The sequence below is a fragment of the Dendrobates tinctorius genome, unplaced genomic scaffold, assembly GCF_039654945.1.
Source record: "Dendrobates tinctorius isolate UK_male_01 unplaced genomic scaffold, ASM3965494v1 ptg000013l, whole genome shotgun sequence".
Taxonomy (NCBI): Eukaryota; Metazoa; Chordata; class Amphibia; order Anura; family Dendrobatidae; genus Dendrobates; species Dendrobates tinctorius.
This window is the reverse complement of record NW_027361681.1, coordinates 11,265,659-11,337,747: the sequence shown is the minus strand read 5'-3', so window position 1 is coordinate 11,337,747 and position 72,089 is coordinate 11,265,659. Positions and strand designations below refer to the sequence as shown.

The following is a 72,089-nucleotide window of genomic DNA, read 5'->3' as shown; positions in this document are numbered from 1 at the left end:
TTACAAGCAACAACTGGCTGTGTTGAAGCCCAGGATCAGTCATGGAGCAGGCGGAGGCCTAATTGCAGCAAGTTTTATAGGTGATGTAGTGTGAATGTGGAGGCTGCAGGAGATATTATCGTCCACACAGCAGGGGAGCAGCTGGCATTACTGAACCCCACTAACACTGGAGCTAGTGTTTCTCTCTGTGCAGACGGCAGTTCCAAGCAACAACTGGCTGTGTTGAAGCCCAGGATCAGTCATGGAGCAGGTGGAGGCCTAATTGCAGCAAGTTTTATAGGTGATGTAGTTTGAATGTGGAGGCAGCAGGAGATATTGCCGTCCACACAGCAGGGGAGCAGCTGGCATTACTGAACCCCACTAACACTGGAGCTAGTGTTTCTCTCTGTGCAGACGGCAGTTCCAAGCAACAACTGGCTGTGTTGAAGCCCAGGATCAGTCATGGAGCAGGTGGAGGCCTAATTGCAGCAAGTTTTATAGGTGATGTAGTTTGAATGTGGAGGCAGCAGGAGATATTGCCGTCCACACAGCAGGGGAGCAGCTGGCATTACTGAACCCCACTAACACTGGAGCTAGTGTTTCTCTCTGTGCAGACGGCACTTCCAAGCAACAAGTGGCTGTGTTGAAGCCCAGGATCAGTCATGGAGAAGGCGGAGGCCTAATTGCTGCAAGTTTTATAGGTGATGTAGTTTGAATGTGGAGGCAGCAGGAGATATTGCAGTCCACACAGCAGGGGAGCAGCTGACATTACTGAACCCCAATAACACAGGAGCTAGTGTTTTTCTCTGTGCGGACAGCACTTCCGAGCGACAACTGGCTGTGTTGAAGCCCAGGATCAATCATGCAGCAGGCGGAGGCCTACTTGCAGCAAGTTTTATATAGGTTGTAGACTACTACTGATTGTAACCGTGCTCCACTTTTGCCTCTGGCTCCACTGTCTCTAATATTTCCCCTGGCCTCCAACCTCGCCAGTTGCTGCTCTGAAGTGGCATCTGCACAATCCACACTTGTTCCTGTGTTACTGGGGCTCAGTCACGTCAGTTGATCCCCTGATGTGTGTCCGACAATGTCTCCTGCTCTGTCCATATTCCCACTACTAGTAATGGGAATGTGGACAGAGCAGGAGACATTGCCGGACACACATCAGGGGATCAACTGACGTGACTAAGCCCCAGTAACACAGGAACAAGTGTGGATTGTGCAGACGCCACTTCTGAGCAGAAACTGGCGGGGTTGGAGGTCAGGGGAAATACTAGAGACAGTGGAGCCAGAGACCTAAGTGGAGCACGGTTAAAAATCAGTAGTAGTTTGAATGTTGAGGAAGCAGGAGACTTTGCCGTCCACACAGCAGGGGAGCAGCTGGCGTTACTGAACCCCACTAACACAGGAGCTAGTGTTTTTCTCTGTGCGGACAGCACTTCCAAGCGACAACTGGCTGTGTTGAAGCCCAGGATCAATCATGCAGCAGGCTGAGGCCTACTTGAAGCAAGTTGAAAATATGATCTAGCTTGAATGTGGAGGCAGCAGGAGATATTGCTGTCCACACAGCAGGGGAGCAGCTGACGTTACTGAACCCCACTAACACAGGAGCTAGTGTTTTTCTCTGTGCGGACAGCACTTCCAAGCGACAACTGGCTGTGTTGAAGCCCAGGATCAATCATGCAGCAGGCTGAGGCCTACTTGGAGCAAGTTGAAAATATGATCTAGCTTGAATGTGGAGGCAGCAGGAGATATTGCCGTCCACACAGCAGGGGAGCAGCTGACATTACTGAACCCCACTAACACAGGAGCTAGTGTTTTTCTCTGTGCGGACAGCACTTCCAAGCGACAACTGGCTGTGTTGAAGCCCAGGATCAATCATGCAGCTGGCGGAGGCCTACTTGCAGCAAGTTTTATATAGGTTGTAGACTACTACTGATTGTAACTGTGCTCCACTTATGCCTCTGGCTCCACTGTCTCTAGTATTTCCCCTGGCCTCCAACACCGCCAGTTGCTGCTCTGAAGTGGCATCTGCACAATCCACACTTGTTCCTGTGTTACTGGGGCTCAGTCACATCAGTTGATCCCCTGATATGTGTCCGGCAATGTCTCCTGCTCTGTCCACATTCCCACTACTAGTAATGGGAATGTGGACAGAGCAGGAGACATTGCCGGACACACATCAGGGGATCAACTGACGTGACTAAGCCCCAGTAACACAGGAACAAGTGTGGATTGTGCAGACGCCACTTCTGAGCAGAAACTGGCGGGGTTGGAGGCCAGGGGAAATACTAGAGACAGTGGAGCCAGAGACCTAAGTGGAGCACGGTTAAAAATCAGTAGTAGTTTGAATGTTGAGGAAGCAGGAGACTTTGCCGTCCACACAGCAGGGGAGCAGCTGGCGTTACTGAACCCCACTAACACAGGAGCTAGTGTTTTTCTCTGTGCGGACAGCACTTCCAAGCGACAACTGGCTGTGTTGAAGCCCAGGATCAATCATGCAGCAGGCTGAGGCCTACTTGAAGCAAGTTGAAAATATGATCTAGCTTGAATGTGGAGGCAGCAGGAGATATTGCTGTCCACACAGCAGGGGAGCAGCTGACGTTACTGAACCCCACTAACACAGGAGCTAGTGTTTTTCTCTGTGAGGACAGCACTTCCAAGCGACAACTGGCTGTGTTGAAGCCCAGGATCAATCATGCAGCAGGCTGAGGCCTACTTGGAGCAAGTTGAAAATATGATCTAGCTTGAATGTGGAGGCAGCAGGAGATATTGCCGTCCACACAGCAGGGGAGCAGCTGACATTACTGAACCCCACTAACACAGGAGCTAGTGTTTTTCTCTGTGCGGACAGCACTTCCAAGCGACAACTGGCTGTGTTGAAGCCCAGGATCAATCATGCAGCTGGCGGAGGCCTACTTGCAGCAAGTTTTATATAGGTTGTAGACTACTACTGATTGTAACTGTGCTCCACTTATGCCTCTGGCTCCACTGTCTCTAGTATTTCCCCTGGCCTCCAACACCGCCAGTTGCTGCTCTGAAGTGGCATCTGCACAATCCACACTTGTTCCTGTGTTACTGGGGCTCAGTCACATCAGTTGATCCCCTGATATGTGTCCGGCAATGTCTCCTGCTCTGTCCACATTCCCACTACTAGTAATGGGAATGTGGACAGAGCAGGAGACATTGCCGGACACACATCAGGGGATCAACTGACGTGACTGAGCCCCAGTAACACAGGAATAAGTGTGGATTGTGCAGACGCCACTTCTGAGCAGAAACTGGCGGGGTTGGAGGCCAGGGGAAATACTAGAGACAGTGGAGCCAGAGGCCTAAGTGAAGCACGGTTAAAAATCAGTAGTAGTTTGAATGTTGAGGGAGCAGGAGACTTTGCCGTCCACACAGCAGGGGAGCAGCTGGCGTTACTGAACCCCACTAACACAGGAGCTAGTGTTTTTCTCTGTGCGGACAGCACTTCCAAGCGACAACTGGCTGTGTTGAAGCCCAGGATCAATCATGCAGCAGGCTGAGGCCTACTTGGAGCAAGTTGAAAATATGATCTAGCTTGAATGTGGAGGCAGCAGGAGATATTGCCGTCCACACAGCAGGGGAGCAGCTGACGTTACTGAACCCCACTAACACAGGAGCTAGTGTTTTTCTTTGTGCGGACAGCACTTCCAAGCGACAACTGGCTGTGTTGTACCCGGCTCCACAACATTGACCCAATGGGCAGTGAGGGAAAGGTATCGTCCCTGTCCATGGTTACTGGTCCACGCATCAGTGGTCAGGTGGACCTTGCTACTGACGGTGTTTAGTAGCGCATGTTTTATTTTTCCCTCCACATGCTTTTGCAGGGCAGGGACGGCTTGCCTGCTGAAATAAAAGCGGCTGGGCACGGTGTATTGTGGGACTGCCAATGCCATGAAGTTCCGGAAGGTGTCAGTCTCCACCAGCCTGAATGAGAGCATTTCAAGGGCCAGTAGTTTGGTAATGCCAGCATTCAGAGCCTGTGCTCGGGGATGGTTTGCCGAGTATGGCCGCCTTTTATCCCATGCCTGTGCTACCGATGGCTGTAGAGTGGCCTGGGAGTGTGAGGATGACTGATGACTGGGAACGTGGTGCTGTGGGTGGAATGTCACTGGGTCTCCGGACAACAGTGCCAGAGGTTCTTCCTTGGCGATTCTGTGAGGAAGCTGAACCAGCTGTGTGTGAGCTGGAGGGAGAGGCCCCAACATGAGCTGAAGAGGTGGTAGGTGGTGCTGTACGTTGGCCTACGTCTTCAGTGTGTCTGTGTAACTCCAGCTCGTGCTTGGTCCGCACATGTTTCCACATATTTGTGGTATTGAGGTTGCTGACATTTTTCCCTCTTTTGACTTTCTGATGACACAGCTTGCATTTGACAAAGCAAATGTCATCTGCAACTGTGTCAAAAAAGGACCACGCACTGCAAGTCTTGGGAGCGCCCGTTTTGGCTTTTGGAAGAGGAATGCTCCTAACGAGTGCCGAAGTGGAGGCTACAGGCAACCAAGTCTGCCCCCTCCCTCTCCCTCCTGTTTTGGCCGTTCGGGGAATTTCTTCCTCAGAGCTGCTCCCACCACCTTCCTGTTCCTCACGCCACGATGGGTCAAGGAACTCATCAACTACACTCCCCTCTTCAAACACCTGCTTCTCCTGGGTAGTCTCGCCAGCACCGTACGCACCAGAAAGTGGCACCTGAGTCTCATCATCATCTGATGCGTACTGAGGTGTGCTGACCAAAGGCACTGGCTCACCCGCCTCTTCAGATTCAGAGGGACAAAGAAGTTGCGCATCACTGCATACTCCCTCTTCTTCACATTCTTGAATGCTGCTTGGCTGGCCCCCTCTTTCCAAGCCAACAGATTCAGAGAACAGAAGTAGAGACTGTGATGGCTCCTGTCCAGGGCTCTCTGACTGCCTGAGCACTTTGGCAGGTGGTGAAGAGACAGATGGTTGCTCTTCAGTGCTCTGGCCCTGAGAGGACATGGAAGTCAATGAAGTTGATGCGTTAGCTGCCATCCATCCGACAACGGCTTCAATTTGTTCCTCCTGCAGCAGTGGGGTACGGCGAGGTCCTACAAAGCTGCGCATAAAGGACTGTTGCCTGGTAAAACTGGGGGATGCTGACTCACTGGTGCCCGCAGCAGGCACAGAATCCCCACGTCCTCTCCCTGCGGAATCCCCTCGTCCTCTCCCTGCAGAATCCCCACGTCCTCTCCCTGCTGAAACTCCACGCCCACGTGCCTTACTCCCTGCCTTCTTCATCTTGGTAGACTGATAAAGATAGGTAGAAAAGTACAAAGGGGGGGTCTTAGTGTGCTTATTCCTGAACAGCTGCTAACAGGTATAAGAAACACTAATTTTATAAAGTGTGTGTGTGGACTACACTTTAATATGAGCTAATGTGGCCTGCACAACTGTCAAATAGAGTGTTTGGTGAACTTTATTTTGTTTTGTTTTTTTTAAAAAAAACTAAAAGGATGTGACCAAAGATTTGAAAGCGATAGTATCACAAACTTTTTGGAGCTATTACAATGCAGGAAGGTAACCTACAATGCAAAAGATGAGGCTCCAAAAAAATAGGGTAATACTAATCTGGTTGCAGCTGAAGGGCATAAGCCAGAAAAAAAGGCTCCTCTATCTACTCCTATATAGTGTTTGCAACCAACCAATGTAGATGGATACGGATGGATGCACACTAATAGGAGAATGAAAAATGAGCTGCAATAAAATAAAAATATGTGTGAGGCAGTGACGCACGCTGAGCGGCCTACAACCAGACGTAGCTGTAGGACACACTACAGCGTGAGCTGCACTCACACTCAGAGACCTCTCAGACAGCCGTGAACAGTGCAGAAAAGTGGGCACTAGCACTGAAAGGCTGCAGAAAGGCTCCGCTGTCTACTCCTATAGTGTTTGCAACCAACATATATGGATACGGATGGATGCACACTGATAGGAGAATAAAAAATGAGCTGCAATAAAAGAAAAATATGTGTGAGGCAGTGACGCACGCTGAGCGGCATACAACCAGACGTAGCTGCAGGACACACTACTCAGCGTGAGCTGCACTCACACACAGAGACCTCTCAGACAGCCGTGAACAGTGCAGCAAACTGGGCACTAGCACTGAAAGGCTGCAGAGAGGCTCCGCTGTCTACTCCTATAGTGTTTGCAACCAACGTATATGGATACGGATGGATGCACACTAATAGGAGAATGAAAAATGAGCAGCAAAAAAAGAAAAATATGTATGAGGCAGTGACACACGCTGAGCGGCCTACAACCAGATGTGGCTGCAGGACACACTACTCAGCGTGAGCTGCACTCACACAGACCTTGCAGACAGCTGTGAACACTGCTGCAAGGCAAAAGAAAGCTACAGTGGTGGATTATGAAGCCTGGGTAAAGCACACTATTATTGTGAAAATTGCTATCTCTAACTGTCCCTCACAGTCTTGAACAGCAGCCTGTCCCTAACTGAATTCACAGCAGAGTGAACCCGAAATGGTGGCGGCGGCTTTTATAGTGCATCATGACATCATTTCAGCAGCCAATCACAGCCATGCCATTAGTTAACATGCCTACATGCCTAACAGGATGTGCCCACACTTCTGAGGATTGTCATTGGCTGACATTATGGGAACTTCCGATTCCGGTATTCGATATGCTAAAAGTATCGGAACTCAGTATCGGAATTCCGATACAGTGAATATCGGCCGATACCCAATACTTGCGGTATCGGAATGCTCAACACTAGCGTTCAGTCTATTAGTTTGAGGGTGGAACTCCGAGGAAAAGAATAGATGAATCCCTAAATGGAAACAAAACACCCTATAAAATTTACATACAAACTTGGTCCTTTGATCTGATACCACATCGTAGGGAATCCCATGAAGCTTCACAATTTCTGTGACAATTACCTGAGCTAATGATTTGGCATTAGGGATACCAGGTAAAGCAATAAAGTTTTCCATTTTACTAAACCTATCCATCACAACTATGATAACTGTTTTGCCAGAGGACAAAGGAAGATCCGTAATGAAATCAATGGATAAATGAGTCCACGGTCGGTTAGGAAAGGTTAATGGTAAAAGAGCCCTAGATGAACGAGTATGGGAGGTCATAAAACGCACACTGACAGTAAAAGAGGACACAAAGTCAACTACATCCTAACGCAACCTTGGCCACCAGAAATAATGAGAAATGAGGTCCAAGGTCTCCTTACTACCTGGGCGACCAGCCAGAGCCGAGTTATGATGTGCCTCTAAAATTTTGAGATGCAGATGCACAGGTACAAATAATTTCCCTGAAGGACCAGCAGGGGCGTCCCCCTCAGATGTCAATACCTTACCTTAAAGTTCAGAACACACTTCAGAGAAGATCACACTTTCTTGTAAAATAGGGACAGCATCATCAGTACTCCCACCCCTAAGGAAACTCCAAGACAAAGCATCGGCTGTTACCACCATTGGCCGCCTTTCCCCCACGGCTGGTCGCGCTACTGTTACCTCCGTGCTCGCTCCTCCATTCCTGTCCTCTGTTCCTGCCGTGCTTCCTGCACTGCTGGGGACTCCAGGACTCGGCACATGCACTCTGGCACTCTTGGAGGGCAGTCACGCCTCCTCCAAGGTCCTGTAGCTTCTCGGATGTCCTGACCTGGGTGGCCACGCCCCCTCCCAGGTCCTTTATACACTTGGATATCCTGACCCGGAAATCCCAGCAGCCAATCTGGGTAAGGTGGAGGTTATTTGAACCTGCTTCCTCTTTCCTGTGACGCCTGGTTATTGTTTTAGCTCCTGCTTCTGTGACCCAGGCCCATCCCTGTACTCTGCCTTGTACTCTGTCGTGCCTCCTGGCACAAGCTCAGTCCTTGTACTCTGCCTGGTACTCTGTCATGCCTCCTGGCACATGCTCAGTCGCTGTACTCTGCCTGTTGCTCTGTTGGGCCTCCTGGCACAAGCTCAGTCCCTGTACTCTGCCTTGTACTCTGTTGTGCCTCCTGGCACAAGCTCTGTCCCTGTGCTCTGCCTGGTGCTCTGTTGTGCCTCTTGGCACATGCTCTGCTATACTCCTGTGCTCTGTTCCGTATGTCTGTTCCTAGTGCCCCGGTGTTTGTCAGTCTCCTCAGGTATCCTTCTATTCGATATCTCTCCCGCTATCTTAGCCATTCCTCTTGGTACCGGCTTCCATGGTATTAGAGATCCCTAGGCCTGTCCCTGACGATCCCTGTATAGAGGTCGGTCTTCACTAGGTCGGCTCGCCCTGGGCAATGTGTTCCACGGTCCAGAGGGTCCACTCTTATAGCTCGCCTCACTGAGGCTTTACATCGGCTTTGATGTTCTAGGGAATCTGTTACCCTTTTTTTGCCCTATTAACTGCCGGCATAGACATTGGGGGCTTATCTACAGCATTCTTTAATGCTGTTGATAAGCCCCCAATGTAACCTGAAAGAAAAGAAAAACACGTTATATTATACTCACCGAGGTGGGCAGTCCGGTCCGATGGGTGTTGTGGTCCGGTCCGACGCCTCCCTTCTTCATGCGATGACGTCCTCTTCTCCCGTCCTGAAATGACTCCGGCTCCGGCGCATTGCTCTACCCTGTTGAGGGCAGAGCAGAATTCTGCAGTGCGCAGACGCCAGACCTCTCCCGACGCCTGCACACTGCAGGACTCTGCCATTTCAGGATGGGAGAAGAGGACGTCATCGCATGAAGAAGGGAGGCGTCGGATCGGACCGCAACACCCATCGGACCGGACCGCCCACCTCGGTGAGTATAATATAACATGTTTTTCTTCTCTTTCAGGTTACATCGGGGGCTTATCTACAGCATTACAGAATGCTGTAGCTAAGCCCCCGATGTCAATGCGGCAGCTGAAAGGCCAAAAAAAGGGTGACAGATTCCCTTTAATCCCAATACAATAAGTGACCAGAAAATTAAACCTGGTGAAAAACAAAGACCATCTAGCTTGACTGGGATTCCGACATTTAGCAGATTCTACATCAAGTTTTTATGATCAGTTATGACTGTGATTGTGTGAACTGCCCCCTACAAAAAATGACGCCATTCCTCAAATGCAAACTTAATGGCCAAAAGTTCCCTATTGCCTACACCATAGTTTCTTTCGGTCGATAACAACTTTTTAGAGAAGAAGGCACATGGATGCCATTTACTAGGAGACAATTCAGCCCTTATCCCCACCTTCGGAGCATCAACCTTGACATTATATGGTTGAGAAGCATTGTGTTGTATGAGTAATGGTGCAGTGGAAAAATATTTCTTCAAAGAAGAAAATGCTTGCAGAGTGCAGTCGGACACCTCAAGAAGTTCGTACACTTCCTAGTCATGTCAGTAAGGGGTTTGACAATAGACGAGAACTTTCAGATAAATTTCCGATAATAGCTTGCAAACTCCAAAAAGCTTTCAGATTTTCTAGAAGGTTCCATTCCAGGACTGCTCGGACCTTATCAGGATCCATGCCGAAACCTGTAGCTGACACTAGGAAATTTAAGAACTGAATCTTCTGTATGTCGAATACACACTTTTCCAACTTAGCATACAGTTTATTATCTCGTAGAACCTGTAACACCTGCCTGACACGTACCTGATGAGACTTGAGATCGGACAAGTAAATCAAAATACTGTCAAGATACACTACTGCAAATCTACCCACAAGGTGACAGAAGATGTCATTAACAAAGTGTTGGAACATGGCGGGAGCATTAGTCAAAGCAAAAGGCATGACAAGATTTTCATAATGCCCTTCTGGGGTATTAAAAGCCATCTTCCACTCGCCCCCTCCTTAATCCTAATAGGATTATAGGCTCCCCTGAGATCCAATTTGGAGAACCCAATAATCTGATTGAACAAATCAGGAATGAGTGGGAGGGGATATGGGTCACAGATAGTAATCCAGTTTAATTCCCGAAAGTCTAAACAGGTATGCAGGCCCCCATCTTTCTCTTTACAGAAGAGAAACCCCACTGCTACACACGAAGATGAGGGTCTAACATGTCCCTTGGCAAGACTCTCAGAGTTATAGTCTTTCCTGGCCTGTCTCTCAGGAAAATCTTGTCTTGGAAAACTTTGTACCCGGAAGCAAGTTCACAGGACAGTCAAACACATGATGGGGAGGCAGTTCTTGACACCTCCTCAAAATCAGAGAAAAAAGATGGAATGTTTTTTTGATAGAGATAACAGTACCTGGACAATTATTCTTGCAAAAATCACTCCATTTAATTATTTTTCTGGACTGCCAGTATTTGACTGGATTATGCCTATTCAGCTAGGGAAGACACAACACAATAGGAGTAGGGAGGCCTTTAAGAAGGTAACAAGAAAGGAGCTCCCCGTGAAACACACCTACACGAAGGTTCACTTTATGCACTATTTGCGTTATGCTTCCCTGACAAAGAGGTGCAGAGTCAATCGCAAATATGGGGATGGACGTCGCCAGCTTACTAAAGGTGAGACCATGGATCTCAGCGAACCGAGCATCCACCATATTGGCTCCTGACATACTATCCAATCGGACAGATATTTTCTCAGTTTAGGTACCTATAACCACTTCTGCAGGTAGGATAAACTGAGACACACCTGTGAAGGAGATATGTACGCCCTCGTTGTAATCCTCTACACAACTTGGGGTTAGAAGTTTTCAGATGGTTTATGGTGTTTAGTATAGATGGACAAACCCCAATAAAAAGACCTTTTGCCACAGTAAAAGCACTCCCCAGTCTTGTAAGCCGCAAGAGACCCATCACGGGGAGAAGTCCCCTAACTGCATAGGTTCTTCTGAGCACATGGGGAGAGCGTCAGTCCTAGGAAGTCCAACAGGGGGTGGGGTCTCTACTGGTCTATCCTGGACGCGTCTGTCTCTACTTATGGCCAGTGACAGGGCCGCCATCAGTGAATTAAAGCCCTTACTGTTGTATACAGCCCGGTGAGCAGAAGTAATGAGGGGGCCCCGGACTGAGACCGCCCCCCCTTATGCTTCTGCTCACCAGGGCAAGTGGAGACAGCGGCCGCAATGTAGAGGGAGTTGGGATTAGGTGAGTATAAGCGTTTTTTGGAGATTTTGCTAAAGAATAGGGGACATAAGAGGGCTAGCTATGGCGTACATATGTGTTGCTGGCTATGTGGGACATATGTGGGGGACATATGAAGGGCTGGCTATAGGGAACATATGAGGGGCGGGCTATGATGGACATATGAAGGGCTGGCTATGGGGGACATGAAAGGGCTGGCTATGGGGACATAAGAGAAGCTGGCTATGGGAGACATATGTGGGGATGGCTATGGGAGACATACGATGGGCTGTCTGTGGGGGACATAAGAGGGTCTGGCTGTGGGAGACACAAGAGGGGCTGATTGTGGGGTTTCATAAGAGGGGCTGGATGTGGGGGACATAAGAGATTGGCTATGGGGGGGACATAAGTAGGTCTGGATATGTGGGACATACGAAAGTCTGGCTGTTGGAGCTATCACAAGAGGGGCTGTGGGGATACCATATTTTCTGAGAGATGGTGGGGACATTATACTGGGAGTTGTTGGGCACATTATACTGAGAGCTGTGGGGAACGTTATACCCTGGCTGTGGGACATCATACTATATCAGAATATGTATGGGGAAATGTTGCATAAGGGCTGTGGAGGGAATCATACTGTATATGGGGCTGTGGAGGACAACATACTGTATATTGGGACCTGTGGTGGACACCATAGTGTATAATGGAGGGATGTTGTGGATATCACACTGTATGGATGGCTGTGTTCACCATCATACAGTGTAGGAGAACATGTGTGGGGTGACACAGTTTGAAGATGACAATGTAGTGGGCAGTATGAGGGCATAGTGTGAAAATGGGCAAAGAATGGATATGGAGAGAGGCAGCATGAAGTGGGGGCACAGTATGGAGAGAGGTTAGCATGGTGGGGGGGACAGTGTGGAGATTTAGTGAGCGTAAGGGACAACTAGAGAGGGGACAGCCATGGTATAGGCCGGACAGTGTGGAGGTCATATACTATAGGAGGCTTATTTAAGTTGTAATATGAACAGATATTTTCTATACAGGGGAGCATTTTAATAACACTGTTATTTTTAAAGGGCAAGGTGTCGGGATGTGCTCCAGAAGACAAGAGAAGAGGTAAATCTGCAGAGAAGAGCTGTACATGTGAAAAGTCATCATGGCATCTGGACAAGATGGAGATGAAAAGAAAGGAAAGACTCAATCAGAGAAGAGGCCACCAATAAGGTATCTAGATGTAAATGGTTACTTGTTGACACTAAGAAAACCAGATCGGAAAAGAAACCCCTTAAAAATAACTTTTATTAGTATTTATATAAAAACTACCAAAAAATTCTTAAGCAATAAGACAGAAGTTATGGAGGGTCTGATACGAGTTATCCCAAAGGGAATATCCACTGGGGTACAAAAAAAAAATAGCACGTAGGGTCGGCCGCTAGTTAGTAACACAAAAGGAAGCGTCTAGGGAAGTTAGGAAGAGATATACAGGGTAACAACAGTGAAGGTTGGCACCCTTGATAGCAAAATGGCGCCCCCGCTCAACGTCGACTGACACTCCCTGACCCTCAGAAGGGGCTCCCTAACAAAGCCACAACCAACACCTACATAAAGTGTGTGTTATAGATATATGATTCTATGTGCCTAGTCAGCAATGAACCATGCATGGATATTGCTTAATGTTTCAAGAGGAAGATAAACTCTCATAGAGATATATTTCATACGCTTTTTTTACTATTATTATTATTATTATTATTATACATTTTTATAGCGCCATTTATTCCATGGCGCTTTACATGTGAAGAGGGGCAAATATAGACAAGTACAATAAACATGAGCAATACAAGACACACATAAGTACAGAAGGAGAGAAGACCCTGACCGCAAGGGCTCACAGTCTACAGGGGATGGGTGAGAATACACTAGGAGAGGGTAGAGCTGGTCATGCGGCGGTTTAGTAGACTGAGGATCACTGCAGGTTGTATGCTTGTCGGAAGAGGTGGGTCTTCAGGTTCTTTTTGAAGGTTTCCATGGTAGGCGAGAGACTGATGTGTTGGGGTAGAGAATTCCGGAGTATGGGGGAAGCACGGGAGAAGTCTTGTATGCAGTTGTGGGAAGAAGAGATAAGAGGGGAGTAAAGAAGGAGATCTTGAGAGGATCGAAGGTTGCGTGTGGGTAAGTACCGGGAGACCATGTCACAGATGTATGGAGGAGAAAGGTTGTGGATGACTTTGTATGTCATAGTTAGGGTTTTGAACTGGAGCTGCTGGACGATAGGAAGCCAGTGACGGGCTTGGCATAGGGCAGAGGCTGGGGAATAACGGGGAGACAGGTGGATTATTTGGGCAGCAGAATGTAGGATGGATTGGAGTGGTGCCAGAGTGCTAGAGGGGAGGCCAGAGAGTAGGATGTTGCAGTAGTCATGGCGGGAGATAATAAGGGCATGCACTAGTGTTTTTGTAGTGTCATGGTCAAGGAATGCACGGATCCGGGAAATATTTTTGAGTTTGAGATGGCAGGAGGAGGCTAGGGTTTGGATATGTGGATTAAAAAAGAGGGCAGAGTTGAGGATCACCCCGAGGCACCGAGCACGCGGGACTGGGCAAAGTGAGCAGCCATTGACATTGATGGACATGTCTGGTGGAGGGGTAGAGTAAGATGGGGAAATATTATGAATTCTGTTTTGTCCATATTCAGTTTTAGAAAGCGAGCAGAGAAGAAAGCTGAAATAGCGGACAGACATTGTGGGATTTTGGTTCAGTAAGGAGGTGAGGTCAGGTCCAGATAGGTAGATCTGCATGTCATCGGCATAGAGATGATACTGCAAACCGTGGGATTCTATGAGCTGTCCCAGGCTGAAGGTGTAGAGTAGGGGTCCTAGAACAGAGCTTTGAGGAACACCGACAGAGAGGGGGTGAGGTGAGGAGGTGGTGTGGGAGAGGGAGACACTGAATGTTCGGTCTGTTAGATATGATGAGATCCAGGATTGGGCCAAGCCTGTTATGCCCAGAGATGAGAGAATCTGGAGCAGGAAGGAATCATCCACAGTGTCGAAGGCAGGTGACAGGTCCAGGAGAAGGAGGACAGAGTAGTGTCGCTTGCTCTTGGCGGTTAGTAGGTCGTTGGTGACTTTAGTTAGGACAGTTTCAGTTGAGTGATTGTAAGCGGTCAAAGAGGGAGCAGGAGGAGAGGTGGGAGGACAGTTCAAGATGGACTTGTTGTTCCAGTAGTTTTGAGGCAGAAGGGAGAAGAGATATCGGGTGATAGCTTGACTCAGAGGATGGGTCAAAGGAGGTCTTTTTGAGGATGGATGTGATCGAGGCATGTTTGAAGGATGAGGGGAACACACCATTTGTAAGTGAGTGGTTGAAGAGGTGTTTTAGAGTAGGGATGATGACTGTGGAGAGGCTAGGGATGAGGTGGGATGGGAGCGGGTCAAGCGTGCAATTGGTGAGGTGTGATCTTGAAAGGAGGATAGAGAGCTGATCTTCTGTCATGGTGGAAAAGTTGGTTTTTGAGGAACAGGGCTGAGCAGCTAAGAGGGGCATTGGGGGCTATGGGCCAAAGCTTTCTCTGATCGTATCAATCTTCTGCTTAAAGAAGGAGGCAAAGTCTTCAGCGGTAATGAGATGAGAGGGAGGAGGTGCTGGGGGATGGAGTAGAGAATTGAAAGTGTTGAAGAGCTGTTTAGGGTTGTAAGACAGGGAGGATATGAGAAATGAGAAGTTTGCTTTGCGGCAGTGAGTGTGGACTTGAAGCTGGTGAGGGACTGCTTGTATGCAGTTAAGTGCTCGGCAAAGCGGGATTTCTTCCATCTCCGCTCAGCAACCCTGGAAGCGAAGCCCGTCTCAGTTCTTTGGTCAGGCTGGTCATCCAGGGCTGCCTGTTGATTGTACGAGTTTTGCTATGTGTGAGGGGGGAGGCCGAATCAAGTGTTGCTGTTATTGTGGTGTTATGAAAGGTGGCAGCAGCATATTTGTCATGAAGTGAAGCTATATCTGTAAGAGGGAGGAGGAACTCAGAGAGCGATTGTAAATTGAGGTGTTTGAGATTTCTGCGAGGGTGAGTGAGTTTGTGGAGTTGGGGTTGCGCACTAGGAGAGGAGAGGGAAGAGAATGTCAGTAAGTTGTGGTCAGACAGGGGGAGGGGTAAGTTAGTGAGATTAGTGTGGGGTTTGCAGGTGCGCAGGATGCAGTGACGAGTCGCGAGACAGTTAGGTGCTTTCTATATTAACGTTTATAAGACTAGAGGGAACTCTCCTCAGTCGCGGCCTGATCAACAAAAAGGGGTAACACGGATCGCCCTCGCAGGGGCTCTATACAAGCAAACACAAACGGGTAGAACACGACTACTTCTGGCAACAGCCGGTCACTATAGGGCCGCGGTATGGCCGACTACGGGTCCTTAATTATAAAGTCTCCTGCTGTCTCTGTGTCGGTCTGCTGAATCATCGTCCCGGGAATTCCCAGCCTTTATATTGGTCCCTCCCCCAGCCCATCTGTCTGTCACAACGGTCCATCCCCGAACTCTGTCCCCTGGGGACAGTTTCCCCCGGAACCTAGATGACGGCTCCCTTGGTTCTGGCCCGGACACTCGACGGGGGCCGCTCCTCCCACACTCCCCCGCCCTGTATGGTCCTCGGGCGAGGGTTTTCGTAGACTTGGGTTGGTCTTTGGAGACGACAGCTCTTGTCGCCATACGAACTGGTCCTGTTCGTAGCGTTCAGGGGGCTTGCCAGCGGTTGACCGCTCGAAACGTCTAAGTTCGACTGTGGTGGGACGTTCTGGGGTGGTAGATGGGGTAGACCGGTCGACTCAGGCGGGCTAATTGGGTCTGCTGCAATGTCACTACTTGGAGGGCTCGCAGATGTGGTTGGGAAGTCCTCTTCGTCATCCAGGTCCCAGACTGGTGACGGGGGGTCGGGGACCTGAGGGATCGGCTCGGGTCGCATGGGATCAGTGGAGGCACAGGGGCGCAACATTTTTCGGTGCACAGTACGAGTGAGAGGTGCGTCGTTTCCTTCGGATTGTATTTCATACACAGGCCCGTCGGGGCTTATCCGGCGCAACACTTGATACGGGTTCTCCTCCCACCATGGTTCCAACTTGTTCTGGGGGCGCTGATCTAGTACGAGTACCCGATCCCCAGTCTGGAAGTCAATTGGTGGGGGCAGCACTCCCCCCAGGTGTTCTAGAACCTGGAGCTTTGTATGTGTCAGGACTCTGAACATTTTTACCTTTTTGCATTACTGCCCTTTTCCAAGATGGTGTCCTTGGTCTCATGTGCATTGTGTCCTCCTGCTATAAAACTCCACCCCAGCCTTCAGTCTGTGCTTGAGTATTCTGCCTTGCATCCAGCTCCTGACCTTTGATTACTCCCTGGCAATATACCGGCTCCTGTGAACCTGTGTGGTGATCCTGCTGCTCTGCTCTGAGTTCCTGCTGCATACTCCAGATTCCAGAACTCTTCTTCCTCTGCTGCTCGTGTTTCACTTCCATCTGCATTTGCTGGACATGTAAGCTGTTCCTGCTCTGCAAGAGCCTGAGACTATTTTCCAGGCCTCCCTGGTCAAGCTAAGATATGATTTGAACTGCCTTTTAAGCTTACCTATCTGTGTCTGGACTAAGACAAGGATTTATTCATGCCAAGCATCCTCAAGAATAACTGTGCTTCATAGACTTTTTTGCTTGATTGCATTTTCCTCTGAAGTACCTATAGACTGCTAAGCTGCTTCTTATATTTTCTCCAAGTGTTGTGGACTTGAGTTTCTTTCTGCATCTGTTGTATCACCGTGTGTTAATATAGACTTTACCACTTATAAAGCTGTGTCCTGTAGTCATCTTGTTCCACGCACAGAGTCTCCTGAGTTATCCCCTATAATTATTACAGTATGGACGATTCGGTGGAGGGTCTGCAACTGGTGGTTTCGGACCCACGAGGATACTTCGGTCCAGGGTTGGGGTTCCTCCAGGTTTAACTCCACTTCCGTGATTCCTTTGCCCTCCCGTCCAAACAGCAATGAGTAGGGGGTGTAACTAGTCACCCGGTGCACCTGGTTATTATATACCCACACCAGCTCAGGGACGTATTCAGGCCAGCGGGCCTTTCGGTCACTCTCTAGGGTACGCAGCATTTGGATTAGTGTCCGATTGAATCGTTCGCAGGCTCCGTTCCCCTGCGGGTGGTATGGTGTAGTCCGAGACTTATCAATACCATAGAGACGATGTAGTTCTTCCATGACTCTTCCTAGGAAGCACGCTCCTTGGTCCGAATGTATTCGTTGCGGGCAGCCGTGCACTTGGATAAAGTTTTTACAAATCGCATAGGCAGCCGACTCTGCTGTTTGGTCTCGGGTGGGAGTGACCACGGCGAACTTGGTGAAATGATCCACCATAACGAGATAAAAGAAAAAAGTAGCACACACCAGTATAACTGCCATATGGGGGAAATATTATAATATAGACAATGTAGTGAAATATTGCCCCATAACACTCACAATACTGTGGACTGTAAAGAGACCGATTGTCAAACTGACATAAGGGGAGGGGGAAGATAAACAACTTCCAGAAGACAATAAAGGTCAAAGTATAAAATAGCTTTATTGGACACAGGGCAAGGAACAATACAAGATATAAAATAGTAGCTGATAGCTCATCACAAGAATATCAAGACACCGTTGTCCACACATGCTGCTTCAATGTATCCCATAATGGAAGGACAAAAAAGTGAAACCACCATTCGATATAGTATATAAAGGCATAGCCTGCTCAAATTAGAGCCAGTTGGGTTCCGGGCACGATCACCTGCCATACTGTCGCCGACGTTGTTCGTGACACGGCTCTCCGATATAAAAGTCTCTTTTTGATAACTAGTTTCTCTCACTGGCGCAACATATCCTGGGTCAAAGTCTGTCTCTGTGAGCCAGTGGGCAATTTGCTGTTGGCCACCCATCGGCGCAGGAGTCCAATCTCTCCATTCTCTTGTTGCTGCTGAATCCACTTGTGTCGTGGCTGTTCTAATATTCCCCCTACGGGTCCCGGATGAGGCGCATCTTGCGCGTTAGCAATAAGCGCGGCGGTGGTGAGGGCGAACGGCGTCTCTTCCCCTTCTAATTCGTCATCTCAATTTCTCCCTGGGGTGGTGTATCGGATTTTGGAGAGGGCGTCAGCGTGCACGTTTTCAGCTCCCCGTTTGTAGATGATCTTGTAGTTGAACTTGGCCATCTGAGCCACCCACCGCTGCTCTAGGGTTCCCAGATTGGCATTCTCCAAATGGGCTAATGGGTTGTTATCAGTCCGCACCACCACCTCGGAGCCCTCCAGGTACTCTGCGAACCGCTCCGTCATTGCCCACACTACCGTGAGGAGCTCGAGTTTAAAGGAGCTGTAATTGTCCGGGTTTCGTTCGGAGTCATGCAGAGACCGGCTACCATAGACGATCACTTTCTCTCGGCCGTCCTGCACCTGTAACAACACAGCTCCTAGTCCCTGGAGGCTCTCATCGGTATGCAGGATGAACGGTAGCGAGAAATCGGCATATGCCAATACCGTGGCGTCCGAGAGTGCAGCTTTGAGATCTTGAAATGCATCCTCTTGCAGTTGTTGCCACTGGACCGTCCGTCCATTCGCCCCGGCTGGAGCCCCCTTCAGCAAGTCCTGCAGGGCTCGGGCTCAGTGTGCAAAATTCTTCACGAACCAACAGTAGTAGCTGGCCAACCCCAGGAAGGCCCGCACGTCTTTCACCGTTTCGGGGGTAGGCCACCCCTGGATGGCAGCAACCTTTTCCAGGGATGGTCTGACACCCTCCGCCGAGACGGTATGCCCCAGATATTCGATCTGGGTGCGGAACAGGTGGCATTTCTGGGGCTTTACCTTCAACCCGTACTTCTGCAGCCAGCCGAGCACCTGCCCCAACCGCCGCAGGTGGTCCTCGAACGTGGCGGAATAGATAATGATATCGTCCAGGTATATCAACGTGGCTTCAAAGTTGAGGTCTCCTAGACACCGCTCCATCAGCCACTGGAAGGTTCCTGGGGCGTTGGCCAGCCCGAACGGCATCCGATTAAACTCGAACAGTCCCATGGGAAGGATAAATGCCGTCTTGGCTCTGTCTTCCTCCGACATCGGCACCTGCCAGTACCCATTGGCTAGGTCTAGAGTCGAAAAGTATGTCGCGTTCCCCAGGGCGGACAGAGACTCTCTATGCGGGGCAGTGGATACGAATCCTTGATGGTGCAGGCCTTCAACTTTCTATAATCCACACAAAAATGCGGAGTGCCATCTTTTTTACGAACCAGAACAATGGGGGCCGCCCAGGGGCTCTGGCTTTCCCGTATGACCCCCTTCCGAAGCATTTGGGCTAATAGAGTTTTCACTTCCTGGTACAGCTGCGGTGCTATTTGCTGATATCGCTCCCGGATGGGGACCGCCCCTGTCGTGGGGATCCTATGCGTGATGGCCGTGGTACATCCAAAGTCATCCTCATGACTGACGAAGACACTGTAGTATTGTCCAAGAAGTGTCTCTACCTGGAGAAGTTGGGCTGGCGCTAGGCCAGAAAGTTCGGCCCGCATTCTCTCCAGGATGGCTCGACCTTTCTCCTGGGTCGAGGATACGGCAGTCTGTTGGGTTCGTACCGTTACTGCCCAAGGATCTTCGTGCTGCACATTCAACTGGACCGCGGGGCCTGACAGCATCTCTTCCAAAGGCCTCACTAGTTTGGCCATTTCGGCCCGCGGCTTCAGGGTGATATCTTGGTCTTCCAGGTTGACACAACGCACCAGGACGGTCCCCTCCCGCACCGTGGCCAGGGAGCGGGCTACCAGTATGCCAGGGTGCAGGCGCTCTGAGTAGCAGGATTCCACCTGCACCTCCACGCCCTCCAGTGGCATCGGGGCGCGGATCGGCAGGGCCACCACCGTCTGCCCTGGAGGAAGCACGAGCAGGGGAGCCGCCGGCGCGACGACTTTGCCCAGTGCCTCACCCTCCTGGTACTCCTGGAGCACTCGCGCCTACCGCACCAACCGCTGGAAGACCTGCCCTTGAGCCGTGCGAGAACCCCAGTGGCTCAGAGTCTCTTGGGTGGGCTCATTGAGGAGGAGGTTGCCGAAGTCTCATAGTATGTTCATACCCAGGGTAACCGGATGTTTGCTGCTTGTGTCTCCCTGGGTCAAGACCACTCCCCGGCGGCCGAGTGGTTTGATGCTTATCGAAATCTGCATCCAGGCTACTTCGACGACAGGAATTGGTAGCTGGTTGGCAGCTACCAACTTTATCACGGTCCCCCACCGAAAGTAAGTCTCTGGCATGGTTGTTACTTGCAATCCCGTATCTACTAGGCATCGTACGGCACGGCCTTCAATCTCTGCCCATACCACTGGGCACCGCGCGGCCAGGTCTTCATGACTCCCTCCACCCCGTGTGGTGGGCTCCGGATCCGGGCGGCGCCTCCACGGCTCAGGGTTTTCTGCTCTTCTTAGCCAGCGGGGCGGGTTCCCCCTGGAACGCAGGCACTCTTGGGCGGAGTGCCCCAATTCTCCACACTCATAACAGGTGAATGGTCGCAGGGTCCGACTTGGGCGAGGGCCGCGATGGTTCATGCCTCCTAGTTCACCTGGCCCTGGCCGACTCCTTGTGGCCGCTTTCTTGGCCTCGGCCAGTTCACCTTTAATACTCTGTATCTCTTGCTTCACCTCTTGCTCCTGTTCCCGAACCCGTGTCTCCTTCCCTATTTCGGAAAAGGTCAGATGTGGGTCCACTCGCACCCGCCCTCGCAAAGCCTCTCTTGTCAAGGTGTCTCGTAACCTGGTCACCAACAGGTCACGTAATGTTACGTCCACGGTCCCCACACCGGCTCCACCCTTCCTTTCAATGGCTAAAAACAGTTCCTGCAAAACATTCATATACTAGGTTACTGTTTCCCCCTCTTTCTGCATGCATCTAAACATCTGAGTTCTCAGTTCCCCCACATTGGTCGGGTCCCCATAGGCCTCTTCTAAGATCTGTAGCACCCTGACGAAGGTGTTTCGCTGCCCCCCGGGGCCTCAACATTACGGTATCCCGGGCTTCCCCGTCCAATGCCATCAGGGCCACCTCTGCCTCTAGGTCAGGGGCAAGCGGATGCATCCTAAATAACCCACGCATACGCTCTGTCCAATTCCACAGTATAGTATTGCTGCCGGAGAACCTGGGTAGATTGTTTAGCATAGCCCCCAAAGAAATACTGGGCAGGGGGCCCTCGGTGTCCATGCTCGGAGACTGCATCCTGCCGACTACGCCAAATGTGGGGTTTGCAGGTGCGCAGGATGCAGTGACGAGTTGCGAGACAGTTAGGTGCTTTCTATATTAACGTTTATAAGACTAGAGGGAACTCTCCTCAGTCACAGTCTGATCAACAAAAAGGGGTAACACGGATAGCCGTCGCAGGGGCTCTATACAAGCAAACGCTAACGGGTAGAACATGACTACTTCCGGCAACAGCCGGTCTCTATAGGGCCGCGGTATGGCCGACTACGGGTCCTTAATTATAAAGTCAACTTACCCGTCCAGACGTCCCTCGCCGTTCGGGTTGGTGGTCTTTTGGCGTAATAGTTGCTGGGCCCAGTTGCTGAGGCGATGACGAAGACATCGCACGCTCCGGCACGCTGATGACACTGGAGCCCCACAGGCTCCCGCGTAATCCTTGGACGGTTGGGCCGCATCCCCTGGCCTGGGGCAAGCGGCAGCGATGTGTGATGGCGAATGACAGGCCACCTGCGCAGCTAACGGCTGCGACGGGGAGTCCGCGGTCAGCTGCTGCGGACCGGAGCGGGACAGTGGTGGCCGCCGGCGGTACTGTACTTGCCGCGGCCACTGGTGAGAACAGGGCGGCTGCAGGTGGCGGAGAACAAGCCGCAGCCGCGAGCTGGAGCGAGACGGCAGCGGCCGCGGGTGACCGCGGCTGAGGGGAGGCGGTAGCGGCCGCGAGTCGAACTGGGGCTGCAGTGGCCGCGGGCTGGAGCGGGGCAGCAAGTCCCGGATATTCGCCTTGGTACCGTCCCTCTGGAGTCCTCGGTGAGCGTCCTCCCTGGCACTGGTGAGTCGCTCTTGCTTTCAGCCGCTCCCACGGTCTCCTGCTGTCTCTGTGTCGGGAATTCCCCGCCTCCTTTATATTGCTCCCTCCCCCAGCCCATCTGTCACAACGGTTCGTCCCCGAACTCTGTCCCCCGGGGACAGTTTCCCCGGAACCTAGATGACGGCTCCCTTGGTTCCGGCCCGGACACTCGATGGGGGCCGTTCCTCCCACACTAGAAAGGGAGCAGAGGCGGGTGAAGATAAGGTCCAGCGTGTGACCATCTTTGTGAGTTGCCATGGAGGACCATTGAGTAAGGCCAAAGGAGGCAGTGAGCGATAAAATTTGGAGGCAGCTGGGGTGGAAGCATCAATGGGGATGTTGAAGTCACCCATGATGAAAGAGGGGATGTGAGCAGAAAGGAAATGAAGCAGCTAGGTGGTGAAGTGATCGAGATAGGTGGAGATGGCTAGTTCTGGGAGGCGGTAGATGACAGCCAGCTGGTTGGAAGGGGAGTAGAGGCGGATGGAGTGCACCTCAAATGAGGGAAGAGTAGCGGAGGGTGGTAGAGGAATTGGGGTAAAGGAGAAGGTATTGGAGAGGAGCAAGCCAACTCCTCCACCACGTTTGTTAATGTGGCGAGGGGTGTGAGAAAGATGGAATCTGCCATTAGAGAGTGCAGCTGGAGAGGCTGAGTCAGAAGGGGTGAGCCAGATTTCAGTGATACGAAGGAAGGAGAGTTTGTAGGTGATGAAGAGGTCATGGATGAACGACAGTTTATTGCAGACTGAGCATGCGTTCCATAGTGAAGGATTCTTCTATCCTGTGGTTCCACTCGAACAGAGGACTCTTGTTCTTGGCCTTCTTGGATTAGCCCACTAGCAGGTCTTGCAAAGGTGCGGCTATCTTGGTGAAGCCCTTGATGAATATCCGGTAGTAGCCCACCAACCCAAGGAACTGCCGTACTTCATGAATGTTGCTGGGTCTTTGCCAGTCCCGGATAACGGTGACTTTGTCAGGGTCTGGTGCCACGCCTTCCACACTTATCATATGACAGGCTTCGAACACCTCGGCCTCGGTCATAGGTTTTGGAGAAGACGATGATGTCATCCAGGTACAGCAGAACGGTTTCAAAGTTTTTATGTCCTAGGCAGCATTCCGTTAACCGCTGAAACGTTCCCGGACCAATGCAGAGCCCGAATGGCATGCAGTTAACCTCACAGAGGCCCATTGGGGTCGTAAACATGGTCTTCTCTTTGTCTGCTTCTGCCATGGGAACCTGCCAATACCCAATGGTGATATCTAAGGTAGAGAAATAGTTAGCGGATCTCAGTGCAGTTAGTGATTCCTCAATTCTAGGTAACGGGTAGGCGTCCTTATGGGTAATGCTGTTAATTCGCCTGTAGTCTACACACATTCTCATGGTACCATCTTTCTTTTTAACGAGGACCAATGGAGCTGCCCAGGGGCTACAACTATCTCTGATTACCCCGGCCTCATTCATCTCCTGTAACATATCCGCTTAGCTACATCTGAGTCCATTCCATCCCCATACTAAACGTGGACCTCATAGAAGATTGATTCCACTATTTTCCATTTGCTGTGGACACTGATCTAGCGTCCCCTCTCTCTTAGGTCTCTAGGCCTCGTAATCCAGTGTGGATGGCACATTACTTACTCATCACTCCCATTATTAACAATAATCTTTATTTTTATATAGCGCTAACATATTCCGCAGCGCTTTACAGTTTGCACACATTATCATCACTGTCCCGGATGGGGCTCACAATCTAAATTCCCTATCAGTATGTCTTTGGAATGTGGGAGGAAACCGGAGTACCCGGAGGAAACCCATGCAAACACGGGGAGAACATACAAACTTTTTGCAGATGCTGTCCTTGGTGGGATTCGAACCCAGGACTCCAGCGCTGCAAGGCTGCAGTGCTATTCACTGAGCCACAGTGTGGAGTTTCCAGATATTTTATAGGTTGTACAGAACTAAAAATGGCCATTTTGTTGAATTTAGAGCATTAAACAGGTCACATTTACTGAAATCAACAGCTTTTTCAATCAAAAACATCTTAACAGGCCAAGTTACTTGTTAACATAGGACCTTTCTTTGAGATCACCTTCACAATTCTTGCATCCATTGAACTTGTGATTTTTCGGATAGTTTCTGTATGAATTTCTTTTCAGGATGTCCTAGTAGCCTCCCAGAGTTGCAGTTTTGATGTGAATCGTCTGTCCAACCTCCTAGACCTGGTTGAGGATACTCCAAAAAAGTTCTCAATAGGGTTGAGTTTAGGGAAGGATGGTGACCACAAAATGAATTTCTCTCCTTTTATGACCATAGCGGTCAATGACTCAGACTTTTTTTGCAGCAGAAGATGATGCATTATCAGCATGAAGATAATTTTGCTACGGATGGCATGGTTCTTCTTTTTGTACCATGGAAGAAAGTGGCCAGTCAGAAACTTTATACACTTTGCCACATCATTTTCACACCATCAGAGTCTCTAAATGGGCCTACCAGCAACCTCGCCACGATTATGGACAAAAACACAACTCCGACATTTCCTTGCTGAAAACGCAGCCCTGTTACGACATGGTGGCCATCCTCCAACCATCCACTATTCCATCCATCTGGACCATCCAGGGTTGCTCGACACTCATCACTATTCAAGGCAGTTTTAAAAATAGTCTTCAGGTATGTCTGAGCCTGTGCAACCATTTCTGCTTGTGAGTACTGATTATTGGTGGCCAAATAGTAGGTTTATGCATAACTGCAGCCTCTGGAGGATCACAACTTGAGGTTCATGGGACTACAGATGCACCAGCATCTTCAAATACCTGTTTGCTGCTTTGTCATGGTATTTTAGTAGCTGTTCTTTTAATCCAATGAATTTATCTGGCAGAAACCTTCCTCATTACGCCTTTATCTGCCCCCAATCATCTGAGCTCTGTATCAATTACAAATCTCCTAACAGTACAATGATGACGCTTACATTTTCATGAAATATCTAATATTTCCATACATATTTCCATTATTACAGTGGCTCCCTATCTTAACGTTCAGCAGTTTAGTGAACAAAAGCAGTCTTTTGTACTGATGAAGGGTTACTGTTACAGCAGAAACGGTTATATGTGACTGCAAATAAAACTCTTCACTTATGACAAAAAGTTGAGTGCCAAAATTTTTTTCTGGTATCTATTCTGGTGTGGGAACCTTCTTTTGTGCACCAACACAGTTGTGCCACGATATACTTGTATACGTGTAGCTGCTGACACCAATCCTCCAGCTGCCCCTCAGAGACATTGTCCTCCACCTAGTCGGACGGAAGCAAGGGTTCTGTTTTCTCTATTGCATTGTTACTAATAGCGAACAGCTTAGCAAGTGTGGCATATCGGGGTAAATGGACCTCTTTTTCCCCACAATTCAGGATGCGTATCGGTACTCTCCCACTGCGTGCGGACATCGACTACCCCCCTGGCTGTCAGGACAGTGGGCCTACTACCAGAGTACGCTGGTTCTACCAGAGCCTGGTAATCATGACCCCTGAGGCCTGTTGCTGCCCGACACCAAATTAACATTTCACTCCTTGGGGGTACTGCGATGGGGAATGGATCACTTGTGCTGTTCCGTCTAAGTTATGATTATATGGTTTCATAGATTGTGTTATTTTCCATTCTGTTTAGTCTTGCATTTGGTCTGCTTTCACCTGCTGGTCTTTTTCTGTATAGCAGCCTGCAGCTAATTATTTCTAGTACATGCCTTCCACTTCCGGGTCAGGTCACTCCTTCTCTTCCTGTTAGCTGCCTTTCTTAGTTTCACTTCACCCGAGAGAGACTCGCCTGTACGGGCTGTGAAAGGCATCAGTTTTTTGACTAATTTGCTGAATCAACTTGCTACCACCTTGCTGCATCTTGCTGTACCACCTTGGTTGTTACACCTGCATTTCTGGAGAAGTACTGCATTACCAATCATACACTGTATGTCCACATTTCCAATAAACAAGTCTGGACTTCACAATCCTTGGTGTGTATAATCTCTCCGAACACTGAACAGCAACAATGGTCCTGTCTGCTCTGCATTGAGGAAACGGAAGGTAGGAATCTCTCCCAGCCCCAATCAACTAGACCTCCATTCGCCTCATCTGGGGACAGAACAGTCAAAAAACTGCCTTGAAGCCCGGCTTAAAATCACCCTTATATCCTAACCCGTCTGCCCGCTCACATACTGCAGCCCTGCTCTGCTAAAAAACTCTGCAGCGTCACCCCAGACCGCATTGTGCATAGAGACTCTCTGTATATTGTACAACATTGCTGCAGATTGTCGGACTGCAAAACCCCACAATTCTCTAAAAGCACATTGGGAATCTCGTCAGGACATCTTAACTAAGCTGCACCACGATTTCCAGCCCCCAATTCAAAAGTTCAGTTTCTTAAAGAGACAGTGCACCTTAAATCAAAATGGCCGAAAACGACCCTGCAAAGTCTCCCACTACTGAAACAGAGCAAATACTACCCAATACTGTCCATTATTATGAAGAGGGGGAAACAAAGCCAGCTTCAGAAACAGACCAAGACTCACGACCAAAACGCTCTTTCAAACCAACCATAAAGGCTGTCGAAAACTATCACAATACGAAGGATGAGTTCAATGACAACCTGGACGACCTATGGGAATGAGTCACCTCCCTCATGTCAAGCATCCAACGCCACAAAAATGATGCAGCGAGTCTACAGGACACTATAAAACGGCTAGACACGGCCCACGGAAGATACAAGAGACTATCCGCAAGTTACGTTGCCTTCCTAAAAGACTCTAATATTGATGAAGCCTCATCAGAATTAAGCAAAGTAGATTCCACAGAAAGAGAAAGGGACGCCGCCGTGCAAGACGCCAAAGATAAAGCGGAGCTCCATATTACTCATCTGCAAGAATCAAGATCCCACAGGTCAGGCTCATCCAGACACTGCTCGGTCATACAAATCATCCTGCTCAAGAACTTCAGCCCTCAGCGACAGAATCCTAGAGGCCCATTTAAATGCAGAGCGATCCAAACTAAGACGTTCCTTTAGGCCTCTTTCACACATCCGGTTTGTGCCGTCAGGCACAATCCGGCATGTGTGTAAAAAAACGGATCCGGTTTTTTTTTTACCGCCGGATGCGTTTTTTTGTCATTGAGAAGCACATGCGCCGGATCGCACCGCATGTGCTTCCGTTTGTTCCGGTTTTTACCGGATCCGGCTGAATTCCTCTGTCCGGCGGCCGGACAGGACGGGTGCTGCAGCGTTTTTTTGTCCGGCGAAAAAAGCCGGACATGGCCGGATGCGGCCCTCCCGGCTCTGCTGGACAATGTTACGCTATGGCACATTCCGGCCGCCGGATCAGGCTTCTACCTGATCCGGCCACCGCATGCACGGTTTTACCCTGTGCGCATGCCCGGATATCTCTCTCTCTCTTTCATACCCCGTTCTCTCTCTCTCTCTTTCATACCCTGTTCTCTCTCTCTTTCATACCCCGTTCTCTCTCTCTCTCTTTCATACCCCGTTCTCTCTCTCTCTCTTTCATACCCCGTTCTCTCTCTCTTTCTTTCATACCCCGTTCTCTCTTTTTCATACCCTGTTCACTGGCTCGTGGATCCTTTTCTTCCCCGGCGACTCCGCAACATAGCTGTGTCAGGCGCCGTAAGATGCGCCGCATATACTTCCGGTCCCTCCATTCACGGCTGGATCCGGCACTCCATCTTTTTGCCGCACGGAGCCGGAATGCCACCGACGGACGTGTGAAAGTAGCCTAACAGAAAAGAAAGCAGAGGCAGAGGCAGAAGCCAAGAAAGCAGAGGCAGAAGCCAAGAAAGCAGAGGTTCAAGCAAAGATCCTTCAAACAGAAGCAGAGGCTCGGGCAAAGATTCTTCCACGCCACACAGCTTATACGCCCGAGAGGCAGCACAAGCTAACATGGTAACAAGGAGTGAAGGATTGGATATGCCCGAGTTTGCCAGGTTTATGGTGAGCAAAGATCTAATCAGCACCAGCCTCTCAAAGTTTGACGTCAAAGTTTGACGACTGTGCAGAGAACTACAGAGCCTGGAAAGCAACCTTCAAGGCCACCATTGCTGACCTCAACCTATCTGTAGAATGGGAGCTCGACCTCATGGTAAAATGGTTGGGTCCTGATTCTACAAACCGTATCAAGAGTCTTCGGACCGTCTACGTGGGGCAAGCTGAAGCAGGTCTCGCTGCTGCTTGGCTGAGACTCGAAAGAACCTATGGCAGCGCTGAAGCCATAGAAAAGTCCCTATTTAAGAGACTGCAGAACGGTCCAAGGATCAACCTTAAGGAAGCCCACAAGCTTCTGGCCTTAAGCGATCTACTTATGGAGCTGGAACTTGCAAAAAGAGACCCGCGTCTGTCTGGAATGTGCTACCTGGACACCGCCCATGGGGTGAACCAAATCGTCTAAAAGTTGCCACATAGTCTGCAAGAGAAGTGGGCAGTGTGCATTTCCAGGTACAAAAGGTCACATGATGTCACCTTTCCTCCGTTTAATCAGTTCTGCAAGTTTGTCGAGGAACAGGCCCAAATGAGGAACGACCCTAGCCTAGACTTCCTGGAGTCTAACACTACAGCTCCAGCAACACCGTCATCAAGGTATGAAAGCACCTCACAAAGACGCAAGGACTTGAGGAGCAGTATAGGTGTCAGAAAGACTAACCTGCCACCACCTGCAGTAACTGCCGATAAACTGTACACTATTCCATCGAGAGATAAGTCTTTCAATCGTGAGTGTCCCATTCACAAAAAACCACACTCACTGAACAAATGTAGAGGCTTCAGGTCCAAAACCATGCAGGAGTGCAAGAAAATCCTCAGCGAACTTGGGGTATGTTTCAATTGCTGCGCCTCATTAGAACACATGGCCAAGGACTGCAATTCTGCCATTAAGTGTGAAGAGTGTCATAGTGACAAACACCCATCAGCTTTGCATCCAACCTCAGCCACCAGCGATCCAGCAGTCGCAGTTACCTCTAGTCCAGCTACAAGCCATGGCGGGGAGCCACAGAACGCCAAGTCTACCACGGCTGTCTCCTGCTCATGCTCAGAGGTATGTGGGGAGAGCCAAGGTGATAAATGCTGTGCCAGGATATGCCTAATCAGAGTTTATACAGAAGGGCAACCAGAGAAGGCAGTAAAAATGTATGCCATCGTTGACGATCAGAGCAATCGATCCCTAGCTGGACCTAAATTCTTTGAAGCCTTTGGAATCAAGGAACCAGCAACGCCCTATACTCTGAATACTTGCTCTGGCCTCATAGAGACTAGCGGCAGAAGGGAATAAGGTTTCATCGCTTCTCCTGTCAACGGAGGCGTAGAAATACCCTTACCTATGCTAATCGAATGCGATCAAATACCTGACCAAAGGGATGAGATCCCTACCCCGGAAGCTGCGTTCCACCAACCACACCTAAGGCACCTAGTCAATGTTATCCCACCTATGGACTTAGATGCTGATATCCTACTTCTGCTCGGCAGAGACAATATATGGATACATAAGGTCCGCCAACAGTGCAATGGTCCTGACTATGCCCCCTACGCACAGAGACTCGACTTGGGGTGGGTAATCTTAGGAAATGTGTGCTTGGACCGAACAAGAGTCGATTCCTTTAAGACCTATGTACGCAGAGCTACTTTCTGCAAACCATGCCCTCATCACTATGAGGTGAAAGAGAAGCCTCCAGATCCCATACAGCTGCCTGATGTCATTCCTTCACCCTATGCAGACGACTTGGGGAGATCGGTGTTTAATACAACTAAGGATGACAACAATGTAGCCCCGTCAATGGAAGACAAGGAATTTGTCAGGATAATGGACAATGAGTTCCTTAAGGACGAGACTAATCACTGGGTTTTTCCCCTACCCTTCCGAGCTACCAGGGTAAGACTCCCGAACAATCGTGAACAAGCCTTGTCCAGATTCAACTCTCTCCAGCGCACACTTAGCAACAAACCGGAGATGAAAGAACACATTGTCACCTTCATGAGCAAGATATTCCGGAATAACCATGCAGAGCCAGCGCCTCCCTTAAAGGAAAACGAGGAGTGCTGGTACCTACCCTCATTCAGAGTATATCACCCACGGAAACCTAAGCAAATTAGAGTTGTCTTTGATTCAAGCGCCAAACATCAAGGTGTATCTCTCCACGATGTCCTCCTCACGGGGCCTAGTCTTGCAAACAACCTAGTAGGAGTGTTGATGAGGTTCCGGAAAGAGCCCATTGCCATCACCGCCGACACTGAACAGATGTTCCACTGTTTCATAGTCAGAGAGGACCATAGGAATTTCCTCAGGTTCTTATGGTACAAGGACAATGACCCAGCAAAGAGATGGTGGAGTATCGCATGAGAGTGCACGTATTTGGGAACAGCCCTTCCCCCGCTGTGGCAACCTATGGCCTGTGGAGAACCGCACAAGAAGGAGAGACCGAATATCAAACAGATGCCAGAGACTTTGTAGAGAAAGACTTCTACGTAGATGATGGACTAAAATCTGTACCCACAGAAGAAGCGGCTGTTGATCTACTCAAGAGGACCCAAGGTATGCTGTACCAAGCTAAGCTTAGATTGCACAAAATTGCTTCAGCCAGGCTGTCATGAGAGCCTCTGATTCAAGTGACCATGCACCAGGATTCAAGGACATAGACCTGGGACCAGACTGTCCACCAGTGCAGAGAAGCTTAGGCTTGAGGTGGAACCTGTCAGTCGACACCTTCAGTTTCCAAATCAACTGTGCAGACAAACCATTCACTAAACGTGGTGTTCTGTCAGTGGTGAATAGCTTATATGACCCACTGGGGTTCGCAGCACCAATTACCATACAAGGTAAATCCCTTCTGAGACAGCTTTCCGAAACCGTCAATGACTGGGATGCCCCACTCCCTCCAGATAAGGAACCAAAATGGGAAACCAGGAAGCAGTCCTTGTGTGCCTTGGATGAAATCCATATACCAAGATGCTTCGTCAGAACCTCACTTGCTGCTAGCACTAGTAAGGAACTCCATGTGTTCTCGGATGCATCCACGGAGGCCATTGCAGCAGTTGCCTATCTGAAGGTGACGGGACCTGACAATCAAGATTACGTTGGGTTCGTCTTCGGCAAGGCTAAGTTGGCTCCCAAGCCTGACAACACTATTCCCAGGCTTGAACTCTGTGCAACCGTGCTTGCAGTAGAACTCGCAGACTTTATACAGCACGAGCTGGACACCAACATACACGACGTACAGTACTACAATACTACACTGACAGTAAGGTTGTCTTAGGTTACATCCACAACCAAACAAGGCGCTTCTACGTGTACGTTAGTAACCGCATCGAGAGGATAAGTAGGTCTTCCAAGCCTGAACAATGGCACTATGTCCCATCTGAACTTAATCCAGCTGACCATGCCACTAGACCGATGTCTATAAGATCCTTTGCTAACGCTTCTTGGCTTTCAGGTCCTAAGTTTCTGTTGGAACAGAAGGGAAGTGAATGTGTCCAGGAAGTCTTCAGCATCCAGGATCCGGATGGCGATCCAGAAGTCCGCTCCGAGGTCAGTGCTTTGGCGACGAACACTAAACCAACCTCCATCCTCGGTTGCCAGCGCTTTGAACACTTCTCCAATTGGATGAAACTCATCAAGACTATAGCAAGGTTAGTCCACATTGCGAGATCGTATCACAACTCACTTGGAGACAAAGACTTCATGGCTGGCACGTCTGCCATAAACCACTCTCTGCTGAGGACATTTCTCACTGTGAGTCCCTTACAATGCGTTACGTCCAGCAGAGCGTATTCAGTACTGAATGGGAATGCCTATACCACAAACAGCAGATCCCTCTGAAAAGCCCCATTGCCCATTTGAATCCAGTAATGGACAGCTTCAGTTTGCTGAGAGTCGGTGGTCGTTTAAATCAAGCCAAGATTGTGGCTTCAAAGCAACATCCTTGCATCATTCCCAGTAAACCATTTCACTGATCTACTGATCCGGCACTTTCATGAAAAAACCGAGCACCAAGGCAAGCAGATCACAGAAGGCAAGTTACGGTCTGCAGGGCTTTGGATCATCAGTATGAAAAGAAGCATAGCAGGATCACTACATCGCTGTGTGCAATGTCGGAAAACCAGAGGAAAACAGGTACATCAACAAATGACCGACCTGCCCTCTGACAGATTGAGTGCCGAACCACCTTTCACCTACGTTGGCCTAGATGTCTTTGGGCCATGGATGGTATCTACACGCAGAACTCGAGGTGGCCACGCCAACAGCAAACGTTGGGCCGTACTATTCACTTGCATGAGTGTCCGTGCCGTCCACATAGAGGTAATAGAGTCTATGGACACATCCAGCCTGATCAACGCCCTCCGGCGGTTTCTAGCGATCAGAGGACCGGTGAAACAGTTGAGGTCTGACCGCGGAAGCAACTTCATCGGTGCATGTCGAGAGCTGGATATTGACATCAAGCCAATTCAGGATCAACTGGCAGAAAGAGGTTGCACCTGGACCTTCAATCCTCCGCATAGTTTTCACATGGGAGGTTCCTGGGAAAGGATGATCGGGATCTCATGCAACATCCTGAACTCTATGTTTATGGATGTAAACTCTTCAAGGCTTACGCATGAGACCTTGGTTACTCTTCTGGCTGAAGTTTATGCCATAATCAACTCAAGACCACTTGTCCCCGTGTCCATGGATCCTGAAAAACCGACCATTCTTACGCCAGCTACTCTTCTCACCCAAAAGACCGGGAACCCACTAACAGTTAGTGGAGAGTTTACTCACGCAAACACCTACCAGAAACAGTGGAAACTTGTGCAGTACCTCGCTGACTACTTCTGGAACCGGTGGAGAAAGGAATATCTCGTGACTCTCCAAGGAAGAAGAAAATGGCGACAGAATAAACCGAACTTGAAAGGAGACGTGGTACTAATGAAAGAACAACAAGCCCGAAGGACCGACTGGCCTATGGGAATCTTTACAAAGACCTTCCCTAGTCAAGACGGTAAGGTCCGGAAGGTGGAGCTGAAGGTCCTTAGGAAAGGCGAGCCTAAGACATTTCAGAGGCCAATCCACGAGCTCGTATTGATACTGCCAATTGAGGACATTCCGATAGGATGAATCACGAACAGAACACTGCCCTGGTACTTTGTCCATTGGATTACCGTTGGGTCGGAGACAGTTTGGCCTAGTGCGGCTCCTCCGATCCTCCGATCCGAAGATGGGTATCTTTGGATTGTCTCAGGAACTGTCTGTTACCTACCTCGTTTTGAAGTTATTATTGCATGCATGCATATTTCTGTTTATTTTCTAGGTTATTGAACTTTATTTAAAAAAAAAAACCAATATAGTGAAATCCCTTACGGAATTTCAGATGGGAAGTGTGCTGTTCTGTCTAAGTTATGATTATATGGTTTCATAGATTGTGTTATTTTCCATGCTGTTTAGTCTTGCATTTGGTCTGCTGCCACCTGCTGGTCTTTTTCTGTATAGCAGCCTGCAGCTAATTATTTCTAGTACATGCCTTCCACTTCCGGGTAAGGTCACTCCTTCTCTTCCATGAAAACCACAGAAAAGAGGAAAGAATCCTCCAATATTTGAGAAAAAACAAAACAGGAGGAGATGCTTACCTGTATAGACAGGCCTCAATACAAATGCATCTTTTCAGGATGCATTTGGGCCCAAATGGTTCTATAAACTGTGGCCTCTGTTCACATGGGATGCATTATAGTTAGCACTGGGCAGCCCCCCTATATGGTGCTACTAAGAGGCTGTGAACCATATGCTCTGCATTCCCTGTGTGAACACTGCCACATACGGATTATTTTTTTGCACTGGTGTGCCACACGGCCAATCCCTGATTGTAGGCTGGCTGTTTCATTAGGTATTATTGCACCTGTGCAGTTGCCATTTTACTTGGGTCCGCTGCACCCTGATACTGCATTTGTATTGAGGCCTGTCTATACAGGTAAGCATCTCCTCCTGTTTTGTTTTTCACTCCTTCTCTTCCTGTTAGCTGCCTTTCTTAGTTTCACTTCACCCGGGAGAGTCTCGCCTGTACGGGCTGTGAAAGGCATCAGTTTTTTGACCAATTTGCTGAATCAACTTGCTACCACCTTGCTGCATCTTGCTGTACCACCTTGGTTGTTACACCTGCATTTCTGGAGAAGTACTGCATTACCAATCATACACTGTATGTCCAGATTTCCAATAAACAAGTCTGGACTTCACAATCCTTGGTGTGTATAATCTCTCCGAACACTGAACAGCAACAATGGTCCTGTCTGCTCTGCATTGAGGAAATGGAAGGTAGGAATCTCTCCCAGCCCCAATCAACTACACCTCCATTTGCCTCATCTGGGGACAGAACATCACTCACTCTGACACTGCTGACTTCTCCACCAGACAGCTCTACTTGTTGTCTCTGCATCAGTGCTTTGATCTTCTTTTGCAGGACTCACTGCTGACTGGAAATGGTGGTCTCGGCTACCTGTTGCAACAAAACAATAATTTCTCCAAGACAATGTTCTATTACATTGGTGCCTAAAGTAATCATAGGATGGCATTCTCGTTTGTCGATATCAACTATAATCAAACCTTGTGACTGCAGTTCTACTCCGCCAATCTTAATGGTCACCTATTTATACCCCACCTGAGGCACGGGCTGGCCATTACTGGCAAAGATGGCAAGGTGTTCATCTGGGCTGCGAGTAATGTCTGAATCAGCCCAGTACTGCTTAAAGAGGACATATGGCATTGTTGTCACCTGGGAGCTGGTGTCCAGTAAGGCGTTCATAAGGAGCCATCAATCACGACGGACAAGACCGGCCGTCCTCTCACGTATTTGTCTCGCCAGTTTTGTGAGCCTGGACATCTTACTCCTGGGGGTTGGCCCTCTGCCCCAGGGGCTGCTCGATTAAATTACAGAATCTTGCGATGTGACCCGCCTTGTTGCAGCTGCGACAGATGGGCTGTCCGTCTTCGTCGTAACGATTGCTGTCTCTCCCTCTGGTCGGTGGGATTCGCATTTGCCATCACCATGGAACGTCATCCGGACTGGAGGCCAGCTGAATCTTTTTCTTTGGGGCATCTTGCATGGACTGCACAGTTTTAGTTAGTGCAGCCACACTTTTGGTCAGCTTTTGGTCAGCTCCTGGACCTGGAAACGTAGGTCTGCAAAAGAGTCATTATCTTGGATTAGCGTGTCAGCCTCATCTGGTGTCTGGGGAAAGGAGGCTGCCCCATGTTGGTATGAAGGGGGCACTGTGCCACTACTATTTGGTTCATGCAGCACCCAGATGGCCCTATCCTGAAAGTGTGCAAAGTCCAGTTCAGGATTTTGTAGGCTCATTATGCACAGCTGTGTCCTTTGATTGTTAGACAGTCCTATAAACTGCTCTGTTATCTACCTATCTTCATCTTGCACGCTGTCAGGGTCAACTTGCTTTACAGCCCGTAGCGCATAATCCCGTATGCTGTCCTGTACCCTTTGTTTGCACCAAAAGAATCTCATTTTTATCCCTGCTGCAGTGCGAATGTCAAAGGTGTCTGGCCAAGACTTTACTTCCTTCTGGGCCATACCGGTTAACTGGCCAGTGAAGATGCTGACTTTTTGACTCTCAGACAGGGGGTACACTTTAAACGAACTACAAAGTCTCTCCTTGAAATCCCTCAGGGTGTGTGACTCCACTGAGTACTGCGGTAACCAGGCCGCTCCCAGTATGTACAGCATCGATAGCGGCATTATGGAGGCTGTAGCTGCAGCTGCCGCTGGATGTGGCCGGAACATGGGGGCTGCGGACGCCGCTGAATCTGGCTGCATCATGGGGGCTGCGATTGCCGCTGATCTGGTTGCATCATGGGGGCTGCGGCTGCCACTGGATCTGGCTGCATCATGGGAGCTGCGGCCGCTGCTGGGTCACCACCCGGATTGGACATTTTCTTTCGCCCCCAGTGAACCTCAGCCAGGCCCTGCGTGTTGTTACCGTTGCAAGCGGCTGATTTGCAGACAGGATGGATGGAGCCCCTCCAGATTTTCCCCGTCGGGGCCTCTTGCTTTGTGGCCCGTGCTTCACTTCGCTCCCTTCTTCCGGAATCCTCCCACGACGACACGCCCCTCTCTTCCCGCGCGCCATGCGACACAACAATGGCAGCGATTTCACAATTTAACAAAATCTCTGGCGCACAGTACTCGGCAATGCCGGGCTCCATAATCCTGTTTGTGACACAAAAATGGAGCGCCCGCCAGGGCCGTGGGGATACTCGGTACCGGGCCGGTTCTTAAGGGGATGTGTCACATCAGCAGTGACCCGGTCCGTGGCCCTGGGCGTCCAATGAAAAATGATGATTAAAGGGGAAATAAAGTTTATAAGAGATGGTTCGGGATGCCACCTGTGGTATTTGGCCAAGGATGGCTGATGCAGCTTAAAGAGACTGCTGGAGCTGATGGTGATGCAGCAGAGTTCATACGGCTCTCCATAGGTAGAGCTTAGTCCCAGGGCAATTATATTATTAAAGATGGTGGTGATGGATGTAGTGCAGGGTGGATGGCGTAGTAAATAACTCTGAGGACACAGCAGGGTGCAGTTTTCACGCTTTTACTCATAGTTTGAAGTGCAGGCCGGGGCACTAGTTACAGATGACAATGGAGGTTCGGAGAGCTTGGAAGCAACTTAGGATCCACTAAGCCAGATGGGTTTTGAGGCCTCCTTACTGCGCTGTCCTCTGAGGTCCTTGCTGTCTAAAGCTATGCTCAGTCCTCTCTTCCTTATTGTTCTAAAGTACTTGCCCCTATGGCAGGCAGCTTGAGCCTATTACAGGTGTCGCTCCTTTATGGTGGCTATGGGCTCTGGTCTGCTGCTGTGCCTTCAGGTGTTTGCTGGGCCAGGAGACATGCAATCCCCTGCCCTCCGGATTTAGCTGCTAGAAATGTTGTACCCATCAGCCACAGACTCCGGCATCTGGCTTCTAGCGCTGTACTCTGGGGTGAGCTTGGTCACAGCTCCACTCACCAGGTTCTCTTTCACTTCTCTCTTCATTCAGACTCTGTCTCTCTCAGTCCCAGACACTGACTGACTGACCCTTACTCCAGGCCAGAACTAATAGAGAAGCTCCCCTGAAACTGGGTTTAGAGCTCCTCCTTCTGGTCTGGAGTCAGGAAAAGTGTTGGATGTAAGTGTTATCTGGTCAGGAAACCCCTCCTTGCTTCCAGGCATGTCATCACTCTCTGAGGGAGGCAATGCCACTGTGGCAACCAGACTCCTGGGGTGCCACATAGCCCTCCTGTGTATAATGGTACTTATGGTAATATTAGTGGTTTGCTTTTTTTATTAATGATAAGTATTGTAGTATTCGGTCACTATGTGGTGGTAATATGTGGTCGCGTCATGGTGTGGCAGTATTTATCCCTGTATGTGGTATTATTGGTCATTTTAAAAAATGTATGTGACTCAATCTTTAAAGAAAAATAAATAAAAATATACCTAAAAAAGAGTATTGGATATTTGTTGAAATGTTTAATGAGTTACATTAGAGTAGAGTCCTGCCAAAAGAGTCTATCTTGTCGTGGTTGCAGGCTTAAAAAATCTTTGTGCCAAAACAAAGGCTGCTGGCTGTGTATGTGATCTGGTGTTCGATGGTGTACTGTTAATGTGTGATTGGTGAGGACGTGGTGCAGAAGTGGAGTTTATCCAAGAGTGGGCAGTGGGACTGTGGAAGGATTATGGGTGGAGGCGGAGCTGTGGTGGACCCTGGGCAGATTGTCAAGGGGGCCCAAAAATTTTGCCAGTAGGAGTCCCTGAAATTCCTGGTGGCAGCCGTGTGGGTCACTGATCACTATCCGCAGGGGGCAGATTCCTGAATGACACATCAACCTTAGTGTGGAACACTGTGCTGCTCAACAGTATGGAGATGTCCTGGGTGGGGTCTACTTTCACTGTAAAAGTCCTGGTCCCATCGCTCCCAGCGCTGCTCTGCATCACAGTGATGGTGATTGGCTCCTCAAAGCGTCTGATGAGAAATGACTCCATGATGATTGTCGGGGTTTCTATTAAACTAGACAGTGGTACAGACTTGACCATGTGCTTCTCGGTGTAGTTGCAGCACTCTTCATACGCCCGGTAACAGTGAGGTTTTCTCCGTTTTAACTCTTTGCTGTGCTGACTCTTACAATTCTCGTGCTGCGAGTACTGAGCGGAGCCATCACGACAACATTGCTGGATTTTGGGATTCTGGTATCTGTTAGCTGTTAACAAAAGGAGAAATCAATCCTACTGGTAATTGTATTTCCTGAAATCAATTATGACAGCACCACAGGTGGTTGTCTTTCTTAATCTTAATAGCAGTGGTCCCTAACGTTTCTGACCTTGAAAATCACATTCAGCTTTAAGAGAGGGTCCAGAGCCACATTTAGGTCTAAGGCCTCTTTCACACGTTCTTACATTTCCACCACTGGAAAATCCAGTACCGGTGCTATCCAAATTCGTGTGTTGCGTGTATAACATGCATGCGGCATCCGCGTGCCGTGAGATGCACCATCAGTGCGAAATGTACCAGCGTATGAGAAAAGCAGTACAGTTAGTGATGTTCCCAGGAGCCGAGTGCTGAATCCAACTGTCACCTCGCCTCCCTGCAATCAGCGTGACCAGGTGACGCGGATGAGTTGTAGTCAGCACCAGTCATCTGTGTATAGCGTGCAATAAATAAATAAATAAAATTAAAAATGCCATGGTGTCACCCTTAATTTTACTAGCCAGCTGAGGAAAAGCCGACAGCTGGGGGCTGGTATTAATATACAGGGAAGAGGCCGATAACCAAAAAGGTTCCCAACCTATTAATACCAGCTCACAGCTTCCTGCTTAGCCTTTACTGGTTAAAATTTTTATTTTTAGGTTAATAAATGGGTAAAAGAAGGTAATTTTTGCAGATTGATTTGTAATTAAAGGACTTTTTTATGTCTGTGTCTTTATTAATTCTGACAAAGGGATTAGTAATGGGGGTGTCTGATAGAAGCCTCTCCATTACCAATCCCTGGGCTTGATGTCAGCGGACAGAAAACAGCTGATGTCAACCCCAAAACTATTACCCCACTTGCCAATGCACCAGGACAAGTGGGAAGAGCCGAGGCTAAGGGACAGAACTGGCATATCTAATTGATGCGCCATTTCTGGTGCGGCTGCGGGCTGGTGTTCTTAGTCTGGGAAGGGAACAATATCCTTTGGCCCTTCCCATTCCAAGGCTATTAATATCAGCCCGCAGCTGTCTGTTTGCTGCCAGCCAAAATCAGACATGTCTACGTGTTTTGCACACGGACACACGGTCCGTGGAAACACACTTGTGTGCAGACCCATAGATTTGAATTGGACTACGTGTGTATGTGTCTACAGTACATGTGAAAACTTTCACCACACGTACTGGTGACACTCTAGTGTGAAGTGGGCTTAAAGGGAAGCTGTCACCTACCCTTTGGCGGGCGATGAAAACAAGGTCAGTCCGGTCCGATGGGAAGTGTTCCCGATGTGTGTCGCCTCCCCATCCTTGCTCGCCATTCGCAGGTTATTGCTGAATTGGAGTAGGTGTACGCAATTTTTTGCGCGTGCGCTAAGCACTCATAGCTAGCGCATGCGCAGTATGCTTTGCCCAACTGCAGGCAAAGCCGAAAAGCCGGACTGCGCATGCACCGGTTAACTAAGCCCCGGAAGTATTTTGCTGTGTTTTGGGGCTTAGTTAACTGGCGCATGCGCAGTCCGGCTTTTCGGTTTTGCCCGCAGTTGGGCAAAGCATACCGCGCGTGCGCTAGCTATGAATGCTTAGCGCACGAGCAAAAAATGGCGTACACCTACTCCAATTCAGCAATAACCTGCGGACGGCGGGCAAGGATGGGGAGGCGGCACACATCGGGAACACCGCCCATCAGACCGGACCGACCTCGTTTTCATCGCCCGCCAAAGGGTAGGTGACAGATTCCCTTTAAGACAGAGTCGAGAGCCACATCCAGCTCCCGCAATCCCTCACAGTAGTGAAACACAGAGGCCCCATTGTTGGTATAATGACAGCTAAAGCTTTTCCACAGGAATCGCACCAAGGTAGCACCAAGATCCAGAGGTTCCCACAATACCTCCATTCAGTATTCTCGCATCAATCACTCCCACAAAATTGTTACATCAAGGTTCAGGCAGGGTCGGACTGGTCCGCCGGGACAACAAAGAATTATCTGGTGGGCCCCTGAACAAGACGTAGAGGGGACCTGCTGGCTTCAACTGAATGTGCGTTGTCGGACACACATTCGGTTCAAATGTATTGCCCTGTCAATGTTGCAATAGGCTGCCGGCTGAGGTATATGGCACTGTATGCGCCCGTCGCAGGTGGCGCACGATGGTGACGTCAGTGTATGAAGTCACTCTCATGTGGAGCCTGAGACGGGCGCACTCAGGTCAGCTGCTGGCCTCTACTAGGTCGGAAGCCATTTTAACATGAGCGCTCCAGATCTTTAAGAAAAAGACACCACACAGGCAGGTAAGGATTTTTTTCTTCTCCCCCCTCTTGTCACTGTGGATGTGGCATGATGCTGGGGCCAGGCCAAGGGATCATAGCCAGGGCCAAGTGAACTAGGGGGCACAGTCAGGGCCAAGGGACCTAGGGGTCTCAGCAAGGGCCAATCGACCTATGGGGACACAGCCAAGACCATGGAACCTATGGGGACAATGCCAGGGCCAAGGAACCTACAGGATACAGCCAAGGCCAAGGGACATGGGGAGCAAGGATGAGGAACATTATTAAATAAAGGGGACCAGAATAATGGACTTAAAGGTAAACTGTCAGGTCCTCCATGCCCTCCAACCCAGCAGCATTCAATTATTTGAGTAAACTCCCTGCCTAACCAGCCCTGTATAACTTTTGTCTGTAAAAATGAGGTTTAAAAAAAGCTCCTGCAAATTATGTTATCATGGCCACAGGGAACAACTATCACCCCATCAATTCCACTGGTAATCACTGTATTACCTGTACACTGACACTATATACAGAGCTCTTATGTATGATGTCACTAGTGATCACTGTATTACCCGTACACTGTATTAACTGTACACTCACACTATATACAAAGCTCCTGTGTATAATGTCACTGGTGATTACTGTATTAACTGTACACTTACAGTATATACCGAACTGTACACTTACAGTATATACAGAGCGCCACCGAGATGGATGCAACTCAATTTTATTGAGCTTCCTTATACTGATGTTAACTCACAAAAGCACAAGGAATTCAAGAGAGGGATTGTAAGGGTGCTGTCATGATGGCCTCCTAGAAATACAATTACTGGTAGGACTAATTCCTCCTTTCAAGGATGTCTCTCCTGACAGCACACTGTCACGATTCAACCGTTGGGTGACCCGGAACCAGGGGCTCCTTCCTTGTCCCTAACACTAGGGGGCACCCTAGCCCACCCTATTCCCCGGGATCCTTCTAAAGGTGAAGATGCCAGGGCCTCCACCCTTGCCTTATCTCCTCAATCAGCCCTCCGTCTGTTCTCTTCCCCCACCCAGGGAAGAGGAGAGCTGCCGTGCACCACAGTACACCAACCCAAACAAGTCAACACGAACAAGAGTAACTGAAAATACCAGGCATACAAATATTCACTCACAAATAACAGAGGAATGCACCGGGGAGTGGAGGATGGGGGAAAATCAAAGTAAGGCCGAACGCAGCATGTTGCATTTCGGCGCGCACGGCGCACCTTCAAAGGTGCGCAGCACACGCCAAAATCCTACTAGCGCAGGGCCAGCGCACGATCTGCGCACCCTATGCTAAAGATAGGGTGCGCAGATCGCAAGCGTCCATGTGCGATAGTAGGCGGCGATGATCGGATGGGGCGGGCAGGGAGCCGGCAGGGGGCGGGGCTTAGCGGCGCCGTGCGCTGCATCGAATAAATGCTAGTGTGAAATTAGCCTAAGAGAAGGGAAGAGAATTATCACACTTACAAACCCACGCAACAGTCACAGATAAATCCACAAATCTCCTCCTCATATAACCACCAAAACACCTCTCCTCCAAGCCATGCAGCATAAGCTAGCTCTGACGATGTATTTCAGTCAGGACGCAGATTAAATAGGGGATAGGAGTGGCTAATCGAGCTCAGCTGAGCGCTCAGACTTCCAGAGCTCCCAACATGGCCGATTAACCCCTGTTCTGCAAAAAGAAATAAACACCATTTAAAAAGAAGGATAAGTGCTTCTTTTCAGCTCAGGAGTAGGAGCAATCAGATGCTGCGGTCTTCTGACTCCACTCTGTTGCGGTAACCTCGATACACGCACTAGCAGAAATACCAAACTAATGTACTGGAGCGAGACAACAGCTTGGAGGACTTTTCTCCTGAAGGTAGTCTGTTGACCAGACAGTATATCCAACTTATCATGCCTACAGAATGTGTTCAAATTGGACCATGTCACTGTTTCACAGATCTGGTCCACATAGGCTTCTGCTCTATGAGCCCGGAAAGTAGAGATTGAATGAGCACTGATAACTTCTGGAGGTGTCATCCCCTCTGAAGAATACGCAAAACAAATTATGGCTTTGATCCATCTAGCCAGAGTTGATCTTGAAGCTTTTCTCCCCTTGTTCCTGCCTCTGAACTGAATAATAATCTTTATTTTTATATAGCGCTAACATATTCCGCAGCGCTTTACAGTTTGCACACATTATCATCACTGTCCCCGATGGGGCTCACAATCTAAATTCCCTATCAGTATGTCTTCTGAATGAAGTTTATGTCTAGTCTCCAGTCCTGAGTAACCTCTAAATAGGACAGCACTGGCTGTCTAAAGGTACTGTCACACTTAGCAATGCACCAGCGATCCCGACCAGCGATATGACGCGGTCAGGATCGCTGGTACATCGCTAAGTGGTCGCTAGTGAGCTGCCACACAGGCAGATCTCACCAGCGACATCGCTGGGGACGGGGGTCGCTACTTACCTGTCACACTAGGCGATCCTGCGTCCTCCCGCCCGGCTCCACGCGTCGCTCGTCGTCGCAGCAGGAAGCGCCGCAGGAAGCTGACGACGAGAAACAGTCCAGCCTGTTCTCGCCGATCAGCAATAACCAGCGGGGGGGAGCGGGTTGTAGGTAAGTATCACATGCAGCGATATCGCTAGCAATATCGCTATAACGTCACAAGTTATAACGATATCGCTTAGTGTGACAGGCCCTTAACATCTAAGGAGTGAAACAAATGTTCCCTCTGGCCTTTTGGATGCTGACAGAAGGAAGGCAAAACAATCTCTGGATTCATACTGGGCGTCGATACTACCTTCCAAAGAAGAGCTGGATCCAGTCTTAGAATTATACAATCTTCCCTGACCTGGAGGTACGGGTCTCTATTTGATAGGGAATGAATCTATCCTATCCTTTTCTCAGAAGTAATGGTCACTAAAATAGCCATCTTTAGGGAAAAACTGATAATATTAATCCTTTCTCTGGGTTCATAAGGGGTTTAACAGAGAGCGTTTAATACTAAGCTCAAATCCCAAGGGGGTACCAACTTCTTCATCTTGGGCGTCAGTCTTTGGATCGCCTTGGAGAATCTACTAACCTAAGGATGACTGGCTAAGGGGTAATCAAAGAATATACTTAGGGCTGAAATCTGAACCTTCAAGGTATTTGGTCCTTTATTAAAGCCTTCTTGCAGAAAATCTAGGATCTTTGGGATATCTGGTCTGGACGTGTCTATGACAGCTATATTGTACTCTGAATAAAACTTCTTCCAAATTTTCCTATATTCAGCTGAGATTACCGACCTCTTGACCCTGTGATTTGAAGATCTAATGGGTGAGGCTGGGAAGGGTCCTTTTACCCTCCTGTGTTTTCCTGTTACTATAGAAGAAGGACGACCCCCTGTGATGCTGTCAAGAGGAACGTCCTGGAAAAAGTGGTTATAAAAAACAGGGAGGGCACTGTCTATAAGGGATCACATACTTTGTCTCTGGCCCTTCAGCCCATTGTGCAAAGTTTCACTGTGGTGCTCCAGACTGATGACCCTAAATAAGTCAAGACAGAAGAGGCCAACAATCTGTGGGCACAATGAGGGTAGGTGCCAGGTTACAAACCTGCTATGTCTGCGGGGACAGACCAGGGATATAGAAGGGACAGGGTATGCAGAGGCCATGACCTGGGGAGACCCCACAGCTGAGGCCACGACCTGGGGAGACCCCACAGCAGAGGTCATGACCTGTGGAAACCTCACAGCTGAGCCCACGACATGGGGAGACCCCACAGCTGAGGCCACGACCAGAGGAGATCCTACTGTACAGCTGAGGCCACATATACAGTATATCAGTTCCTCCATATCTATACATACATGACGCTATATATCCCTGCAGAGCCTCTGCTGCGGAGCGGACACTGATCTACTGTTCATCCACAGGAGTCACACTGACCACTATGAGCAGTTTGTGAAGTTTTCCAGGGTACATTTCCTTGAATCACAGGTTGTGTCTGGTATCACAGCTCTGCTACATGAAAGTGAATATGGATGAGCTGCAATGAAAACACAGAGCCAGTACACAGTACTGAGAAGAAAGCTGCCATGTTTTGTCATCCTGGGCATTCCTGTTAAAGGGAACAACAGAGCAGGACACCCATTCGGATCTCTCGCCCATTACCCCGGACGCCAGTATTAGGAGGTGTAACGTACTCATGCTTTGCAGCTGTGGCGCGGTCAGCAGAGATTGTCTACGTCTTCTCCGGAGAGCGGAAATATCTGGAATAAGAAAGAAACAACTCAGCACATAACCTACCTGCTACAATGGATTCCCTCAGCAGCACAGAGTTTTTCAGGAGATGAGTGAAGAGAATAGAGGAAAGGAATATGCAGAGGAAGAAGCAGCACAGAGTATTTCAGGAACAGAATGTAGCTTTTGGAGTGGAGGGAATAGAGAAAGGAGTCCTCAGCAGCACAGAGCATTTCAGGAGAGGAATGCAGACAATGGGGGATATAGGGAAAGGAAAGGGGGTCCTCAGCAGCACAGAGTATTAAAGGCCCCTATACACATTAGACTAATGTCGGCTTTATGTTCTGATAATGAAGAGTTTGGCTGAGAGATTCTTTTGTAAGAGGGGCTCCGGGCCTGTGAAGTTAAGGGGATGAGGACCTGGTATGTCTGATTTTGGACTTCAAGCCATTTTGTTTTCTAGAAATAATTTGGAGCAGTTGGGAGGGATCACTGCCGTCCGACAGCTACCTACAGTGTATGACAGAATTAGCGTCTTTACAGACCGAGGCTAAGCGCCAACAGACTAGGTACAAGAAAGACTGAGCCCAATTACTGCCGTGTGAACATTGCCGATCCGAAGATCAGTCCCTATACACAGCGCGTGTTATCGGCAGCACATCCTGCGGACATGGCCGAGGGGCTTCAGGAGAGGAGGGTGCTGATCTTGCAGTAGGCCAGAGAGTGAGATGTACATAAAGGAAAGTACAGTCCAGAGAAGTACAGAGTATTTCAGGAGAGGAGTGCAGAGAATGAGTTGAGGGGAAGATACACAGAGGAAGGAGCAGCACGGAGCATTTCAGGATTTGAGTGTATGAATCGCTTTTTGTATATGAACTTCATACATCTCACACAGCGGAGGGTCTGTTACAGTGTACCAGTGCAGACAATCCTCTGTGAGGTGAATACTGCAGCAGACGTCTCTCCAGTCCGGATACAACCACAGAAGTGCGGCCATTACCGGGCTCATCCATGGTGGCGCGGTCGGCGTCAGTCACTGGGATTCTCCTATCTTCTCTGAACACCTTAGATTCCACCACCAGATACACAAACTCTCCAGGGGAATCCTCCGCCTTCACCTACGACACAGCAACCTGTTAGATGAAGCGCGAGCTCTGGATACCCCAAACATCCCCCACTCACCGACAGCATCACTGCCCCCCGGAAGCGGTTGTCAGGAGTCAGTGCCAGCAGCGCAGAGGAGAACGTCGTCTTCTTATCTGGGTAACTCACTAAGGAAACTGTCACTGGGAAACTCTCCGACTGCTGGGATGTCCGAACCAAAACCTTTTCCAGGACGCCAAGTCGCCATGTTTCTGGGGACGTCACATGTGGGCTGGGTAAGAACGAACAAATTACTGTATGACACAGGGACCTGCATCCAGGGCCAGTGTCAGCACCCGGGCAAGTGTTGGGGCCCTGAACAGGCATCGTCGTGGAAACTCATGTGCTATGGGGCTTAGTGCCAGCGCCTGCGAGTGGGCCCCCCCTACTGGCTCAGGGCCCTGGTACTTGCAATACTTGCTTCTTCCCGTTCCTGCCCTGCAGCGTCTTCCGCATCTTTTGACTGTGACATTTCAGGTCAGAGGGCGCAATGACGTGACTAGTGTGCACCCTATGCCTGAGCAGTCACAGTGCAGAGATCTGAAAGACGGTGATGCTGAGGAGTCCAGAGCAGAGCAGCAGCCAGAGAGGGGAGGTAAGTATTTCATTTTTTTATGTTTGAAGCATTATATAGGGCCCATCATATACTGGAACACTATATGGGGGCCATAATATACTGGAGCATCATATGGGGCCCATCATATACTGGAGCATCAATGTAGGGGTCATGATATATTGAGCATTATATGGGGCCATCATATACTGGAGCATCATATGGGGCCCAAGATATATGGAGCATTATATGGGGGACATCATATACTGGAGCATCATATGGGGCCCATCATATACTGGAACATAATATGAGGATCATCATATACTGGAGCATTATATTGGGACCATCAGGGACTGGAGCATCATATGGGGCCCATCATATACTGGAACATTATATGGGGCCCATCATATACTGTATGGAGCATTATATGGGGCCCATTATGTATGGAGAAATATATGGGGCTCATTATGTATGGAGCAATATATGGGGCTTATTATTCTTTATGGAGCATTATATGGTGCCCATTATATTTATTATATTGTATGGAGCAATATATAGGGCTCATTATTCTTTATGGAGCATTATATGGGGCTCATTATAATGTAGGGAGCATTATATGGGGCTCATTATACTGTATGGCAATATATGGTGCTCATTATATTGTATGGCAATATATGGGGCCCGTTATACTGTATAGAGCATTATATGGCGCTCATTATACTGTGTGGAGCAATATATGAGACTCATTCTTTATGGAGCATTATATGGGGCTCATTATACTGTAGGGAGCATTATATGGTGCTCATTATACTGTATGGCAATATATGGTTCTCATTATATTGTGTGGCAATATCTGGGGCCCGTTATACTGTATAGAGCTTTATATGGCGCTCATTATACTGTGTGGAGCAATATATGAGACTCATTATTCTTTTTGGAGCATTATATGGGGTTCACTATACAGTATGGAGTATTATATGGGGCCCATTATAACATGTGGAGCAATGTATGGCGCTCATTATATTGTATGGAGCATTACATTGGGCTCGCTGTTCTGTATGGAGCAATATATGGGGCTCATTATTCTGAATGGCGCATTATATGGCACTCATTATACCGTGTGGAGCAATATATGGGGCTCATTACGCTGTATGGAGCACTATATGACACTCATTATACTGTATGGAGCAATATATATGGCTCATTATACTGTATGGAGGGATATATGGGGCTCATTATTCTGTATAGATCATTATATGGGGATAATTATTCTGTATGGAGCACCATGTGGTACCCATAATACTGTATGGAGCAATATATGTGGCTCATTATCCTGTATGGAGGAATATATGGGGCTCATTATTCTGTATAGAGCACTATGTGGTGCCCATAATACTGTATGGAGCAATATATGTGGCTTATTATGCTGTATGGAGTAATATATGGGGCGCATTATTCTGTATGGAGCTCTATGTGGTGTCCATAATACTGTATGGAGGACTATACTGCCCAGTTTCTCAGCTATTGTAGAATTTACAGTAGATACAGTGGGGCAAAAAAGTATTTAGTCAGTCAGCAATAGTGCAAGTTCCACCACTTAAAAAGATGAGAGGCGTCTGTAATTTACATCATAGGTAGACCTCAACTATGGGAGACAAACTGAGAAAAAAAAATCCAGAAAATCACATTGTCTGTTTTTTTTTTCATTTTATTTGCATATTATGGTGGAAAATAAGTATTTGGTCAGAAACAAGCAATCAAGATTTCTGGCTCTCACAGACCTGTAACTTCTTCTTTAAGAGTCTCCTCTTTCCTCCACTCATTACCTGTAGTAATGACACCTGTTTAAACTTGTTATCAGTATAAAAAGACACCTGTGCACACCCTCATACAGTCTGACTCCAAACTCCACTATGGTGAAGACCAAAGAGCTGTCAAAGGACACCAGAAACAAAATTGTCGCCCTGCACCAGGCTGGGAAGACTGAATCTGCAATAGCCAACCAGCTTGGAGTGAAGAAATCATCTGTGGGAGCAATAATTAGAAAATGGAAGACATACAAGACCACTGATAATCTCCCTCGATCTGGTGCTCCACGCAAAATCCCACCCCGTGGGGTCAGAATGATCACAAGAACGGTGAGCAAAAATCCCAGAACCATGCGGGGGGACCTAGTGAATGAACTGCAGAGAGCTGGGACCAATGTAACAAGGCCTACCATAAGTAACACACTACGCCACCATGGACTCAGATCCTGCAGTGCCAGACGTGTCCCACTGCTTAAGCCTGTACATGTCCGGGCCCGTCTGAAGTTTGCTAGAGAGCATTTGGATAATCCAGAGGAGTTCTGGGAGAATGTCCTATGGTCTGATGAAACCAAACTGGAACTGTTTGGTAGAAACACAACTTGTCGTGTTTGGAGGAAAAAGAATACTGAGTTGCATCCATCAAACACCATACCTACTGTAAAGCATGGTGGTGGAAACATCATGCTTTGGGGCTGTTTCTCTGCAAAGGGGCCAGGACGACTGATCCGGGTACATGAAAGAATGAATGGGGCCATGTATCGTGAGATTTTGAGTGAAAACCTCCTTCCATCAGCAAGGGCATTGAAGATGAAACGTGGCTGGGTCTTTCAACATGACAATGATCCAAAGCACACCGCCAGGGCAACGAAGGAGTGGCTTTGTAAGAAGCATTTCAAGGTCCTGGAGTGGCCTAGCCAGTCTCCAGATCTCAACCCTATAGAAAACCTTTGGAGGGAGTTGAAAGTCCGTGTTGCCAAGCGAAAAGCCAAAAACATCACTGCTCTAGAGGAGATCTGCATGGAGGAATGGGCCAACATACCAACAACAGTGTGTGGCAACCTTGTGAAGACTTACAGAAAACGTTTGACCTCTGTCATTGCCAACAAAGGATATATCACAAAGTATTGAGATGAAATTTTGTTTCTGACCAAATACTTATTTTCCACCATAATATGCAAATAAAATGAAAAAAAAAAAAAAACAATGTGATTTTCTGGATTTTTTTTTCTCAGTTTGTCTCCCATAGTTGAGGTCTACCTATGATGTAAATTACAGACGCCTCTCATCTTTTTAAGTGGTGGAACTTGCACTATTGCTGACTGACTAAATACTTTTTTGCCCTACTGTATCACTCATGTAATGTAAGAAGTAAGTGAAATCTTTGGCATTGTACTATACCTATATATTTCTCTGCTGTATCTGTGCATCATGAATCGTGGTATGTGTTAAAGTGGCCCACTTTCGCTCGGGGCCCACGAAAACCTGGAGTCGGCCCTGCCTGTATCACCAAACTGGACCCCAATATCAGGAAAGTGTGCTCCATACTTGAAATACTCTATGCTTCCACTATGTGACATCCATTCCTTGACTACTCATAATACCAATCCCTCTCCTGAAATACTCTGTGCTGCTGTCAGACCTGGCACCTTCCACTATGTGCCATACATTCTTTGACTACCCATGATACCAATATCTCTCCTGAAATACTCTGTGCAGCTGTGCCACTCCTGCAGATTAGGGACTGGTCCCAGGTTCTATACTTACATCAGTCTGCGTCCTCGTCCTTCCCGGCAGAGCAGGAACAGCAGAGCGACCGGCAGCAGGATCATCTCCGGAGCTGTAATCAGTGAGATTGGGAGGGGTCACTTATTTATACAGCAGGGTGAGCCAATTATCACTTATGGAAGAAGTCATGTCATATGAGATTCTGGGAGTGTATTGCACAGATACTACTGAGGGGAAGGATGGAGACTGAAGGGAAAGAGCTGGAGGCAGGAGCTGCTATTAACCCCTCACTTACATGTACCAAGATAATCCAGGACAAAGACAGAAAAGTGCTGTATCTAATCCTCTCCTGTGTGATACTGTCTGCTGAGCTGTGTATCTAATCCCCTCATATGTAGTACATACACTGTACTTGCCATTGCCGAAGGTCCCCCAGGGTGTCAGGTGAGCAGCTGATATTGTGGCATCTGAGATTGAAATTCAGGAGCTTTAAGAGAAAAAAAATGGTAAAATGGGAGGATCCAGAGTGCACTCATATATATTAAGGGTATGTTTCCAAGTTCAGTATCTGCTGCGGATTGGACGCTGCGTACAGCCTCAGTGTCCAGAAGTTACAGCATAGTGGATTGGATTTTATGAAATCCCGACTCCCCACTATGCATATAAAGACACAGGCAGCAGACCTGCGTAACCTGAGAGGCGGCGCATCTTTATAGACCGCAGCATGTCTATTTATCTTGCGGAGATGCTCAGTCTCTGCAAGTTACTGTAAATATCACAGTCCATGTATAGGATGTGGTAATTCCGCATGTGTTCAATGAACACATGCGGAATCACTGCGCGTACAACAGGGGGCAGCACTTTGGACGGAGCGGGCATGTGCTGCGTCCAAAGCGCTGCCGTTTCCTGAAAGTGGAAACATACCGTAACAGTTGATAATTGGTGCTAGCAGCAGGACACCCTGTAATCAGAGTGCAAAAGCTTAAGTATAGTGGGTCTTCAGGCAACAGAACCTAAAAGAATTGGGACCATCACCTATGTGGGCATGCTCTGTGACCTGTGCGGAGATCATTGTGTAGAGAGAGGAGGAGGTAAGCTTTGACCATCACCTATGGATTTCTATGGGAGTGTTTTGGCCATGCTCTGTGACCTGTATGGAGATCACTGTGCAGAGAAAAGAGGAGGTGAGCTGAAACCATCACCTATAGATTTTTAGGGAAGTGTTTTTGGCATGCTCTGTGACATATGCAGAGATCTTTGTACAGAAAGAGGAGGAGGTGAGCTGAGACCATCAACTATAGATTTCTGTGGGAGTGTTTTGGGCATGGTCTGTGACCTGTGCAGAGATCATTGTGCAGAGAGAGGAGGAAGTGAGCTGAGACCATTAGTGTTTGGGGCATGCTTTGCGAACCTGTGCGGATGTCATTGTGCAGGGCTGTAATAGGTCAGCTGAGATCATCACCTATACACTTTTATGGGAGTGTTGTGGCCATGCTCTGTTACCTGTGCAGAGGTCATTTTGCAGGGAAAAGGAGGAGGTGACTGCTATATGAAGGCGCATTATTTTGGCTTTTGTCTGGCCGGTGTGTGGCTGCATGCTTGGTAAAGATGACCACCAGGAATACAACGTATTCTATATACATCCTTCCAAATTATGGTCGCTAATGAGTGTAAACAGCCTGCACCGAGCCTCAGTCCTTCACCACATGACAACAGAGCAGTACTATCTGGTGTGAAGAACAGGAGCTGGAGGCGAAGCGTCGGCTATTGAAAGGAAATGACTGATGTGCCGACATAACCCAGGAGGGGCGGGGTCCTCCTCTACAAATAGTCATCATACTGAGGACTTCTGCGCTCCAACCAGGGCTGCCACTAGGAATTTTGGGGCCCCATACTGGCAAAATTCTCAGGACCACTTTGAGACTCTGCCCAGGCTCCACCCCTCAAACTGTCCACAATCCCACCGCTCTCTCTTGGAAAAACTCAATTTCTCACCAATCCCACATTAACAGTTCCCATCAACAGATCACACATGTAGTCAGCAGCTTTTGTTTTGGCCAAAAGATTTTTTAAGCCACCACCATGACAAGGTAGCCTCTTTTGGCCGGGCCCTACTCTACTCTAACCTATTAAACATTTGTTAAAATATCCATTACAATTTAGGTATATTTTTATTTATTTTTCAGTTTTTAAAATGACCAATAATATCACATACAAGGGACAAATACCACCGCACCATGACCAGTCGCCATATTACCACCACAAAGTGACCTATAATACCATATACAAAGAACAAATACCGCCACACCATGGCCGGACAACATATTACCACCACATAGTGACTGAATACTACAATACTGATCATTAACAAAAAGCCCACAATAATAATATCACCATAAGTGCCATTTTACGCAGGAGATCTGTACTTAGTATGCAGTGTCTGTGTACAGGTAATACAGTGATCACCGGTGACATTATACACAGGAGCTCTCTATATAGTGTATAGGTAATACATTGTACACAGGACCGCTGTATATAGTATACAGTGTATAGTGTCAGTGTACAGGTAACACACTGACTCACCAGTGACGTGTCTAGGTGAAGTCCTTCATCTTCGCTTTTCATCTTCATCCAGGACAGATTGCCATCACGTCTTCCAGCCAGGGCTCGTTTCTGCAGGAAATAACGCAGTTATCTAGAGCATCGCATGCGAAACACATTACTTTTTTCGCAACTTCTAAACTACATCAGATGAAGAAAAAAAGGCAACAATGTCGCTGTGCACAGCAACAGGACCACCTCCCCATTTATAACAGTATCCTCAAAAAATAAAATAAATACATCACTGCAGTACTAATATCCCTTAATTAGTCCCTTTAGTAATAATATCCCCCATCCTGGCCCCCGTGTGTCTCATACCTGGCTCCAGCCATGTGTTCTCCCATCATCCCCTCATGAGTATCCATTCTTCCCCCATGTGATGTCCCATCCTGCCCCATCTGTCTCCATCCTGCCCCATGATCCTGTACCATCTGTCTTCATCCTGCCCCATATTCCTGCCACCTGTATCTCCATCATGCCCCATATAACTGCCCCCTGTCTCTCCATCCTGCCCCCTGTGTCTCCATTTTTCCCCATATTCCTGCCCACTGTGTCTCCATCCTGCCCCCTGTGTCTCCATTCTGCCCCCTGTGTCTCCATTTTGCCCCGGGCAGGATGGAGACACATGATCCTTTTATCTCCATCCTGCCGTCAAAACATATTGCGGATTGCAGATTTCAATTAAAAAAAAAACAACTTTCTTCTGTCCTGGCAGCATTCCTGCGGCAATGCTCCCTCCAGGCATTTCAAGTGCGGACTCGCCGGCAAATGACAATAACGTCATACGCCGGTGACGTGCGCGCTGACTAGGGCCAGCGTCAGCACCCGGCGCACCCGGGCAAGTGCCGGGGCCCTGGTGATACCTGTGGGATACCTACATTGGAATATTCCAATGTGGAACGCAGTGGGCGGAACCAGTCTCCGCCGGGCCGGAGCTGCCAGATCTCTGTTCCGTGCGGGGCAGTATTCAAGGAGACACAACCCAGAAGTGTGTTGCTTACTTATCCGGAGGGTAGAGGAGCAGGGAGGACTCGAGTAGGAGGATGGGAGTAGTCATCATCTGCGCGGTGGAATGAGGTACGGAGTCTGTGGCCGTGGAGTGTGCGACATCACCGTGCTGAATGAATGATCGGGCCCTTCCGGTGCGTGATAGATTCTCTTGTGAGGGAGAGAGATGGCGGGGACAGGTCAACAGCAGGAGAAAGGGAGGCAGGAATGGCAGGCGCACGGCTCTGCTCACTGAGCTCGCAGTGCTGGGGAGATGGCGGGGGCTCTGTATCTCCGCTGTGGGGACATGGGCAGAGCTGGGCGGAGGGTTTTCTGCGCTGATACGTGCACCCCTCCTGCCGCTGGATAGTGCAGTCCATCAATCCGCAGTACCTCTGATCCATTCTGTGCAGGTACCGTGCAGTCACCTATGGGGGCTGGAACGGGTATGGTAGTGCCCAGCATGGTGATCTGATGTAAGGGGGCTGCCATGAAGACAGCTAGGAGATGCACTGATTTAACCCCTAAAAACCACCCCAATTTTTGGCCTTGACAACCAATATTTGGGGTGAGCGTGCCGATCATAACTGTTATTTTTCATTTCAGACCACCATGAATGTGAGGAGTATTGATTCATTTATAGCAATGTATATTTGGGTGTAAAAAAAATCTCTTTCTCTGCCAATCACTTTAAAGAGGGTTTCCTGCCATAGATAAATACACTCAAAAACTTCCCGCCTCTTTGGCTACTATGCTTTTCCCACCAGTCTCAGAAAACATCTCAACATGGACTGCTGCAGCCAATCACTGGCAGTATCCGGTGACATGTTCATGTCAAGATGTTACTGCAGAAACATAGGAACATTAAACAGTTATTCCCAAAGAAATCAGGTTACCCCTAAATAACATTCTTATTCCTGGGAACCCAACTGCTGGGACCCCCTAGCAGTCCCAAGAACAGGGCTCTAGCACCCCTAAGGTTGGGGATCTGCAGCCCGTGTTGGATGGAGCAGACAGTCATTGTTTATGGGACCGACAAGTAGCCGAGGGCTGTCCTCATCAGTTCCATAGACAATGAATGGGGCGGAAACCAAGCATTCTCAATTCAGGACCCAATTCCCAAGGCTGTTGAGGGTCCAAAGAGGTCAGACGCCCAACGATCAGAAAGTTCTCTCATATGCCAAAAGGAGAGGCAGTAACTTGATTTTGGGGAAAATCCCTTTAAGTAGAGACTGGCAGGGGACACAAGAAGCCTCAGAATCAGAGTGGCGGGGGCCAGTAAGGTGTTTGGTAACATTCTATGTTGTTATTACCCTGTCAGAATAAAAAAAAAATAAGCGTGTACAAGAGACTTCTGACATCTCCTAGCTTTTGCTGACACTGTAAAACGCCTCAGTTAATTTGAATTAAAAAAAAAAACTGTACTGGTATAACCTCTTAAACAGTAGGTCTCCTTCCACCAATACCCTGTACAGGGCCGGCGTTAGCACCCAGACAAGTGCCAGGGGCCCTGAGCAGGTGGGGGCACACTCGCCGTCAGGGACACCGGTGCGCCATGGAGGCACGCTGCCCTTGAGGGGGCCCACTGCTTACTCTGGGGCCCTGGCACTTGCGATACTCACCTCTTCCTGTTCCAGCGCTGCAGCGTCTTCCACATCCTCTGACTGTGATGTTCAGGTCAGAGGTGGCGATGACTATTCAGTCATATTAAAAATGTGTTCACAGCACCTCATGCAATCATAGAGTTAACTTTACCCATAGTTGAAGAGTACATCAGATATAAGGAGTCCTACTTGGCAAACATTCAAACATCCAGTGAAGAATAAGGACAGCGCCTCACAGGTTGGTGAAATTACATCACCTTTATTCTGCCTTTTGTTGCGACGTTTCGATCATCAAGCTTGATAAAGATCTTGATGATCGAAACGTCGCAACAAAAGGCAGAATAAAGTTGATGTAATTTCACCAACGTGTGAAGCGCTGTCCTTATTCTTCACTAGAGGTGGTGATTGTATCATGTCTGTGCACCCTCTGCCTGAGCAGTCAGAGTGCAGAGAGCCAGAAGATGGTAATGCTGAGGAGCAGAGCAGTGACCAGTGAGGAGAGGTATTTTTTTTAATGTTTGGAACAATATATGGGGACCATCAGAATGGGCCCATTGTATATGGAGCATCTTATGGGGCCAATTTCATATGGAGCATTTTATGGGGCCAATTCTATATGTAGCACCTTATGGGGCCAATTACAAATGGAGCAGTATATGGGGCCAATTACATATGGCGCAGTATATGGGGCCCATTATATATGGAGCATCTTCTGGGACTAATTATATATGGAGCATCTTATGGAACCCATTATATATAGAGCATCATATGGGACCCATTATATATGGAGCATCTTATGGAGCTCATTATACGAATTATATTGGGTCCATTATTCTTTATGAAGCAATATATTGGGCTCATTATACTGTATGGAGCAATACATGGGGCTCATACTGTATGGGACTGATTATACTGTGTGGAGTGATATATGTTTATATATGGGGTCCATTATTCTGTATGGGGCTCATTATTCTGTATGGAGCATTATATGGGGTCCATTATTTTGGATGGAGAAATATATGGGGCTCATTAATCTGTATGGATCACTATAGTGCACAGTCACCACTGTCTAGGAGCGGGCTGTGAACTTCAGAGGAGTTGGAGCTGTTTGGGTGGAAACTTACCTGCAGCTCATTCCTGGTGCCTCAGTGTTAGTGCTGCAGCAGTGCGGGACACATGACCTCCGGGGGTCCTACCTGAAAGATGTGTGTGACCACCTTCCCCGATACCATGAGGCTGCCCGTGTGCTGCTGCCTACTGCTCCTTGTGGCTGGGACCAGAGGTAAGCCTGGCAGTCCTGGGGTGGGCACGACTCAGAGACAGCTGAGCCGCTATGTATAGCTGTGCGCCTGCCTGCCGTCTGCGCCTCGCCGTCATCTTCTGTGACTGCTCCCAGTCCCACGTGGCGTGCGCACACCACTCTGCTCCGGAATGAGGAAGTGGAGCAGAGCAGCGTGTGACGTCACGTGAGGGAGGTGCTGGACCATGGTGCACGGGGGGAGTTGTCCCGGCAGGCGCTGGGTCATGATTTAGTATAAAGCGGCAGCGCTGCCTGGAAAAGCGGAGAGGCCTGAACAAAATGTAGGGGGGGCCCGAGCGTGGACGGGGCTGCCAGTGTGCTCGGGCGCTAGGCGGTCCCCCTAATCACCAGGCCCCATACACTTATAAGGGTTGTCATGCCCTGATGGCGGCCCTGGCCCCATCACATGAGATATCCTCATTGACCCCAACATGGGCCACCAGAGTTGGAATGAGAAAACAAAACCCATCCAGCCCACAACATACGGCGGCAGATTCACATACTGAGAGTCCAGTGAAGAGTTAATCCCGCCCTCGCTCATCGTCACATCATTGTATGAGGCCCATGTAATGAAAACCACATGCACGGTGCAGACAGCACACAAGAACCACATGGTAGGAGCCGATGGGTCACACATGGCGGCCGGGCGTAACCATAACAAGCTTGGAGGCGGATTTACCTGATTGAATGTACCATTACTCTCATCATTTCTCCATACATTACACTCGGGCAAAAACTCTCAGCACGTCCACATGGGATGGATACAGTGAGGGTTTTCTGTACTATAACTTCCATCATCTCCCCATACAATATCACACAGCAGGGTGTTCGGAGCCGCATCGGTCAGATTGCTCTCTCACAGAGAGAGTATAAACCGCAACATTACCATTCCCGCACCACCTCAGGGCAGTGAAGAGTTAATAACTACACTGTGTTGCCAAGGTTTTGTCCCTGATAGATTTTTTCATGATGATTTCAGAAATTACTTCAGATTTTTCCTATCACGTAAGGTTTTTGAGAACTGATACGAAACATTATAATATTCTGTTATAATTCTAAAAACTCATATATGAACTTTTTCTGAAACAGTATATTCTGAATTTTCCACTGAAAAATTTTCGCTGACCTACACATATGCAAGCAATTATTATGCGAATTCCGTGCAGGCGCAGTGAATCATTCGGCTGACCGTGTACAGTGCATACCACATCTTCTGGGCAGGGGATGAATCAAAAGACAATACTAACATACTTAGAGCATGGCTGAATGGATCACGACCTTCAATGCCATTCGCTGTCACAATCATATGGAGAGAGCAGAGACATCATGTAACAGATTGCTACTTCTGCCTTACAAATGTAACAGGGTATTCAGGAAAGAACAAGAAATCAATAGAATATCCTAATTTTCTTTCAGCCATAAGACCAGTGCCACACAATGAAAGTCTTCGTGTTTCAAAGCCGCCCAAAGTATGGACAATGGAGGACAACGAAGATGAACTAACAAGGTCTATGACCTCATCACAGGTCCTTCACCCACACATATACACTTTACAATAGCGTTATTAAACACACCCCCTGGGTGGGTTTGTAGGTAACTAGTCCCTGACACATTGAACCAGCACCTCAGCAGTATCACTGCTGATTAACACACACATAAATCTCCATCTCAAGGCCACCCACCTTGAGATACATAACGGTCATTCAGTATCTTGCCATTCATCCACTCTCCTGGGACATCCATACAGCGCCCCCTAGTGGACACAGTGGTCACTACACCACATACCTCCCACCTCTGTTCAAACTTGTGGGGTTGAACACACAACATTACACCAGGATCTCGAGATCAGGCACTCATTACACCTTGCCCCACAGGTCGAGAGATCTGTCTCCGTCCATCATATGGCCTCCCCCGCCCCCAGCGATCATAAGTCTTAGTTAAGCCTGAGTCTGACTCATTCAGCGTCTCACAGGAGCTACGGTCTCTCAACGTCGTCCTGCCAGTCGAACTACCACTTGCTGACATTCTTCGGCCATCTGCCATGTCACTTCTTGGCGGAACTCTTCGGGTCCTTAGATCTTGGGTTGAAAGCGGCCGCCACTTGGTGTTTCAAACATCTTTATTGATTCGCCGACGGTCCAGCCTCAACTGCTCAATCTCTTGCAGGTACCCCACTCGATACTCCAAGAGCATCCAAAAGTTTCTCAGGCTTTCCACGGAGCCAACCACCAGGACGGGAATCCTACCCTCTTCACTGGATACCTGGTCTTCATCATCAGGAGGGATCCTCACCCTCACCACATCGGAGCTATTTACAAGGTCTTGCATTACCTTCCCGAATCTTCCAATGATTCTCCCAATCAGACCTTTGGGAACCGGAACTACCTCTTTCCGCAAACCCAACCGATCCATAGCCTCTCTTGCTAACTCTAGGTGTCGAGCAGCTTTCATATTACTCTGCCTAACCAACTGTTTGACAGGGAGACACTGCAGAAACATGTTTTTCAGGGCAGCCACCCGCTTTGCTGTGTCTTCCCTGGCTGACATTATCACCAACTGCCGAGTCTCAGGCGCCCAGTGCACCTTACACGCTTTGACCGCCTCTTTGAAATGCTCATGCACACCTTCCTCAGCACAGGCCTCTTGCATGTCTTTTGGTACATCAATCACAAACTTGAAGGTCGTGGCCTTGCTCTCTTCCTGGCCAGGAGGCTCTGGCTTTACCACGGACACTTCCCTCACTACAGTTGACCCGACCGGGTGACTTCTTCAGTTCTTAGCTCCCCAACTTCACGAGATCTCATCTCTTCATGACCATCTGCCAAGACAGGCACCAGCAGCTCCGTTCCACCACCAGTCGGACCCGGCCGCTGTTCATCACTGTCAAAGTTCTTCTCCCGCAGAAGACCACTTACAGTTTCTTTGAGCTCCAAGACTTCTTTCTCGAGCTCCTCAACCCTGTGCTCGACCATTTGTCTCAGGACTCTTTCTTGTTTGAGATGTCCTTCCACTGTCTCCTTTAACAGCTGTATCTCACGATCCTGTTCTCTTTTGGCCAGCACGTGTCTCACCACTACCTCTTTAATTATATTGTCAAAGGGTACCACTGGGTCAGTCCCACCAGTCGAGTGAACCCTCCAGTTACCGTCCACCACCAATGTGTCTAGCCCAGTCTTCTCATCTCCCAGCCCACCATCCGTCATGTCACGAGACGTCAGGTCCGATAGTTGGGCAGATGTACCCCTTCTTCCAGTCACATCTACATCAGACCTGTCCGCTTTAGGAGGCGTCACCGTCTCAACGTCTGTTAATCCAACAGTAGAAACGTCTCCCTCATTCGACCATAATTCATCAAACAACACAAAGTCCCGGCCCTTCTCCAAGGCATAGACTAAGTCACGTGGTATCCCGCCCCCTTGGCACTCACCACCTTTGGTCCCCTCGAACATTACTCTGTCTACTGCATAGTTCACCGTGACCCCATGTTTACAGCGAACCCTGGCGTTTTTCTCGGTCAGAGATAAAATGAGAGGAGTTCCTGTCAGAGTCACCTGACTCTCTGAGTCCAGTCTACCAAAGACTCCTTCCCGGTGCAGCATCACGGTACACACCTGTGGCCCGTCATTATCCGGAAAATACATGCCGCACTCCTCAAAACTCATACAGACACACTGCGGTTCCCCAGACATACCCACTGAGGCAACCAGTGCTGCCATCTCTTCTTTAGACACACCGGCCCCTTTCTGGACCACCCCGATTTGGGTCACCGCCCCCCTCTGGGACTCTACCTCTTTTTGGGTTACCACCCCAATTTGGGACTCCACCCCTTTTGGGCTACCACCCCGATTTGGGCCACCGCCCCCTTTCGGGATTTCCCCATGTCCGTTATACCGGTCTTCTCAGACCACAGTTCACACAACACAGTTTGTCTCTTTTAACGATACCACACAAGTTCTTGCTGGCACCCCCACAGCTCCTGCTGTCACCGATCACCAACACCACCAGCTGCTGGTGTTACCTTCGTAACCCCGCCGAGTTACAGGAAGCCGCTTGTCCCCTTCGTAACCCCGCCGAGTTACCGGAAGCCGCTTGTCCCCTTCGTAACCCCGCCGAGTTACAGCAAGCTGCTTGTCACCTTCTTGACTCCCACTGAGCCACCGCAGGCTGAGTTGAGAAAAGAAAAACATCACACAAAAAACTCACGTGTCCTTTCTGTGTGCTATTCAGGACGTTCCGTCTCCGCCTGAGACCGTCCAACACACAGGGCGCACCGGGTGCTATTCAGGGAGCGGCCCTCCTCCCAGGGTTTCCCAACACACCGGCCTCCCAAAGATCCAGGGGCTTAGCGGGTACTCTTCAGGACATCCGTCTCTGCCTGAGACTGCCCAACACTCACGCCTCACCAGGTCCAAGGTCATACCACGTGCTCCAGGGAGACGATTCTTCTCCTAGAATCTCCCAACACTGACCCTCCAGGACTTTGCTCACTGAACCCTCCAGGTACACAGTCTTTATCACTGACCCCGGTCAGTACAACAAGAACACCCATCCGTTACCTGTGTCGGCCACACAGGTCCTCGGATACCTCTTCTTCACAGAGGCACCCTATAGCAATCACCAGTCTCTTTCTCACTGACCCCGGTCAGTACAACACGGTTTTCACGACCGTCACCTGCTGGCCGCGCAGGTTCTCGGACCCCTCTACAGCAGAGGTGTCCTATAAGTCTCTTCCACTGATCGGCTCTCCCCGCTCAGCGTTGCCAGCACTGCACCATGTGCCTTTGGAAACCGTTGCCCTTAGCAACCGAAATTTTGCAGTCCTCTTCCGTTGCTCCCAGCAACAAGGCTACAACACTGCCCATAGCATTTCCCCACCAATTGTGAGGTAGCGCTGTCATTCAAGTAGGGGATACTCGCTCAGCAGCCACAAAATCAGATCCGGCACAGATTTTCCATAAACTCATAACAGTCCATGCAGTTTATTCAGCAGCATAAACCCATAGAAGCAACATAAAGTTCATATAACAGCATAGCGTCCATGACAGAGTTCAGCTCTGTAATCCCTGTGGTCACACAGGTTATGCATACACAGGCTTTCTAGCCTCAGTTATCTCACCCACGTCAGGGTCACTCATGGTTCCGTAAGCATACTGCAGACGTCCATTCCCTCCAGGGAACTATCAGGCACGTGCAGCCATTAACACAGCGTTCACTTGCTGTCAGAACGCAGCCCCATCTCACTCAGACGGGACCTTCCACACTGGACCAACCATGACCCAGCATTCACCCCATGTGACCTACCCTGGCCACCTTATATGGTCCGTAGCCACGCCCACCGGGTCACATGTCTATGACCTCATCACATGTCCTTCACACACACATATACACTTTACAATAGCATTATTAAACACACCCCCTGGGTGGGTTTATAGGTAACTAGTCCCTGACACATTGAACCAGCACCTCAGCAGTATCACTGCTGATTAACACACACATAAATCTCCATCTCAAGGCCACCCACCTTGAGATACATAACGGTCATTCGGTATCTTGCCATTCATCCACTCTCCTGGGACATCCATACAGCGCCCCCTAGTGGACACAGTGGTCACTACACCACGAGGAGATACCCAGGTTATACCGGCTGTACATATATAATTATATACAGGAGACGCCCAGGTTATACCAGCTGTACATATATAATTATATACAGGAGACGCCCAGGTTATACGAGCTGTACATATATAATTATATACAGGAGACGCCCAGGTTATACCAGCTGTACATATATAATTATATACAGGAGACGCCCAGGTTATACCAGCTGTACATATATAATTATATACAGGAGATACCCAGGTTATACTAGCTGTACATATACAATTATATACAGGAGATGCCCAGGTTATACTAGCTGTACATATACAATTATATACAGGAGATACCCAGGTTATACCAGCTGTACATATATAATTATATACAGGAGACGCCCGGGTTATACCAGCTGTACATATATAATTATATACAGGAGATGCCCAGGTTATGCCAGCTGTAAATATATAATTATATACAGGAGATGCCCAGGTTATGCCAGCTATACATATATAATTATATACAGGAGATACCCTGGTTATACCAGCTGTACATATATAAATATATACAGGAGATACCCAGGTTATACCAGCTGTACATATATAATTATATACAGGAGACGCCCGGGTTATTCCAGCTGTACATATATAATTATATACAGGAGATACCCAGGTTATACTAGCTGTACATATACAATTAAATACAGGAGATGCCCAGGTTATACTAGCTGTACATATACAATTATATACAGGAGATACCCAGGTTATACCAGCTGTACATATATAATTATATACAGGAGACGCCCGGGTTATACCAGCTGTACATATATAATTATATACAGGAGATGCCCAGGTTATGCCAGCTGTAAATATATAATTATATACAGGAGATGCCCAGGTTATGCCAGCTATACATATATAATTATATACAGGAGATACCCTGGTTATACCAGCTGTACATATATAATTATATACAGGAGATACCCAGGTTATACCAGCTGTACATGTATAATTATATACAGGAGATGCCCAGGTTATACCGGCTGTACATATATAATTATATACAGGAGATACCCTGCTTATACCGGCTGTACATACAGGGGTTGAACAAAATAATGGAAACACCTGGAAACATCAACAAAAGTTAGTTTAACATGATCTAGGTCCACCTTTTGCCTCAATTCTCCGAGGTATGGATTCATACAAGGTGTGAATTGTTTCCAAAGGAACTTTAGCCCATTCTTCAGTTAAAACACCCTCCATTCTTTGAGTGACGATGGCGGCGGAAATCGACATCTAACTTGAGTCTCTAAAATCGACCATAAATGCTCAATAATGTTGAGGTCTGGGGATTGTGGGGGCCAGATGAGATGCTCAACTTCATTACAATGTTCCTCGTGCCATGCTTTAACAATTCTAGCTGTATGAATTGGTGCATTATCATCCTGAAAGATGGCATTCCCCTCCGGGAACAGTGCTTGAACCATAGGATGCACTTGGTCGCCCAAAATGCATAAATAATCTCGGCTGTTAATTCTTCCATGAAGGGATATCATTGGCCCGGTGGATCTCCATGAAATAGCAGCCCAGATCATCACAGAACCTCCGCCATGTTTTACGGTTGGGAGAAGGCAGTCTGGATGGAATGCTTCTTTCGGCTGTCTCCAAATGTACACTCGGCCGGAGGGCGGAAATAGGGTAAACGATGATTCGTCTGAGAATATCACATGTTTCCACTGATGGAGGGACCAATTCTGGAGGTTTCTACACCATTCTAAACACTTGGAAACATTTGTCATTGAGAGCAGCGGTTTTCGAATTGCAGCTCGTCTGTGGAATTCATATTTGTGCAGCTCCCGACGAACATTTTTCGTGGAAACTGATATTTGGAGCCGTGGTCTTGCGATCCTCTCTCACAATTCGCTTTAGAGTCCGACGGTCTCTCTCAGTCAACTTCGACTTTCGGCCGGACCTGTGCTTTGCTGTGGACGTTTTTCCTTCTCTTTCAAACGCAGTCATTACTTTGGAGACAGTGCCTCTTGACACGCCAAGCATTCGGGCACTTTCTGTTACACTAGCGCCTGCCACACGAGCACCAACAATTTGGCCTCTTTGAAAATCTGAGAGGTCTGTCATTGGTATCAGGTTCTCATCAATGTTCTTACAATTCTGCAAAACAAACAGCTAATTTACATACACATATCACATAACACAAATAATCAACTACAAAACATTACCATATGTCAAGGTTTGCATGTTTATAACATGTTCGAAGATTATGATGCCAAAACGTTAGGTGTTTCCATTATTTTGTCCAACCCCTGTATATAATTATATACAGGAGATGCCCAGGTTATACCGGCTGTACATACATAATTATATACAGGAGATACCCAGGTTATACCGGCTGTACATATATCATTATATACAGGAGATACCCAGGTTATACCGGCTGTACATATATCATTATATACAGGAGATACCCAGGTTATAACGGCTGTACATATATCATTATATACAGGAGATGCCCAGGTTATACCGGCTGTACATATATCATTATATACAGGAGATGCCCAGGTTATACCGGCTGTACATATATAATTATATACAGGAGATGCCCAGGTTATACCGGCTGTACATATTTAATTATACACAGGAGATACCCAGGTTATGCCAGCTGTACATATATAATTATTCTAGCTGAATAGCCCAGCGCTGGCCAGGCATAGTAACTAACTGTGGTTAGTTATAGCAAATTATAATTATCCTCCATCCCATAGTCCCGTACCCATGTACCCATCATACATATTCACGATCCCATAGGCCCATGCCCATATACCCATCATACATATTCGCCATCCCATAGTCGAGTGCCCATATACCCATCACACATCCTTCATCTCATAGTCCAATGCCCATATACCCATCATACATATCCTCCATCCCATAGTCCCGTGCCCTTATACCCATCATACATATCCGCCATCCCATAGTCCCGTGCCCATATACCCATCACACATCCTCCATCCCATAGTCAACCATTATGACTTCATAATGAGCGGTGGGGCTTGCAACCTATGATGACATCAGCGTCGCCATGGCAACCACTGTGACATCATAATGAGGGGCGGGGCTTGATACTCACACACTTTTTCCCCAGTATGTAGATAGGGTCAAAATTGTTTGGTGAATTGTAACGCGCGGGGTTAAAATTTCGCCTCACAACATAGCCTAGGACACTTTTGGGGTCCAGACTTGTGGCTGTAGCTGCGACGGTGCGGATGCCTATCCCAGACATACACACATACACCCATACACACACTTGAGCTTCATATAATAGATACAGGAGATGCCCAGGTTATGCCAGCTGTACATATATAATTATATACAGGAGATGTCCAGGTTATGCCAGCTGTACATATATAATTATATACAGGAGATGCCCAGGTTATACCAGCTGTACATATATAATTATATACAGGAGATGCCCAGGTTATACCAGCTGTACATATATAATTATATACAGGAGATGCCCAGGTTATACCAGCTGTACATATATAATTATATACAGGAGATGCCCAGGTTATACCAGCTGTACATATATAATTATATACAGGAGATGCCCAGGTTATACCAGCTGTACATATATAATTATATACAGGAGATGCCCAGGTTATACCAGCTGTACATATATAATTATATACAGGAGATGCCCAGGTTATACCAGCTGTACATATATAATTATATACAGGAGATGCCCAGGTTATACCAGCTGTACATATATAATTATATACAGGAGATGCCCAGGTTATACCAGCTGTACATATATAATTATCAGGGGCGTATCTAGGGGGGCAGCCGGGCAGTTGCCCCGGGCACAGCTGGCAGGGGATGCAGTCGGGCCGCCTAATGCAGCGGTCCGCAGTGTCCTCCCTGGCGGCTGCGTTCTGCCGCCCCCCCAGCCTGAGAGTCGGCGGTTCTCTGTTTCAGCTGTCACAGCTGGCGCAGAGAAGGTGCACGTGCCGGCTCCCAGGGAACAATTGTACTGGCGTCTATACAGACGCCAGTACAATTGAAGCTCTGACCACCGGGTCAGAGCGACATCAGCAGCGTGACATGTCATGTGATCACGCTGCTGACGTCACTCCCCGGCGCCCAGAGCGAACCCTCAGCGCTGGTGGTAAGTGCTCCACTGTGGAGCTGAAGACACCAAAGATGGGAGATGGGGGTGTTAATGTGGGGATGGGGGTTAATGAGTGGGGATGGGGGTTAATGAGTGGCGGGGTTAATGTGGGGAAGGGAGGGTTAATGAGTGGGGATGGGGGTTATTGTGTGGGGGGTTAATGAGTGGGGATGGGGGTCAATTTGTGGGGGTTAATGTGTGGGGGGGTTAATGAGTGGGGATGGGGGTTGATGTGTGGGGGGTTAATGAGTGGGGATGGGGGTTAGTGTGTGTGTAGGGTTAGTGAGTGGGGATGGGGGTTAATGAGTGGGGGGGTTAATGTGGGGAAGGGGGGTTAATGAGTGGGGATGGGGGTTATTGTGTGGGGGTTAATGAGTGGGGATGGGGGTTAATTTGTGGGGGTTAATGTGTGGGGAGGTTAATGAGTGGGGATGGGGGTTAATGTGTGGGGGTGTTAATGAGTGGGGATGGGGGTTGATGTGTGGAGTGTTAATGAGTGGGGATGGGGGTTAGTGTGTGTGGGGGGTTAATGAGTGGGGATGGGGGTTAGTGTGTGTGTGGGGTTAGTGAGTGGGGATGGGGGTTAGTGTGTGGGGGGTTAATGAGTGGGGTGGGGGATAGTGTGTGGGGGGTTAATGAGTGGGGATGGGGGTTAGTGTGTGGGGGGGTTAATGAGTGGGGATGGGGGTTAGTGTGTGGGGGGGTTAATGAGTGGGGATGGGGGATACTTAATGTGTGGGGGGATTTGGAGTGGGGATGGGGGTTAATGAGTGGGGATGGGGGTTGATGTGTGGGGGATTAGTGGGGATGGGGGTTAGTGTGTGTGTAGGGTTAGTGAGTGGGGATGGGGGTTAATGAGTGGGGGGTTAATGTGGGGAAGGGGGGGTTAATGAGTGGGGATGGGGGTTATTGTGTGGGGGGTTAATGAGTGGGGATGGGGGTTAATTTGTGGGGGTTAATGTGTGGGGAGGTTAATGAGTGGGGATGGGGGTTAATGTGTGGGGGTGTTAATGAGTGGGGATGGGGGTTGATGTGTGGGGGGTTAATGAGTGGGGATGGGGGTTAGTGTGTGTGTGGGGGGTTAATGAGTGGGGATGGGGGTTAGTGTGTGTGTGTGGGGTTAGTGAGTGGGGATGGGGGTTAGTGTGTGGGGGGTTAATGAGTGGGGTGGGGGATAGTGTGTGGGGGGGTTAATGAGTGGGGATGGGGGTTAGTGTGTGGGGGGGTTAATGAGTGGGGATGGGGGTTAGTGTGTGGGGGGGTTAATGAGTGGGGATGGGGGATACTTAATGTGTGGGGGGATTTGGAGTGGGGATGGGGGTTAATGAGTGGGGATGGGGGTTGATGTGTGGGGGGTTAATGAGTGGGGATGGGGGTTAGTGTGTGTGTAGGGTTAGTGAGTGGGGATGGGGGTTAATGAGTGGGGGGTTAATGTGGGGAAGGGGGGTTAATGAGTGGGGATGGGGGTTATTGTGTGGGGGGTTAATGAGTGGGGATGGGGTTAATTTGTGGGGGTTAATGTGTGGGGAGGTTAATGAGTGGGGATGTGGGTTAATGTGTGGGGGTGTTAATGAGTGGGGATGGGGTTGATGTGTGGGGGGTTAATGAGTGGGGATGGGGGTTAGTGTGTGTGTGGGGGGTTAATGAGTGGGGATGGGGGTTAGTGTGTGTGTGGGGTTAGTGAGTGGGGATGGGGGTTAGTGTGTGTGGGGGTTAATGAGTGGGGTGGGGGATAGTGTGTGTGGGGGGTTAATGAGTGGGGATGGGGGTTAGTGTGTGGGGGGTTAATGAGTGGGGATGGGGGTTAGTGTGTGGGGGGGTTAATGAGTGGGGATGGGGGATACTTAATGTGTGGGGGGATTTGGAGTGGGGATGGGGGTTAATGAGTGGGGATGGGGTTAACGTGTGGGGGGCTTTGGAGTGGGGGGTACATAATGTGTGGGGGGATTTGGGAGTAGGGACGGGGGTTATTGTGTGGGTATGAGGGGTTATTTAATGTGTGGGGGGATTTAGAGTGGGGATGGGGGTTAATGTGTGTGAGGGATTTGGAGTGGGGATGGGATGTGTGTGTGGGGATTTGGAGTGGGGATGGGGGTTGTTTAATGTGTGTGAGGGATTGGGGATGGGGGATTTGGAGTGGGGATGGGGGATTTAATGTATGTGGGGAGATTTGAGGACACAAAATGAAGAGTATGTATGAGGAAACAGTATGGGGGATGGGTGCAGACAGTATGGGGAGCGAATGGGTAAATGTATGTGGACACAGTATGGGGAGTGAGGGTGATGGGATGTGTGCAGCCACAGTATGGGGAGTCGGGGGTATGTGTGAGCAGACAGTATAGAGAGTGAGGGGGTAAATATATGAGGAGACAGTATGGTGAACAGGTGGGATGTTAGAGGAGACAGAATGAGGAGGGAGGAGAATAGTGTGAGGCGACAGTATATTGCAGACATTTTTATTCAGGAGCATTATAATGACACTTCTATCTTTAAGGGCATCGTGTGAAGATTTGCTGCAGAAGACCGGAGAAGATGGAAATCTGCAGAGATATGATGTGGATGAGAAAACTCATCATGGGGTCTGGACAAGAAGAAGAAAAGAAGAACGACTCCAGAGACGACGTCATCTGTAAGGTACCTGGATGTAAATATTATTTGTGATACTGACTAATTCTCATGCTTTTATTTGTTAGGAACATTAAAGGGGTTGTCCAGGTCTGTGGTGAGTCTGCAGTCATTCTATGTGACTGCAGGCTTATGAATTCTCACAGTGCTCACTGAACGCTGTCAGGATTCTCTCGTGCCGGTGATTTACATACATGCGGTCACATGCTGACTAGACGTGTGTGGCCTCACTCAATGAAAATGAACAGAGCGAGGCCGGGCACGTCTAGTCGGAATGTGACCAGAAGTATATAAATCACATACTTGTGCTGACATGACTGTACATCGGCAAGGGAGAATCCTAAATGTGTGCAGTGCATTAGGTGTGAGAATTCAGAAGCTGCAATGTCAGGATTCAGCTCTGCAGGTTCCAGTAGTCATCACATGGACACTTCACTCATATGCGATTTAAATAGTTATGGTGGTCCTGTGACAACGAGATTCTCTTCCTGCTTTCAGTTTTTTACTGAACATTGAGAGGATTAGGGAGAGCAGCTCGTGGGTGCATGACTAACTGTGCAAGTTGCATATGTACTTTGGGGGAGGGGGGGGCGCCGAACCAAATTCTTGCCCCGGGTGCCAGAAAGCCTAGATACTGTCATGTCGGACACTGTTCACACCAGGGTGTCCGGCAGACAGCGGTAATACCCTGTTGGGTATTCTGTTCCAGTCGGGATAGGGTTAACCAGGTTGTCATGCTGGCTGAGGGCTGGGCCACGCCCTTGGTCTTTAAATAGTTCGTCCTGACTATGGGCGTCGCCGACTATAGCTTTAGCCTAGTGCTAGCAATACCGGTCAGCAGTGGTGGTGTTGGAGCGTCTGATATCTGGTGCAGTATATCCCTCAGTGGTTCTTTCTCCAATCTGTTATATATATATTTGGTTGCCCTTGCACATTATTGTATTCCCTTGTGTATTAACTGTGTGGTGTTTCTTTTACCCCTGTCCATACGTATTTGTGGGGTCTGGTGTCTGGTCCCCTCACTGGGTGGAGGGTGGTGGGTTCAGCTTAGGGCTGGACAGGAGACAGGGACAGGGTGGAGGCTCAGGCAGGCACACCTTCAGTGTAAACCCTGGGTAGAGGGACAGACAGGGTTCCCCTAGTCTGAGGGACATCGCAGGGGTCCCGGGGTTTTTGCCTAAAGTAACCTAGGCATACCATGACATTATAGTCGGCCCAAATAATAAAGTGAGAGAAAAAAAAAAAAAAGGTATAGCTAGGGAATATAGGGGTTACTTACTATGGATCCTATACTTTCCCTAACCAAGCAGCTGGAGGCTCTATCCATACAGGTCACTGAACTCAGGGGGGCGGTCCAGCAACAAGGCCTGTCAGCTCCTGCAGTACCTGCTGAGGCTGCAGCCAGGGCAGCTGAGCCCAAGTTTCCCCTTCCTGAACGATTTGCTGGTGATCGTGGTAAGTTCACGGTGTTTCGTGAATCATGCAAATTGTATTTCCGTATGCGTCCACATTCCTCAGGTAATGAGGCTCAACGCGTGGGCTTGGTGATTTCTTTGCTGAGTGGTGACCCACAGGCCTGGGCCTTTTCACTCCCTTCAGACTCACCGGCATTTGAATCTGTAGATTTTTTTTTCTCTGCTCTGGGTTTGATCTATGACGATCCGGATAGATTAAACTTAGCAGAGTCTAAGATATGCTCACTGCTACAGGGTGATCGACCAGCTGAGGATTACTGCACGGAATTCCGGCGCTGGGCGGTGGACACGCAGTGGAATGACCCTGCGCTTAGAAGTCAATTTTTGCATGGGGTTTCTGGAAGGGTTAAACAGACTCTCCTAATGTACGAGACTCCCGCCTCTCTGGAGGCTGCGATGGCACTTGTAGTACGCATAGACCGACGTCTCCGTCAGGGGGAGCTGGTATCGTTGCCTCCGGGAGGTGGGGGAGTGGTCGGTGAGGTTGCCGCGGGTGAATCCGTGGAACCCATGCAGATCGCTGGTATAGCACAGTCACCGAGTAACAAGCCTAAACAGAAGGCAGGGGCTCTGTTTTTTTTGTGGCAAAGGAGGACATTTTATTAACGCTTGCCCCCTGGTACCTAAGAAGGGCGCGCCGGCGGAAAACTGATAGGCTCAGAGGGTTTGGAGGAGTCTAGTCTGAGCCTTTGTGTATCCTCCGTCATGGTTTCCCAGTGTATGCTCCCTGCTAGGGTGGTACTTGGGGGGCAAATGCTCTCTATTACAGTATTTATTGATAGTGGCTCAGCTGCCAATCTCATTGATGAGAGGTTCGCGCATACAGCGGGATTTCCGGTGGAGAAATTGCCGAACCCCATCCGGGTGGTTACCATCAATGCTTCCCCGTTGTCTCAAGGGGAGATCACAGAGTGTGTGTTGGATATACAACTCCACATCGGAGTATTACACTCAGAGCGGGTAACTTGTAAGGTGCTTAGTAACTTACCGGCTCAGATGGTTCTGGGCTTTCCATGGTTGTCAATGCATAATCCTGTTATTGATTGGAAGACCCAGGACATAATTCAGTGGAGCAGGGAGTGTCAGGAGAGGTGCCTGGCTACATGTATTTCCGCTTTGACCCCCAGTATCCCGGAGCCGTTGCTGGATTATGCGGATGTATTTTCTGAGAAGGGTTGTTCGGAACTACCACCGCATCGCCCCTATGACTGTGCTATTAGGTTGAAACCAGAGGCCAAGTTACCTAAAGCTAGAATGTTTAATATCTCAGGTCCCGAGAGGCTAGCTCTCAAGGAATACATTGCGGATAGCCTGAGCAAGGGTCATATTAGACCTTCCTCTTCTCCTCTGGCTGCTGGCTTCTTCTTTGTTAAAAAGAAGGATGGCGGTTTACGCCCGTGTCTGGATTTCAGAGAACTCAACCAGATTACGGTCCGTGATCCTTACCCTATGCCACTTATACCCGATTTATTCAACCAAGTGGTTGGTGCCAGGTGGTTCTCCAAACTGGACCTCAGGGGGGCGTACAATCTTATAAGAGTCCGTCAGGGGGATGAGTGGAAGACAGCGTTCAATACCCCTGAGGGTCACTTTGAGAGTTTGGTAATGCCGTTTGGGTTGACTATGGCACCGGCGGTCTTTCAACACTTCATTAAT

The 72,089-nt window shown here is 48.7% G+C and overlaps 1 protein-coding gene across 1 annotated transcript; it reads right to left on the bottom strand.

Moving 5' to 3' along the window:
* Positions 1-36,693: 36,693 nt before the first annotated feature.
* On the bottom strand, positions 36,694-56,662 carry LOC141069393 (uncharacterized). The gene is made up of 7 exons (XM_073558901.1): positions 56,456-56,662; positions 50,484-50,554; positions 50,107-50,179; positions 46,021-46,213; positions 45,839-45,956; positions 44,802-44,867; positions 36,694-38,355 (listed from the first exon to the last, which is right to left on the bottom strand). Exons 3-7 carry the CDS (start codon positions 50,169-50,171, stop codon positions 37,937-37,939), a joined length of 861 nt encoding a protein of 286 aa, XP_073415002.1. The 5' UTR covers positions 50,172-50,179; positions 50,484-50,554; positions 56,456-56,662; the 3' UTR covers positions 36,694-37,936.
* Positions 56,663-72,089: the final 15,427 nt, after the last annotated feature.

What these genes read in the sequence shown, in the direction of transcription:
- LOC141069393 (XM_073558901.1), bottom strand. Translation starts at nt 50,171, where the DNA reads ATGATCCTGCTGCCGGTCGCTCTGCTGTTCCTGCTCTGCCGGGAAGGA. An exon ending in GGGGGGCAGTGATGCTGTCG is followed by an intron (nt 45,957 to 46,020) that starts GTGAGTGGGGGA and finishes GCTGTGTCGTAG; the next exon opens with GTGAAGGCGGAGGATTCCCC. An exon ending in CGCCACCATGGATGAGCCCG is followed by an intron (nt 44,868 to 45,838) that starts GTAATGGCCGCA and finishes TTCTTATTCCAG; the next exon opens with ATATTTCCGCTCTCCGGAGA.